This window comes from Excalfactoria chinensis, chromosome 22, assembly GCF_039878825.1.
Source record: "Excalfactoria chinensis isolate bCotChi1 chromosome 22, bCotChi1.hap2, whole genome shotgun sequence".
NCBI classification, from domain to species: Eukaryota; Metazoa; Chordata; class Aves; order Galliformes; family Phasianidae; genus Excalfactoria; species Excalfactoria chinensis.
The window spans coordinates 3350515-3420031 of NC_092846.1; the positions used below are offsets into that span (position 1 = coordinate 3350515).

At 49.5% G+C, this 69517-nt stretch overlaps 2 protein-coding genes and 1 long non-coding RNA gene across 4 annotated transcripts; 2 read left to right on the plus strand and 1 right to left on the minus strand.

Annotated features, from left to right (window-relative positions):
• Positions 1 to 6925: 6925 nt before the first annotated feature.
• EPHA10 (EPH receptor A10) lies at positions 6926 to 39060 on the plus strand. 2 transcript variants are annotated; one of them, XM_072355224.1, is made up of 17 exons: positions 6926 to 7065; positions 7513 to 7577; positions 8407 to 9076; positions 19201 to 19356; positions 19751 to 20089; positions 25273 to 25394; positions 26931 to 27093; positions 28122 to 28230; positions 28369 to 28424; positions 28779 to 28904; positions 30343 to 30528; positions 31948 to 32009; positions 32134 to 32337; positions 33361 to 33510; positions 33625 to 33803; positions 33877 to 34038; positions 34528 to 39060. In XM_072355224.1, the coding sequence occupies exons 1-17, from the start codon at positions 6963 to 6965 to the stop codon at positions 34640 to 34642; spliced, it is 2967 nt and encodes a 988-aa protein (XP_072211325.1). In that variant the 5' UTR covers positions 6926 to 6962; the 3' UTR covers positions 34643 to 39060. The 2 variants fall into 2 exon arrangements, with proteins under 2 accessions (XP_072211325.1, XP_072211326.1); XM_072355225.1 differs by lacking the exons at positions 25273 to 25394; positions 26931 to 27093; positions 28122 to 28230; ... (7 more) ...; positions 33877 to 34038; positions 34528 to 39060 and adding an exon at positions 20818 to 21049.
• A 15857-nt stretch (positions 39061 to 54917) lies between these two features.
• AIRIM (AFG2 interacting ribosome maturation factor) lies at positions 54918 to 56610 on the plus strand. The gene is made up of 4 exons (XM_072355524.1): positions 54918 to 55246; positions 55316 to 55495; positions 55576 to 55694; positions 56137 to 56610. Exons 1-4 carry the CDS (start codon positions 54951 to 54953, stop codon positions 56172 to 56174), a joined length of 633 nt encoding a protein of 210 aa, XP_072211625.1. The 5' UTR covers positions 54918 to 54950; the 3' UTR covers positions 56175 to 56610.
• Positions 56611 to 64929: 8319 nt separating this feature from the next.
• LOC140261803 (uncharacterized) lies at positions 64930 to 69164 on the minus strand. Its single transcript, XR_011905773.1, has 4 exons — positions 69095 to 69164; positions 68866 to 69011; positions 67045 to 67206; positions 64930 to 66815 (listed from the first exon to the last, which is right to left on the minus strand). It is a non-coding gene; the product is annotated as an uncharacterized lncRNA (long non-coding RNA).
• Between the last annotated feature and the right edge of the window lie 353 nt (positions 69165 to 69517).

The window sequence follows — 69517 nt, forward strand, 5'->3', positions numbered from 1 at the left end:
GTTCACCCCATTGCATCCCCATGGGGTTGGGGAGGAAAAGCCCCACTGCTGTAACAGTGTTCCTCGGAGACCGGCGGCTGTTGCAGGCTGTTGGATACAATTTGCTTGGTGATAAATAGGATTGCTGTAATAATTTCTGGCTTTTATTCATGCTTTTAATCTGTAGACCTCAGGAGCATGCAGGCATGGAGAGGTGAGCCAGGACAGGAGAGATGCCGAGGGGAAAAAAGGAAAGCAGCAGAGAAAAAGGAGGAGGATGAACTCTTTACCTCTCGATCCCATTAGCACATCCACTACAGGCTGCAAAATCCTGTTAGGAGCTGGCAGAGAAGGGAGGAAACAGTGTGTCTGGGGGGGAGGATCCAGCCCTGCCGGCCCCCAGGATCTGTGCTCCTCTATTGCTGGGTTCAGTGACCCTCAGGCTGTGCCTCTGCTGTATGACTAATTGGAGAAGTGTCTAATCTCGTCCTCTACTGATGTTGCCGTTGCGCAGCCCGTGATTAAACATGCTGTCAGTTTTTGCTGCTTACAGATAATAATGCCACTTCCTCGCCATCCTGACGCTATCCGCCTCATTAGAATGATTTACAGATAAATGAGGATAGGGTTGAAAAACAAGTCCAAGAGCATCTGCTGAGCCCTGGACTTGGAGGTGGCCAGGGGGCGACCCCAAGAGGGACCCCAATGGTGACCCTGGTGGCTCTGAGCTGCATTGCCGTGGGGACCAAGGTGAGCCTTGCCCCACTGTAACCACTCCTCCTCTGTGGTTTCTCCTCCTCGTGACCCTTGGTTGGATCCAGACCTCTGCTCCTGCCTCTGGGCTTTCGGCATCAAGCATAGCAGTGAGTGTCTGGGTTGACAAAATTCCCTCTGATGCCTCATTATAGGAGAAATTGCCATACAGGCAGAAAGCTGTTCTTTTCTTCCTACTTGTTCTGAATGGAGCATTCACATGTTCCCAGCGAAGGCTCCCGGTGCGGGCGGTGCGTGGCCCTTTAGATGCACCAGGAACAAACTGCAGCTGCAGACGGGAACAGGTTGTTTCCCCTATTTGTCATTCTTTCCCCTAATTATAATGCAGATTGGACACACTCTCTCGTGCTTTTCTTCCCTTTCTGTTTATTTAAGCAGCATTTTTTTTTGCAAACCTACGTGGTAAACTCATTCTGGGACACGAATGCAACCTTATTATCAAAGTGAATTAGGATTTGTTGCTTTCCAGGGCTGCTGGCATTGCTTTGCATCCTTATCCCAGGGCTGCGTGGCTCCATCAGTGGGATGCAGCCGGCTGGACTCATACAGTGGGGACCAATTAAGGGGGGGTCCCTGCCAAAGGGTCAGATTCAGCCCAGAGCTTTGGCAGCAGAGCAGCTCTTGGGGGCTCAGGAAGGATTCCAGCTCCTCACTGCACACCCGGAGCTCTGCAATTAGCAACGAGCTTTAATGGAGCTGGACATAGCGTGCCTGTGCCTGATTTAGAGTCTGCCCAAGCGCTGAGTCCTGGAGAGTAAAATGCATCTAGGAATTAGCCCCAGCTGCAGTAAATTGCTAATTGTCATTTGCAAAGTGTATTACCCTCTTTTTATGGCCAAATGAAAAGGATTTGCTCTGCACGCCCTCCCTGCCAACCTTGCACTGTGACTGGGGGGTGTAATTGGTGAGGCTGGTGCAGATAAAGCCACAGGTTGGAAATGGGCATGGTGCAGGGGACAGCCTGGCCCATCACCTTCTAAGTTCAACATTGAGCACAGTCATCCTGGAGCTCACTGTCTGCTCTGTGCCCCATCCAACCATAAATGCATCTGACCGGTGATGGTGGCCCACAGTCTATGGAGCCCTTTGTGAAGCATAAACAGCCCAGTGGGAAATTATTCCTGATGCCACAGAAATGAAAACCCTAATAACAGCACTTCAAACAGAACTGCTGCAAATCTCTGTAAGTGATTTTAATGAAACCAGCCAGGAATACAAGGAGAGCAAATCAAAGCTAGGACAACTCCTTTGTTCAAATTACGTGTAATTGGTATCAAAATTATGATAATGGCTGTTTGCACCATTATACCTGAGGTGTATCATCATTTCTACTGCAGAGCTGAGCTCTCAGAGGCTCAGGCACCTGATACGCTGTGTTTCAACCAGGATGAGGAAAAGCAGAGGGTCTGCTTGCCTCCAGAGAAGGCTCTATGTGTGTGTGTGGAGTAGGGGGGGCTGAGTCCTATCCCATGCTCAGCACCACCAGCAAAGCATCTCTGCAGGGCACGACTGGGCTCTGCCCCAGGGTGGGCTGCAGGTCTGTGCAGTTCCCATTGGTCTTGGTGCTGGGGGAAGGAGGATGCTGCTCCCTGCACCCAGAATGTGGGGCAGCAAATCTCAGCTCAGGAGTTCGGTGTTTCTGATCCTAAAGTCTGGATGCGTGTGTGTGTGTGGGGGGGGAAGAGAATTCAGATCCAAATTCAATGTTTGCTTTACGTTGCTGGATGCGAATTAACCCTAAGTTACACATGGCTTCCTCTGGAGCTCTGATAACTTTGCTGCTGGTGCTGAATGGTTTCCATTGGGCTGATGCCATGTAGGTGAGGGTCAAAGCCTCAGTCGTCAGGGAGTGGGCTGTGGTAATGTGTGCAGTTTGCATCTCTTGTGCTGTTGCTTAGTGAGTGGCTGCTTCCAAAATGCCCCAAAGCACAGTGCCTGTGTGCTGCCGTGGATTTACTGGAGCAAAACAGGGCAGGTGAATGCAGCCCCTTTTACTCCTGCAGGAAAAAAAGGTGTTTTTCCAGCATGTGTTTCTCCCGTGCACGTTGCAGCCCAGCACTGCGCGTGGATCTGTGTTGCTGCTGGGACTGTGCTGGTGCTGCTTTTGTTGCCAGTGCTTGATGCTCGAGGTGTGCCTCTGCCTAAAGCTCCTCTCACATCACCCATTCCCTTTCTTTCCTTTCCACTGTCCTTTGAAATTCCCTTTCTGATCCCGATGCTGCTGCCCACCAGGCACCGGCTGCTGATCTGCTGTGCAGCTTTTCTCTCCGTGCCACCAGAACAGAGCCATCCCCAGGAGCTGGGAGCCTAATTAAGGCATGTAATGAATCTGCAGAAAGCGATGGCCCGCTGCACTCGTGCATCCTCCGGGTTCTTCCTCCGCAGAGTTAATTGCATCAGACAGCTCTTAAAATAGGGTGCTGTTTCTCCTGGGGGTGGCTCAGGGCTGAGTCCTGGGGAGGTGCTGCTCCTATAAATACACCGTGTGCTCCCTCTGACCTTCCCATAGCAAAACCCCACGGTGACATCGCCCTCTGTGTGCTCAGGTTGGTTCTGTCAACTGATTGCAGAGCTCAGGTCCCTCCTCTCCAGCTCAAATTAATGGCAGATGATAATTTGTCTCCGGTTGAGTTGGAATCGAATGCTAAATGGATGCTTGCCCCTATGAAGAGGCTGGGCTCCATGCTGATTATGACAGAACAGAGTATTACTTATATAAGTGTGATGATTTACAGTGCCTGGAGCTCTGGATTTTCTCAAAATATGACAAATTTGAGGCATTTAAAAAAAAAACGAGATGCTTACTATATTTTACATTATTTTCTCGAACGCGGATCCCTGTGGGCTGCCTAGAAATCCATTAGCATGGAATGTAAAGATGCTTAGAGGCATTTACCCGGATTAGCTGCCTTTATGTAGTCAAGGATCTTTTATATGATTACCTTAAAAGCGAAAGAGCTGCTGCAAAACATTTGTAACGCAGAGATTCTGAAGCGAGGAGGGCGCATCTGACAGAAAAATTAAGCTGTTCAAAAACAAACGCTTTGACTTCCAGACAAACAACATGAAGGCAGTGAGCACACGGAGTAGCAAGCGTGCTCCCCTTTGCAATCCATGGGCCCTGCTTGGGGACAGCCCTGGAGGAGCAGGACAGCAGGACCCGTGTTGGAGTGTATTCCTATGGCAGTGCCCCACACGGCACCAAATCGCACATATCTCTTGTTTTCAGCTGTAGGAAAATCCTTTCAAGTGTGGAAGAGGAAGAGAAGGCGTAGAAAAGCATCGGTGAGCTTTTTGCTGCTCCTTCTTCCTTCAAGGGCAGCTCCGGCAGCCGCACACGGAGGCCGACGTCCTCCTGCTCCTTTGTCCTTTAGAAGAAAAACTCATTTGTCAGCAAAAGAAGCAAAGTTTTGTTTTTCAGTCTGGATCTGGCTGTCCTCCCACTGAGACTTTCAACTCTTTATCTCAGGAATTGATGGTCTCGGGTTCTGATCCTCTTTCCTTGGTGTTTGTATTGATTTTTTTTTCTTTTTTTTTTTTTCTTTCTTTTTCCAGGAGTGTTATTTTCACCGTGGTTTCAGAGCCATCCTTCTGTCTCCACTTACAGTTGGTAATAGCTCAGCTCAGAGAATTACCTGTTTTCTGGGCCGTGTTGGTCCCAGTTCTTTGCAGAAGCTCCTGGGGCGGCCTGAAGCCGGGTCTGCTGGCCCCATATTATCACCGGGGCTCATCCCTGTGCCTTGTGGGGCTGTGTCCCCTCAGTGCAGCCCATGAGGGCTCAGGGAAGTCTCCCCGTTCCATACCTGTGCCCAATAATGAATAAATCCCAGTCTGGATTCAAAAAAGCTGTTCCATCTCCTCACCCCGGCGATGCTTTTCAGTCAATCCCGTCTTGCCAAAGAGAAATTCATGAGCTCATTCCCCCACAAACAACATGATGCTTCAAACCCGTAATTAAAATACCTCTGGCTGTTCTAATATTAAGCTTTTATAAGTGCTTGGAATAATGTTTCAGGGAAATGGGAGAGCTTTGTACTCTATTAGCATGACATGCCCTTCTCCCAGTGAAATATCTCGAGCATCAAATCCTCTGTATATGTGGAGAATCCCCTTTGCTGTTGGCTTCCTCTATGAAGGGAGAGCCTACACCTCCCTGGGGCTCTCAGTGGTGAATAGAGCTGTCCCAAGGGTCCATATTGATTCTGTGGATGACATTAATACCTTCCAATGTACCAGCAGCAAGATCCGGGCCATGAATGCTAAGCGGGCGGCAGCTGTTCCCTAGAGATGGGTAAGCAAGATCCCATACATTACACCATGTGAGTCGTGTGTCATATTAGAGCAATCTAGTTTTAAAGGGCATCTTTCAGGCACAAACTAGCTTTTTCTCACACTTGACTGATCACACAAATAACTGTGATTAAAGGTCAAGTGCCTGGGTTTTTCTATTTTCCTCCTTAAAAATTTATATGCGAAAGAAAACCTAGAAGTTAACATAGCATGAAATTGTTATGCAGTTATGAGTCTTTAACGACAACTAAATATCATTTTCCTTCCTGGGCGACTGGCAAAACCTCTAGTAATAATGGGACGGTTCTTCTGGTTTCGACTCAAGGAAGATTAGAAATAAACCCTGTCCTTTGCTTCCCTGCCTTGTAAAGTGATGGAGGGGGGGGGTTATTTTAATCAGGTGAACTTGTAACCCGACTGCAGGGCTGAGGAAAGGCACTGATGTGTTCCTGGTGTGGGCTGAGAAATGGGGAGGGCTGATTCCCAATCCCTGCAGGGATTGCTTGAAGTTACTCACATAGGTGGTCTCATTGAGTTCAGGAAGGGCATACTTGGAAGCCGGGGCACAAGGCAAATGAACTGCAATCACCATATCTAATTAATCTAATTATGCAGCGTGCAAATCTGATTGGCAGCAGGCTTCAGTGGGATACTTGCTCCAGTAAACTTATGCGTGTATGAAGCGCTGCAGAACTGATGTTTTGGCATCTAGCATTTGGAGATGTTTCAATGCAGTGTGCGTGGGTACAAACCACTGCTCTTCCCGCAGCACTGTTCCCCCTTTCCTACAGGCATCATTGCTGTGTTCCTGCTCTAACAGACATCCCCACACCTCTCCCTTCATGGCCAACCCAGCCCCCAGTGCTGGCTGCTGTAGCTGCAGACTCAATGTTTTTATTCCAGCCTTTCAATGTTTTACATTTGACAGCACATAATTACGGCGTGGGGAACAACCCACAGGAATAAGTGTTGCTACATAAGCAGACTTCAGCATTGGGTTGTACAGCCATCAGATGGGAGGCTGACGGGTGTTCAGCCTGTTGAGATTTTGCAGGGACCTGCAACACCTACAGCTAGTAGGAACTGAAGCACGCTGCCTTCCTCCTTGGCACAGGGAGCTGTACACCCATGGCTGTGCTTTCCTGGTACTTCCTTTTGGCCAGTCTGAAATTTATAGCATCTACAGGGCCTTGAAATACAGCTGAGAATCCAGTTTCAACCTGGAAAGGCAGAACCTGAGGCTTGATGTGACCTTGGCACACCCAGGCATGGCTCTTGGGTGATGCAATAATGAGACCAGCAGGTGTTTGTGCAGAGCACAGACTTTGCACATTCAGGAGCAACATGGGACTGTGGTGCTGGGGCAGGAGGTCATAACAGAGGGGTCTGCTGGACACCTCTCATTTCTCCTGCAGTTTGTAGGGGGCAGAAGGCTGTGCAGCCACCCCAGCATGGCAGGACAGTGGCAGTGTTGTGACAGGGACCCCATTCATTCCCTATCTGTCCAGCTAGGCTGCAGGAGGGTGCATTGCTGCCTTGCTAAGGCCCCCTGCTCTCCCCTGCCCCCATCATTGTACAGCTCTGGGGCTGCCCATCGCATGGTGCAGTGAAGCTGATCCCTCAGCCCTCCTGCACTGCTGAGTAATGGGAGCAGGACAGTAGGAGGCAAACATCACCTAACGGGGAAAGCCTGCAGCACAGTTCGTGTACCCCCATCCCATTCGAACCGCTGGATGCACAGCCGGGCCGTCAGTAGGCTTCAGAGTGAACGCGGCTCTCCCCGCCCCTTCTCCCCATTGGTTCTTAGCCTCTCTAAGCGCCTCCCCCTCGGCGGGGGTTGGCTGGAGGTGGGGGGAGCGGGGCGGTGCGCGGCGGTCGGAGCGCGGCGGCGGTGCGGGGCGCGCGGAGTCGGCGGCGTCATGGAGACGGCGAGCGGCGGCGGTGGTGGTTTCCCCCGGGCGCTGCCGCTGCTGCTGCTAATACCGGTGTTACCGGTGCTGCCCCGCGCCGCCGCCGAGCAGGGTGAGCGATTCCCCGGCACCGCCTGTCGGGTTGAGCGCTTCGCCTCCGGTGCGGTGCAGCTCCGTGGGTTTCCCTTTTCCTCCCGGTGCAACCCGCGGGGATTCGCCGTGAGCCCGTTAGAAGGAGTGGGACGGGGCGGGAGGGTGCGGGGCACCGCCGTGCCTGCAGGGAAAAGAGGGATGGGATGGAGGGTACGGGCGGAACGGGTGGCGGTGCGGGGCGCAGTGCGGGCACACGGCACGGCTCGGCTCTATTTGCTGCCAGCGAGCGACTCCTGGAACTGGGAACGTGGGGAAATGCCCCGTCCTGCCGCAAGAAACGGGCTGTTCTGTGCTAAAAGAGTGACTTAAGAAGCTGGGATGTATTAATTAAAGGGAATTCGATGGGAGATCTTTGCGGGGTCCATCGGGCGGCAGTGGGTTCCTTAACGTGTGTTCCTCCCTGCAGTCGTCCTGCTGGACTCGAAAGAATCCCAAGCGGAGCTGGGCTGGACCTCACACCCGGCCAACGGGGTAAGGGGCGGCCCCGGGCGCCGTGTGGGGCTTTGTATGGGAACCCCCGCTTATGTGGGGCTGAGAGAGCCGGGCATGGCCGTGGGGGTGATGTGGCAAAGGAGGACCCTTCCCCCAAATGCACCTTGTGCTCCTATAGAGTGAATTGTCAGCTGTCCGAGTGGCACAGGGGTGAGCTCTGGTCCCTTCCCTGCAGCAGAGGCTGCTGTTGTCTGAGTATGGCAGCAAAGTCAAAGTTTGTGTTCCTCACTGCTTCAGGTTAGTTTTTCAGAAGGCAAACAGAGTGTTTAGTGGGGAAAATGAAGCATCCTACAGGCGTCTACCTTCCCCAGCTGTCAGTCTGCAGAAGGAATGCTGTTTTGGGTGTATTTGGCAAGCTGGCATAAATATACCCCCAAAAAAGAATTGCTTTGGGAAGTGTCAGGTCATCCTTAAGGCTTGAATCATCAGCTTGCTCAGAATCTGTGCTGGTGACTTTGGGGTAAGCCATTGCACTTGCAGGTGGAGGACTCATCCTGTCCCAGCTCTAACTCCTCCAAGCAGAGAAGCTGTTGCTGGTTGAGATGTTGTCACTGTACGATGGCTCTGTTTGTCCTCAGCCATCTGTGCCTTCTATGGGTGGCTCTGGGAGCTCTGGTGTGGGGTGGTTCCACAGCCCTGTGTTCACAGTGTGTGGTTTGGGTGGCTGAGGGATGCTCAGGGTCTGTGCTGTGCAGGTCTATAGGTGGAGAGGCAGCTGGGGGAGGCATTTATAGCGGTGGCTTGTTCTGCTCAGGCTCCGGCTGCCCACAGTTTGTGAGCTCTCTCAGCCTCTGTGTTCTTTCCACAGTGGGAGGAAATCAGCGGCGTGGACGAGGAGTACAAACCCATCCGCACCTACCAGGTGTGCAACGTCATGGAACCCAACCAGAACAATTGGTTGCAGACGGGTTGGATTGCCCGGCGTGATGGTCAGAGGATCTTCATCGAGCTGAAATTCACCCTGAGGGACTGCAACAGCATCCCAGGTGTGACAGGCACCTGCAAGGAGACCTTCAACCTCTACTATGCTGAGTCCGACGCCGATCTGGGCCACAGCATCCGCGAGAGCAAGCACACCAAGATTGACACCATTGCTGCTGATGAGAGCTTCACGCAGGGAGACCTGGGCGAGAGGAAGATGAAGCTGAACACAGAGCTGCGGGAGATTGGGCATCTGAGCAAGCAAGGCTTCCACCTGGGCTTCCAGGATGTGGGTGCCTGCGTGGCCTTGGTCTCCGTGCGGGTTTATTACAAGAAGTGCCTCAGCACTGTGCAGAACCTGGCTGTTTTTCCGGACACGGTGGCAGAAACAGCTTTTGCCACGTTGGTGGAGGTGAAAGGCACGTGTGTCGAGCACGCCCGGGTGGATGTGGATAACCCCCCCCGGATGCACTGCAGTGCTGAGGGAGAGTGGTTGGTACCCGTTGGGAAGTGCCTCTGCAGCCCCGGCTTCGAGGAGAGAGATGGGAGGTGCAGAGGTAATGGGGCTGTTTGCATCCTTTTGGCTGTGGGGGTGCTGGGTGGACGTGCCGGAGTTCTGAATACTGCCAGCATTTCCCCCCAGCTTTATTTGGAGCCGTAAAATTACCCTCTGCCGTTAATATCCCCACCGCCGTGCTTTAGATGTAAGTCAATAATTTGGTGACTTTACAGCTCTCAAGGTTGCTTTTAATGACGGCTGTAAAAATGGATATAACCCCGACCTTCCCTGGGGTCTCCTTAATGAACCCAGTGCTGGGACCATTTCGGAGCAGGAGCAGAGATGGCTGTGGATACAGGGGATGCCTGGCAGCCTGTAGGAGGCCAATGTGGGCATCTATCTGCACATCTCTACTGTGACATCCCTGGGGAGTGCTGTGGGCTCGTGTGAGTGGAGCAGCTTGAGCTGTCCTGGTGTGAATGGGTTTTGGTGTGAAAAAACTCTTGTTTGCATGTGTTGGGTAGCATCAGTGCTCAGTCTGCAGCATGGAGCCTCCAGCCTTCAGAGCAGCACAGCCTGGGGTTGCTGGAAAGCAGGTGAAGAAGTACCAATGCCAGGGGGTTGCCAGGGCCTGAGTGCTTCAGCTCTGCAGTAGGAGAGTTAGGTTTTCCAGGGGGAGCAGGTCTGATTCTATGGGACTGCTTGAGGCTTTATGGATGTGAACGGTTCTTACTTTCCCCTGAACCCAGAGAGGTTTTCGTGGTGCCCCAGCAGTGACCCTTCATACTCTGCCCTCCTCTAGGACACCTTATTAAAACGATGGGGTTGAAATCTCAGCATTGTTGACTGCTTCAGTGGCTGCGTGGCAGCTCGCCATGCTTTCCCCATCTGTTTGGAGTGGGAATTTACATAGCGAGTCCCAGAAGGCTTTTGCTAATGTTTCAGGTTTCTCTGTGTTGAGTTTAAATAATTCATGTTCTCTAAGGAAAAATATCTGAAGTAATTTAATGGACGTAATTAAGTTTTTCCCTCCTCGCACAGAAAGCAGGTCATTAGTCACTCTCAGCAGAGCAGCATCTTATGTCTGGTCAAATATCAGAAAGCAGCTTTAAGAGTTGAAAGTTTTTTGTGTGTTTCTGTCTTATTTTCTTCTTCCTTTCTTTTTCTTTTCGACCTCTGTGAATAACTTGAGAAGATTTCTAATGAAAGCCTTTCCAGGCTGCAGAAATTGCTGTGCAAGGATAGAAGCCCTTTGAATTGGAAGTGGATAAAGGGAAGGGCTGTGTGAGGATGCTCCATGCTTAGTGGTGCAGCCAGGTTGCCGGACACCAGCTTGGTGCTGCCCCTCATAGCCTGTCCCGTGTTTGGGATGGCAGAAGTGATGCAGGGCAGAGCTTAGAGGTGAAGGAAAGGCAGGGTGTCTCCGCTTAGGGAAATTAGCTTTATTTCCTGCTGAATGCGGGTTTGAGTTGAATCACAAAGCCTCCTTGCTCTGGTGATTTAGGTGCTGAAATCACCCCGCTGCTGCGAGAACATTTGTATCCTCACGCAGAAATTAGTAGAGATGAGAAAAGGCTAATAGGATTTACGGCGCTGCTAATTAGTGCTGTGATAAAGCCAAGCCTTTTTTTGCTGTCCATCTTCCCACATCGCACCGTTCCTCTGAAGAAATCCCAGAGCACCCGACAGCTTTCCTGGGTTTGCACATTTCTGATGAATCATTTTGGTGATCATTGAAACGCAGCCATCTCTGGGGTGGAAGTGAGCAGCTTTAGCATCTGCTTAACATCTTCCTGCAAACAAGAGGAGAGGTTCTGTCACCGTAAATACATTTAAACTGCTTTTCTTGTCTAATATACACCTCCAGCCAGCTGCTGGCCTATGCTTAACATGATCATAAAACCTATTTCCAGCAGATGCACGATGGGCAGGTGGAAGGTGCTGCAGCGTTGTGGGCCATCTCCTGTCCATCCCTATCTTGTTTTCAGTTGGCTTCTCAGCTCTGATGTCTTTTTTTGCCCTTAATTTTGCCAGGTTTGAGCTGCAGCCCCTCCACACCATTGCGTGTAATGCAACAGCTTTGGTGCAAATGAAACAGCGATGCGAGGGATCTGCCTGACGTTTGCTGTGAAGTTGTCTTTTGTGCTTCATCTTTTCCATCCAATCCCTTGTAACACCCGCAAGGAGAATTCCGACAAAGCCCAAGGTTAATATTTACCAGCCAGTTTTGTTGCAAATGAGACAACTTCAAGCAGGCGTTGAATTAATCTGACGGAGATCCGCTTCCAAAAATAGCTGTCAGCCACTCTTCTTTGACAGAACCGTATATTTGTGCTGTAGTTAAGTCTCCTCCATTTGTTTCCCTCTGGTTTTGACAGGAGTGGTGGGAGCTGGCGTGGAGCTGCTGGGACAGCAGTGCTGCTGTCACCTGCATTGGGCTCAGTGGGTGTGACAGTCAGGTCGGGTGCTTGTATCCCTTCTGTGCAGGGGTTGTATATTGCTAATGCTGATTTTAGGGAGAAAACAGTTTCTCGTGCTTTCTCTGGGTTTTTAGAATCCGTTCTCAAGCAGATTTGATGGCAGATACTAGTGCTCCAAAACCTAACACATGCTGGATGCTGTGCGCTCAGCAATAAGTGAGCTCTGCTTGGATCCATCAGGATCTGCCTGCTCATCAGGGTGTCCTGATGGATCCACCAGCAGAGCGGTGCTTCTGCCCCAAAACCAGATCCCGTTTGAGCCAGTTTTGATGAGAACTGAACTTACCTTGCAAAAAGCAAAGCTGCAGTAATAGTCCTTGATTTTGGTTTTCCAAAGGGGAGCGCTGCAGTAGAGAAAGTGTTTGCTGTTCTAGAAATGCAGCCTTCCCCATCTCGTCCCACCAGACCTCCCCTCTGCTCCTTGTGCTGCTGAGTGCTGAGGGTGGAGAAATGCCAGCTCTGCCTTCAGCCCTGTTTGCTGTGCACTCATCTCCTGGGACTGCCACAAAGAGCTTTTGTTGGCCAGCTGCTCGCGCTGGATGGCAGCACTCATCTCTCCTCTTCTTTGGGAGAAGAGAATGAAACCATCCAGTCCCTGTGCCCAATGCAGGATGGGGATGCTGAGAGAGGGGCTGCGTCGAAGGCAAAAATCAAGGTTAGTGACCCTGAGAGCCACTGCAGCATCTTGTGATGGCAGTGCACTGGAATGCTGCCACTGCTCAGCTGTTCACTGCCATTCTCTGCAAGCTGTGGTGTCAGAGCATCCTTTTCCTGGCTGGCTTATGTGCTCTGCACCCACCCCAGATGTGGTGCAGCGCTCATGTGTGACTGGGGGTGGAGGGAAGATCCCTTCCTCTGTGGCTCCTGCCCCCATCAGAACGTCGTGTCCCTGCGGTAGTTGAGAAATAAAGAGTTTGATTGGGAATTAAAAGAAACTCAAATAAGAAGTTGCAATATTCTGTGGGTTATTACCAAGATACCCCCTGGAGCCTAAGGTCTGCTTTTCCATTTAAGTACAAAGAAGATGGATCCAAATGCACAGCGCTCGGGGCTCCTGATTTGTTTCATCTTTTATACATTAGCTTACAAACCTGTGTGCACTCCTGGAGTTTATTTTATCTCCTGACTGATGCCAGGGAATTATGCATAATAAATCTATTTGTTCTCCTGGGACTCTGCACCGAGCACCAGGCTTTCCTTTCATCCTCAGAGCATCCTATGCTGCCTGGGGGATGCTCAGCTCTTTGGCTGGAGCTGGGCATGCTGTAGTGGTGTGAAATGAGGACAACACACTGAGAGGGGCTGAGGGAGTAAATCTGTGCTTCCTTTGGAGGAGTCGGTGAGGAACTTCAGATTTGGGTCTCCTCTCTGAATTATTGGCTTTTTCCTCCTGGGGCTTGTGTTCTTGCAGAGAGTGGCTGGAGCACCTTTTTGACCTGAGCAAAGCGGCTGTTTTAAAGGCATGGGGAACGTGGCACTGAATGAATGCTGAATATCTGCCCATCAGCAGCCCCTGGGGAACCCGCAGTGCCTTCTGGTAGATGCTGCTCTCCTTAAGTCCTGCAGACAGACCACCCATATAAAATATGCTTTCTCTTTGGTCTCTTTTTAGAGTAATGATCAAGCTCGGAGATATTTATTATTCTGGATTGCATGTTATATTGCTGTATTATAGTGTGTCTGAAATAATTATGGCTGTGGAAATTGTGGCAGAGCCAGACACAAATTACTCTATGACACTTAATTTTAGACCAAACTACTCAGAAAATTGCAAGCATCACAGTTGGCTTGCAGTGTTCTCGTCAGGCCTAAGGTTATAGAGACCTGGCTGCTGGATGGACCTGGTGGCAATGCTGCTGAAATACAAAGGGAAACCCAGCTCAGGGGGCATTACAAAGTCTTAAGCAGGGTGAGCTGGAGGTGTGGGTTGGCCAGCTCTCAGCATGGGAGGAATTGACTGGCTGTATTTGGGAACTGTAAGGGACAGCAGTGAGTGGCAGTTGGCTCGATGGATGTGCCTGCATTAGAATGTCCTTGAGGAAAATTCTTGCATGAACAGCAACGAGTTTCTGCTCAGTTCTGTGGCACTGAATTCAAGTGAATGTATTCTTGGTGCTGAATGGATTTTGATATTTCAGGATTGCCTTACTAAATATACTGGGGTATTTAATTTTCCTCTAGACTAAATCACAGAATTTAATTTCAGCTATTAAGAGCTCATTGTTGGAGATGCACAAAGATCTCCCCTCTGGACACAGGTTTTCATTTCAGTACTTCTCCAATTATTTCGCAAGGACTGAAATCATAGAGTAGCGTTGTCCTAAAGGTTTCAAGGATGCTGGAAATGGCTGTGAGCTGTTGGAAAGTATTACTGCAAAAATAGTGATTAGAAAAAGAAGTTTGCAGGAGAAAAACTGCCTTCGAGTTCTCCTTGAGCTGACACGGCCCATCCTGGTGGGCAGCACTGAGCCCAGAGGAGAGGAGACCCGATCCGGTGCCGCATTGATCTCTCCCTCCTGCAGACTTTGTCCCTCCTGCACGGGCACGGAGATTGCAGAAGGTCTCTTTCCCTTCCTCACAGCAGGGCTCAGTAACGGTATCGCTCGCTGCCTGCAAGGTATTGATTACAGCTTTTGCAATAAGACAAGGCAAGATTGCAAACCCAGCATGCACGGGAAGGCAGGAGCCTCTCTATTACCCGAGGACATTTGTTGACAAGGCTCTTTCACCAGCTCAATATACTGCTGGAACTTTACTCTGATGCTGTGTTTTGCACAAGGTGCCCTGTCTGGTTTGGGGCTACCTGTCCTCATCTGTGTGTGCTCGGTGGCAGCTGTCCTTCCAGGGCACCGGCACGATCCTGAGTTTTCTGATGGGAAGAAAAAGCAATTGCAGAGCTCTGGGGAATGATGCAGAGCTTGGAGAAGCTGGGTCTGAGCTAGGAGAAGCTCTGAAGTCTGTGTCTGGGGTTTAATTTAATTACATGCTATATGAAGAGAATATTTTTGTTTGTTTGCTTTAAGCCTGCTGCTTGATAATTTCATTAGCTGCACCCGCAGCCTTGTGTGTTGTGAAATAGCAAGTAACAATGCTCTCTTCTCCATGCTTTTAGTGATGGGATGGAGTTCAGTGCTGTGTCTTTCTGGGAATCTCTTCCAAGCTGAGCAGCCCTGCTCTGTCAGGGCCCCATTCCCTTCTTCTGGCAAAACATGAGGGTTTTAGGATTCCCTTTTTGGAGATGTCTCAGCATCCAGAGGCTCCCTGGGGCAGGCAGGGTGCAGGCAGGCGTCATCCCACATCTTGTACCACCCTGCCCACACAGATAGATCATCTGATAAAGAAAAGAGGAGAAATGATGTGCTCAAAGGAGCAGAAAACCCAGCTCTGTGGAGGCTGAGCTCAGGCTGTTGCTTGCTGTCCCTTTACCCTCCTGGAGAAGGTTCTCTGTGCCCCTTCTTCAGAACTGGGAGGCTGGTGTGAGAGCCTGAGGTCAGCCCCAAGGATGGGAACAGTGCAGACATAGAAAGTGAGGCAACAGGGGCTGATATGGTGCAGGCTGGGCATGTGTTGAGCTGGTGGCCTGTGCTCAGAAGGGCTCCTTCATACCTCAGTGTGCATTAGCCACAGGGATGGATGTGCTTCTTCTTGGTGCTCCTGGAAATGATATCTATGTGTGTATCCTGGTGAAGGTCTGCAGGGAATGGGGGATGCAGAGAGGCTCTGGAGCCCAATGCTGTGATCCACACACAGTCCCTCCGTTTGGCAGTTCCAGCAGAGAAAATTAACGTGCATTAAAAGAGAATGGACTTTGTCAAATACGATTTTATGACCAAAAAAAAAAGGGGGAAAAAAAAAAAGGAAAAGGAATTGATTTTGGAAGACAACCGAGTTGTAGTGTTAATTACAAATGACTGTATAGGCGTTTTGGGTGAATCTGCAGGCGTTATTGATTCCTGCTGGCAAGCACGTGGCTGTTCCGCCGTCTGCAGGAATTCAGCAGCATGAATAAGTTGGGCAGTGCTCGTGCACACCACGTCCTCTCTGGTTTCCCTTTGTTCTCAGAGATCCATGAGGTGTGTGGGACACCAAGCTGGCGTGAGAAAGCTTTGGGTGGAAAACCAAAAGGTAGAACTCATCAAAGGCTTCCATGTAGGGGGCAGAGATGCTGCTGTCAAGTGCAAAGGGACTTTCCTTGTGGTCTGGCACAGCTCAATGTGATTGGAGAGGCGAAGCCATGGGCACAGGTGTGCTCATGTGTTTACTAGTGGTGGAGGCAGGCAGGAGGTGTTTGATTTTGGTACTGATGCTGCCTGGAAGCTGTGTGGGTTAAGTAGCTTTAGTCCTAAATCTGTGATACAGTGCAATTTCCACCTCGTATTTAATCTTCTATCTGCGCTCATCCTCTCAATATTTTATGCTAAGCTTCAGTATTTGCTGAGGTCTCAGCCCCATCCTCTCTGCAAAATGATGAGCTCTGTTTAATTAGGCACCGATAAGCTGCAGGAAATGGATTTTTGGATTCCTCAGGCCCTGCTGAGTGACTGGGGCGATGTCAGTGAACATCTCCTTACTTGGATTTGTCTGTTCAAACCCACCCGTCCCATCTTCCCTGCTTGAGTGTGGTCAAATGTTCCCATGCTCCAAAAAGAAAACAAAGGTTAAGTGAATTGTTTGAGGTAATCAGCTGTTGCAGCGATGGATGTCAACATCACACAGGCTACTGGCCAGCTGGTAAATAGAGCTGAGGTGATTAATAACTTCATTTTACTGCTGCATGCAAAATCCTGGCCATGCTTCACTTGAAAAGAGATGCAATCAACTCCAAAGCTGCAGAGCTGCAGTCAGTTGTCCTGCTTGGTGCACTTAGCGAGTCGCCTCTAATCACTGCTCATCAATTAACAAGATAAAGCTGCTCGGATGTTGGTGCCCCGCTGCTGATAAATCAAGGTTTCAGCCAGGGATCCCTTGCTATTTTTTAAGGTGAAACCTCAATGCCCAGCTTGCTGCTGCCTGGGGAATGCTGAGATCCCTGCTGGTGACAGAGAAGCTTCTGCAGCCCCTGGGGCTGTGGGGCAGAGCCTGGGCTGTAGGAGGAGCAGAGGCAGCAGTGTGGTGCTGTAAGGTGGATGCTGCTGATGAGGGGGAATTAAAGCTGTCCCAACAATGTGTAGAAAGCCATGAGGCTGCAGCACTCCTGTTACTGGCTGTGATTTCAGTGAAGAATTAGGCAGCATCTAAATGTTGTTTTGTCAACTTCCTTCTCCTGGCTATTAGAGACGGGGAGGAAACGCCTGAAAGATGCTTCTAATTGAAAACGCTCAATTTCCTACCATGAGATGTCAAATTTATGTGACTGCTGGGCTCGCCTTTAGCTCCAGGGGATGACAGCAGTATATTCCCTAGTTTTACTGCTCGAGTCCCATCAAGTTTGTAAACAAGATTGATTTTTCTGTTCTGCCTGACAGAGGCTACAAGCAGGAACCCGGTGCCAGCGTTGGGGCTTTGATGCCATAATGAGAAGCTTCTCCCTGCAGAGCAGGACGTGCCTTGCACTGGGCTGGGGTGGCTGAGCAGGAGTGGAGCCCATAAGAGCTCAGGATGTGCCTGCAAGAGCTGCGTGCCAATGGCAGTCCTGCTGCCCTGCACTACAGGCAGTACTAAGGGAAATGCAAGCTGGATGCATTGCCACCCGTATCGGTGTAACAGTAGACTTGCTTTGATTTCTTAGATACAAAGGGGAGGCTGCAAGTTTTGGAGGTAATTTGAACACCCACTATTTTTTTGTGTGCCTGAAGCAGGGGAAGACATTTATTGTGTCTTACTACACACTGCCTCTATGTTGCTTCTCTGTTTGTGTGCCAAGCCTGTGCTTTGAAAGGTCAGCGTTATCTGGTCCTGGAGGTGTGCTGGGAACTGGGAGAGGAAAAGGCCAAGCTGCAGACTCTCCAGCTCTGCTGGTTTTTAAGACTTTTTAGGTTGGATTCTCCACTTTTATCACTTTTCATCTTTACTGTAGAAAACCAACACTGAGTCCACATCTATTGCCCAGAGAAGTTGTAAGTGCTCACCCCCGAGAGGTGTTCAAGACCAGGTTGGATGGAGCCCTGGGCAACCTGGTCCAGTACCAGATCTGGAGGTTGGTGGTCCTGCCTGTGGCGGGGGGCTGGAACTTAATGATCCTTGGGGTCCCTTCTAACCCAAGCCATTCTATGATTGGCGAATGCTGATTTTCATTCCAGATACCAGGAAAATCTCAGGCACAACTGGAATAGGCTTGGGGTGATCAAACCTGCTGTTTTCTATCTGCTTGCACTGTTTGGAAAGGAGCAAAGCTTTCAGGTGATTCATGAAAAGCTGCTTCTATGACATAAGAAAAAGCAGAAATCTCCCTGTGCTGCTGCTTTGCCAACAGCTGGCTGTCCATGTGCCAGGACAAAACAATCCCACCCACCCACAATCACAGCAAGATGGATTTATTTAATGCCCCCTTTAAACACTCACCCGTTTTCAGCATCCCATGCAAGTTTTCTCTGCCCCGGTGCCTCGCTTGGTGCTTTGTCCTCAGATCACAGCCAGAGCTGCCAGTTTTGTGTCATACGAAAAACTAATGAACCGGAATGCACTGGAATAATCTTCATTAAAAGGAACAGTCTCAGCAGCCAGCTCCTTAAAAGTGATGAGAGAGGGGGCTGCGCTCGGGGAGCTGTTTGTATGGGGACTTCACAAGGCTGCACGCTCAGGGAGCTGATGGAGGGGCAGCAGGCAGCAGCCCCACATCAAGAAGGCAAAGCCGAGCAGAATGCATTTGTTTGCAGGCTGCTGCTTTTTCAGATGTTGTTTGAGGGCCAAAGTGAAGCTATTGCAAACTGCTCTGTGGGGTTTTACAGCCTGTTTTTTGTTGTTTCGTGTGTGAAGAAATGTGTCTTTCATGCAGAAGTAGCTCCTAGGTGTCCTGCTGTTGGGGGTAGGTTTGTACACTATGCTGACTCTGGTCAGGATCAAGCAATTCCTCGACCAGAGGATGAACCACTTTCTTGTTTGAATATCAAAGATGCTTTCCAAAGGGTAAAGGCAGCCTGTGTGTGGCCTGTAAAAGCAAATTGCTGCTGCTGCTGTTTGACTTCAATACATACCCCTCTGCCTGCGGTGACTGCTGTCAATCTGCAATGATGGCACCACGGCTGCCAGCACGCAGCCTCGTGCTCAGCTTTGTGCAGGAAGCTCTGGTGGCCAATGAGTTCTCCAGCTTCTCAATCTGTCCTTTTTGGGTTGGTGCTCAGTCTTGCTGTGGCTCCTGTGTCCTTTTGCTCTGCTCACCTGGCTCTGACCACTAAGCTGCGTGTTTTCTGTATCCTGCATCTTTCTGCAGCCACCTCCTTCTCCAGATCCCTCTGTAGCTTCCAGCATCACTCCGGCTGATGTCCTACCAACAGCCATCATTCTTTCAGTGCCTCTATAGCCCACTGAAAGGGTCCCGCAGCCCTGGGGGCCAGCACCAAGCAACAGCATCGGAATGTCCATTCTAGGTCAGATCAAATGGACATCTCTCTTGGTGCCAGGATCCCAGCAAAGAGCTTGGAGGGTGATGTCCTCTGGCCAGCAGCAGGCAAAGGATGCTGAGGGAGCAGGATTCTGCAGTCACCAGCTATGGCCCTGTTCAGTTTGTGCCGTTCTTTCAATAACTCCCTTTCTCTCTTTCCAGCATGCCTTCCAGGATTTTACAAGCTCTCCCTCCGCCTCCCTCTCTGCTCTCCTTGCCCTGAGCACAGCTTCACGCATGAGGAAGCCTCCACCTTCTGCTCCTGCCAGAAGAACTACTCCAGGTCCTCGTCGGACCCTCTGTCTGCCTCCTGCACGCGTATGTCTCACTGAAACAGCAGCTTTGTAGCACCAAGGAGGGCTGGGCCTGGGGAAGGAGATGGGCTCTCCTTGTTCCATGGGGGTGTGAAGTTCAATACATCCATATGTGGTCAGGCATGCAGGCACTCACTGGTGGCAGTTAGTTGTTCAATGTAGTTTGCAGATTTTAATTAGTTGGCCTCTAGTTAATTGGATTGGACCTCAGCTCCTTCAGTGATGGATGGGGTAGAAATACCTGCATGTCCTGCATTCCCACCCTATGAGCTGCCATGGGGTTGTTGCCTGAGCACAGCCCTTGTTCCACCACCACCTGCATCCCTACCAACGTCCCCAAGCCCTACCAAAGGAAACCCTGAGCAACCTCAGGCACATGGCTACCGTTCTCCTCCTAGGCCCACCATCTGCTCCGAGGGACCTGGTGTACAGCCTGCGTCGTTCCTCACTGGTACTGCGCTGGAGCGCTCCTGCCGATGCAGGTGGCCGCAGTGACCTGACCTACAGCCTGTGGTGCAGCCGCTGCCCGGCGCCGCGGGGTGGCTGTGAGCAGTGTGGCAACGGTGTGGGCTTCGTGCCACAGCAGACGGGACTGGTGGAGCGCACCGTCACGCTGATCAACCTCCTGCCCCACGCCAACTACACCATCCGCGTGGTGGCTCTCAATGGCGTCTCGGCTGGCAGCCCGCTAGCAGGACAGCCCTACGCTGAGGTCAACGTCTCCACTGGGCTCGCAGGTACAGGTGGGGGTGGGGATGTGATGTGTGCTGTGTGTTCCTTGCTCATTCGTGGCACCTGCTGCTCTCCTTATCCCAAAGCCACTCAGTGGCTGGGGACAACCTGGGCTGGGAGTCACAAGTCCTTTGAGCAGCTGTAGATTGGGTTTGCAGCTCGTGGAAGGCGTATTCAAAGGGATGTGCTTATTGAAGCCACTTATAAAAGGACTCTTCAAATATTGGTTATCCTTTGGAAGCAAAAATTATTTTTATCTCTCTTCTGTGCTGGTCCACAGCAACATTTTTGTCTGTAAGCATCTACTTTATCATAGAATAGAATCATGGAATACATTCACAGAATGGCTTGTGTTGGAAGGGACCATAAAGGCTATCTAGTTCCAAGTGCTGCCCTGGGCTGGCTGCCCCCTCAGGGTCCCATCTGTGGCCTTGAGCACTGTAGTGGAAATGCTAAGTCATGACCTGAAGCAGTGATGGAGCACCTGGTGGGAAGGCTGAGCCAGCCCAGGGGAGCTCAGGTGCATACAATGTACCTGAGTGACTGGGAGACCTCATTTAAGGGTTGGCAGTGGAGGTGATTGTGTCTCTTGCTGGAGATCCCTGCCTATTTGAGGTCTTCCAAGGGTAAGCAACTCTCTTTCATTTCTGTATCTGTGGCTTCTGCATTTGGGCTTGTTCTTGTTTGCTGTAGCCAAAGACTTTGCCACCCTGCTATTACCATCCTATTACAGGCACCTCCAGGGATGGGGCACCACAACTCTCGACCCTCCGAGCATCCCCATGGTCTCCTCTGGACCCACTCCAGCAGCGTCACTTTGGGTTTGAGTTCCCTTAGCACGAGGGGAAGCTGCTGTCCCTTATCCTGGGGCCACTTTATGCTCAGCTGTTGGCCGTGCAGCACTGCCTTGTTGTGTCCTTGTCTGCTCCTTTGTGGCTATGTTATTAATTTGTATAAAAGCCCTTTGCCAAGCCACAGTTAATGGAGACAGATGATCCTCGTGTACCTCTTGGCAGGAATTGGCCAACAATTTCATCTGAAGGGATTAAACTTTGATCTTGTTATGAATAATTTTCCCACCACTTGATCAAATGGTTTTGCCCGTGTTGTTGCTCTCTCTCCTATCCTAATTTCTGTGGATCAGCTCAGTGGATGCGCTGCCACAGACCACCCTCAGCAGAGGTGTCACTCCTCATTAGGGCAATGGCCATTCAAGGAGGAATTTAGTGCTGGGAAGAGCCATTCCAGAGCTCAGGTTAGTCCTGAGCCAGCAGTACATGTGCTGGGGAGGGTGGGAGTTTAATGGTGTCTGATAATGAGAGGTTGCTGCTGAGGTTCCTATGTGGGTGGTGGGGCAGAGCCTGAGGCAGGAGGTCCCTGTGCTCCATAGGGAACACAGCAACAAGTCTGTGGTGCCAGCCTGTGCCAAATCTGTAAGTCTGTTCAATGCGAGTTTTCATCTGGGTAAGTGGGAGTCTCACCCCCTTACTCCACACTGTGTACTCTTGAAGGAATTGAAGTATGCATAAAGAATATGGCATAATTAATCTTGTAATCTGCTCAAAATCAATGTCTTTTGTCGAGCTGTCAAGCCTCCGGATGCAGATGGTGGCACAGATTTAGCTGAACAGCTGAGGTTCAGGAAGCTACTTGAAACCCTCGAGTGTTTTGTTTCTGAAGGTGTCCCTGCCCGGGCTGGAGCTGCTCCCCATGTCCTGGGGCCCCATTGTTCAAATCCATCACCCAAGTGCTGAGTGGGGTCAGAGATAAGCAGAGAGCGAGGCCTCAGGGATGCCTGGAGCAGAGGCAGCTCCTTTCATGGCTGCGATACGATGGTCTTGGGGATGTCTTTGGCAGCGTCAGGAAAGCTCTGGCTGGAGATATGCAGATTCAGAGGAAAAACTAAACAAAGAAACAAGACCCTATTTAGCTGTCACATCCCAGCTCCTCTAAATATAGCTCTGAGTACATCTTTCACACTGCCCTTCCCCTTCAGCATTCACAAGAGGGAATTAACAGTTGCTCATTGTGTTTGTGAGGGGGAAAAAGAGAAGATGCTGTTTAGTCTGCAGGGGGCAAAATTAATACCGTGTTTTTTCTAATCTGGCCCCAGCATGGGACTAAACAAAAGTGTTTGAGGAGAGAACGGAGCTGTTTACCTGCAGGAGCAGATCTACATCAGCTATGTAAATGTACAGTGTGGGACAGTGACATTTATATTCCCGGCAGGGATCAGCTCCTGTCTTAAAGGGCTTTTAAATCTGTTGCAGATTAATAATGCAGCCAGTGCTGGAATGCATTCTGCTCTCTGAAGCTGGGATGTGCTTTTTGCTGAATGAGGTGCTTTGAAGCAGCTGCTCTGTGTGCACATTGCTGCTGCTCCTTTGGTTTTCCCCCACTTTGCTGCCTGCAGCAGTGGCATTGGAGCCGTGCATCAGCTTTAGTGTGGGCTGCCTTGGAAGCTCCCTGCTCAGTGAGACTCTCTGTGCTTTGCTATGTGCTTGGGCTGTCCTGGCTGCCCAGGCACTTCAGATGCTGGATCTGCAGCTCATGGTGCAGCCGGCAGCTCTTTGCTGCCAGTTCACAGGAATTAACAGGTGCAAATTGCTGCTTCTGCTCTTCTGAGTGACCCTGCAGTCGGTTGGGCTTTGCCTTGGCTCTATCACGGCAGCTGATTGTGCTAATCAGGGCCCTGGGGTGACTGATTGCACTGTGGAGTGGAGGAGAGAAGTGGCTTGCAGCAGAGCAGAGCTGCTCCCCATCAGCTGTAGCATCTCCCTGTGTCTCTGTGCACCTCGAGCTCTGCCCAGGTAGAGTTCTCCCACTCCTGTGCTCTGACTCCATCTCTCCTCACTGGCTCTGACTCTGGGCATCACCTTCACCCATGCTGCAGCTGTGGGTTTGGCAGCACTCATCTCCTGAGCCCAATCTGCTCCCGGGGAGTGATGCTGAATTACTGTGTAATTAATGGGTACAGAATGGACGCTTAAACTGAAGAATTCAAGCTCATTTTTTTAGTGCTAAGATCAGTCAATGGGCTGCAAACCCATCGTCCATCTGTCCTTAAAGCATCCGTGTACCCTCTGGGTGCTTGCTTGGACAAGCAGGGCTGCTCAGGGCACAGCACCTTTGTGCCATCATTGCTGCCCCACTAGTTAATGGAGAGGAGCGCACCCACACGCAATGGAGTGGAGTTATAAAACCAGGCAGAGCACTGAATAATTTAAAGTTTGCTTTTTCAGAATAGAGCCGACGTTAAGGAAGCTTAAAATATTGATGGGAGACATAGTTGTGTTCTTTTTTTCTTCTTCTTCTTTTCCCACAGTGTGAAATGCTTTATAGTCTGTGTGATTTCCTTTAATCCCTTTTAAGCATGGTGAAGGCTGGTGCTCGCTTTGCTGGCATGCTCCATGTGTGCCGCTCTCCAGCGAGGCACTCAGCGGGCATGATTTCTCCTGATGGCTTTGTTAACAGTCAGGAGAGCTTGTTTGTGTTTTCTCAGCCTGTTTGCTGTATTCGGAGATGCAGGCAGACATCTGTGTGATATCTTATTGATGGGAATCATATAATACAGCGAGGAGCACTTAGCTCCGTTTACAGGAGCAAAGCCCAGGCTGGCTTTGGGAGCATGCAACTGGCAGAGCTGCTGCCAACCTTCTTGTCTTGCTTTGTGTTCCTCCTTCTTTACACATGAACAATTCGATATGCCCTTAAAGGACAGCTCTGGGGTCAGTGTGTGTGGGCTCAGAGGGTTATTCTTTATAATGTGAACCCACATTTAGACACTGTAGTGTGGGCAGTGTGCAGGGACTGAGCCTGATGCCCTCAGAGTGCCCAGCTGTATTCTGCATCATCGTGCTCTCAGAAGAAGCTGAGAGGGACTTTGGAATCAATGAGCAAGTCATCATGAATAAAACATCAGCAGGACGTTTTTCTGCAGTGGAGATTAATGAGCTAAGTCATAAATACAAAATTTCACAGATACTTAAGTTTACTTTCCAGGGACTTGTTCCTCTCTGCAGGAGTCCTGGTGGAGCAGTCAGGGCTCAGCGCCTGTCTTGGTTTGATGGAGGAGCAGCACGGGCTGGGAACAGTCAATTCCCTGCACAGCTTTCCCTGTGCTGCCTTGTGCAGGTGTTGAATTGGTCGCTGCAGACCCTTTGCTGTGCTGTGTTCTTTGGTCTGGGGAGGTCGGGCTTTCTGATCAATCCAAAATGATCCAGCAGAAGCATTTTTCACATTGTATTTTCCCGACTCAAACATTTCTTGTCTGTCTTAAAGAGCATCAGAGCTACTGCCGTCATAGCATCTCCCACCTCCTCCTTGCTTCTGCCCAGCAAGTGGTGGGCTGAGCATCACAGCAGTGCTGCTCCTGGCTCAAGGGGAGCATTGCTTCCTTGGTGAGCTCCTGTGATGCAGCTGGAGCACCTGCAGTACATTTGCTAGTCTGGGCTTTGGAATGAACCACAGCTGTTCTAGGCATGGTGAAAGCAGGACTAACTGCCACGTGCATCCTGCACAGGGAGCAGAAATGCCAAGGAGGACGATGCAGCATGCAGTGTGTGCTGGTCAGAAATAACCAGGCAGCTTCTGGGGCACAGCTCAAGTGCTGGCAGCAGGCAGGGTGGGCAGCTCTACCCAATTCCCAGTGTTGGGATGGGATGGTGAGTGGGACAGTGCTGGGGGGGCTCAATATGTCTTGCAGCTCCCATGCACCATTAGCAGCAGGTGTGGAACACCTGACCCACGTGGCACTGTGGCAAAGGGTGCAATCAGGGCTTTTTGCTTCTTTTAGGACAGAGCCTTGCTAGCTGACCAGATCACAAGGCAGTTGTATTTTGGATGATCACCAGCTTGGAGTTTATCCTGTTTCAGTCCTGATTCAGAGAGAGGAAACCACAAACTGCACAAGATGAATGCTCTTCATCCATTCAGATTATTAAAAGCTTTTACTTTGGCATCAGAGGACAAAAGCAGAAACAGAGTGACCACGAATGTGAGGACAGTGGTAAAATCCCCTCTAACTCATGCTCTCCTAGCTATTAATGTGGCTGTCTGTAACTGCAGTGCCCCAGGCTTGCTGGCAGGGTCCCCAGATGGGCAGGCTCTGCTGTGGGGTGGCTGCTGGGGGCTTGGAGGGATGCTTTGCCTCAGCCATCACCCCCTGCTTTCCCTTCTGCCCTTCCAGTGCCAACTCCTGTCACCGACATCCGCACTGATAAAGTGGAGCAGAAGAGCATCTCCTTGTCGTGGCAGGAGCCAGGATTCCCAACCAACAGCACCGAGTACGAGGTCAAGTACTACGAGAAGGTATGGCTCTGGGGATGGAACCAGCACCATGAGGCTCTGTTCCTCATCACTCCATGGCTCCGTAGTGGAAAATAAGGGTTGTGAATACACAGTGGCTCGGTGAGGGTTTTATTGGCACCTGAGAGTGGCAGAAGGGCTTCCAGTGGGTGCTGGTAAAGGCTTTTCCTTTCCACCAGCCTTATGAAATCTGCTTATGTAAGTTTTGGGAAATTTGGGTTGTTTGGAGGATTTATTTTAATTAGGGTTTGGGTGTTTTGTTTTTCTTTTCCTGTTCCCATCTGTTCAGCAAGATTTCTTCCAGTCCTAACGTTGACATCTCCCTGGGAGGAAGAGTAAAGCCAGTCATTTCCATTCATTCATTCTTTAGATGGGGTTTTTTTTCAAGAATAGTAGAAATCTGAGGTTTGGGTGCTTGCCATCACCCAGCCAGACAGGAACTATAAACCATATAGTGCTTCCTGAGCTGTGACGAGGTGACACCTACGTTCATAGCCTGCTCTCTTGGGAAGCTTTGGACCAGTGGTCTTTGTTGCTTTAGGACCAAGTGCCACCAGCCCCAGACTTCAGTGAGCTGTGAGTGGCCTCGCATGCTGGAGGGCCCACCAGCAAACATTCCTGTGACAGCCTCTTAATTCAAAAAATAGCTGTGATTTGACAGACACAGCAGGATGTGAATTTTAGAAGAGATACCAGTGGGCAGAGAGCAGAGACAAAGCTCTAAATCAAAATAAATGCATTTTATGACACAGTTCCGCAAATTACCTTATCTGCGTGTGCTCAGGCTCGTTATGAAACTGATTGCATGTCAAGCAAACTGTGCAGGTGACACGTTGGCATTCTGTATTTAGAAACAAGCTACCTTGAAGCTGATTCATATTAATGTGATTTTTTTTCAGCATCTGATAGATTTGAAAGGAGGGAATCTGTGGGGGAGGGAGAATGTTGAGAGTAATACAGTAATTCCTTTGCAAATGGGCTGCAGCAACAAGATACTCAGGGTACATGCAATGAGGAGACATCCTGCTTGGGTGGAGAATTTAAACTGCAGTTTAGCAATTACTCACTGGAATGAGGCTCTTGATGCTGACAGGAAAATCAACTTGGTTCCTAATCTGCACTTTTAAAGCCATACTTTACCTATGGAGATTCAAGGGGAGGAGTGCATCCAACAGTAAATCCTTTTGGTGGTGACATCCCTAGACCTGAATGCATGCTGAGCCGTGGGTGCTGTGCTTGATGCCACCTCCCTTTGTCACATAGAGGTATCTGTAGGTTGTTGGTCAGGTGGATAGAATCCTGAGGAGCCATGCTGGGGTCTTCCCCACCATTCTGCCCTCTGCCTGTCTTCATAGCTCATTGTCTGGTTCTGGCTGTCGTTTCATATGACCAAAAGATCGGGTAAGTGTTTCCTTTCTGGTGAAGGCTGTGTGTTTGCAGGGTTGTGCTGGTGGGAGGGTGGAGACACAGCTGTGATGGTGGGACTCTACGGTGCAGCCATTTGTCCCTTTCAACCTCAAGCAACTCTTTATTTCACAGGATCAAAGAGATCGAAGTTACTCAACTGTGAAAACCACCTCAACAGCCGTGACGGTCAATAACCTGAAGCCTGGCACCCTCTATATTTTCCAAATCCGAACATCTTCCTCGCAGGACTATGGCAACTACAGCCCCAGCATTGAAGTGGAGACATTGGCTGAGTGTGAGTCCTGCGTATGAAGGCTGAATCTCAGAACAGGTGCTTCCCAGGACTTTAGAATCATGGAGTGGCTTGGGTTGGAAGGGACCACAAGGATCACGAAGCTCCAACCCTCTGCTGCATGCAGGGCTGCCAATCTTCACATTTAATACTGGACCAGGCTGCCCAGGTGCCCATCCAACATGGTCTTGAATACCTCCAGGGACAGGGCACCCACAGTCTCTCTGGGCAGCCTCTTCCAGGCTTATTTTTAATTGCAGGCTTATTTTTAAGGTGCTGGAAGGGAGCATGGTGTAGTGGCGGAGGGGACAATGATCCATAGGGACAACTGCCTCAGGGGTCAGGAGCAGCTCAGAGACAGCTCAGACCCTGGGTGCCTGCCCAACACATGGGGCAGTTGCCTCCACCTGCTGCCCCCTGGCTCTCAGGCACCTTCTTTATCCTGTGGCTGGATCGAGTCAGCCAGCATCGGTGTTATTTGCTGGGTTTTACTTTTCACAGTTTCCATTCATAACTATAGTTCAGAAGCATCTTATTTCACTGACTAAAAGAGGGCTTGGAGAGATGGTAGGGTTTCAGTTTAATAACCCACCCTGGCTGGAAATGAAAGCCCTGAGATGGCTGGCTCAGTACGACTCGCACAGATTGTGTTTAACAGGGCTTTAAATTGCATCCATTTACCACACAGAAGACATTTTTGGAATGAATTGAAGCCAATGAAAATTTTATATAGAGTGTAGCTTTCTAATACCCCCGTTTGCAAAAGCAGGAAGGGGGAAGGATGAATGGAAAACAGTGGGTTAGTCATCAATTTTAAATCATCTCCCCCCCCCACTAAGCTGGATCCTTTGCTCAGGGTTAAGTGGTGTCACAAACTGACCCAGAGTGTGAATTGAGGATGGGAGAAGCAGGCTGGCACTGCAGGTGGGTCATTCTCAGCCTTACTGGAGGACACAGCTTGGCACAGAGAGGTGTGGGTCATGGGATGTGCCCCAGGCATGATAGTGATGGCTCTGCTTCCCTCCTGGCAGTGACAGTGGCCTCAAATGAGCAGAATCCTGTCCTTATCATCATAGTGGTGGCCATCGCAGGGCTGACGGTGCTGGTGTCCATGGTGGTCGGCATGATGGTCTGGAGGAGGTGAGCAGGTTGTGGAGGCTGTCCAAAGCTGTTCCTTGAACCACAGATTCATAGAGTGGCTCTAAGCGTGGGCACTGGGCTCCATTGGCTTTTGTACCCCATGGGAGGCAATGACATGTATCTTAATTCTCATTGCAGGCAGTGTGGATACAGCAAAGCCAGCCAGGATGGAGATGAGGAGCTCTACTTCCACTGTAAGTGCAGTCTGGCCAGCATGGCTGGTGGGGTCCCCGTATTTACTGCAATTAATTGCTATTAAGAACCCAAATCTTCACCACGCAGCCCTGACCCTTTGCTGATGAAATGTTCTCACCTGCGTTACCCAGTGCAGGGATGGGAACAGGGATGCTCTGTGTGGGCAGTGGGCTCAGCACTGGGTGCCCATATGCTGTTGGAAAGCACTGGGGCTTCTCTGCCCTGATCTTTATGCTGCCTGTGGGGGACTGGGGGGGGGGGGGTTCTGTGCAGAGCAGAGCCAGGGGAGCTGGTTGTCGTTCTGTTTTGTGCCTATCTTATGAGCCTCTGTGAATTTGCCTCTTTTTCTGCAGTTAAAATACCAACCAGGAGGACATACATTGACCCAGACACTTGTGAAGATCCCATGCAGGCTGTGCACCTCTTTGCCAAAGAGCTGGATAACGCCAGTATTAAAATCGAGAGGATCATTGGGACAGGCAGGTTTCCCCCTTGGCTTCCAGCACTGTGTCTGTATACATCATCCCCTGCTTGGCCACTGCCTGCCAATTGTGCCCTGGGCAGCTCCTAATCCTTCATCCCCATCTCCCCATCATCCCTTCCTACAGCTCTGGGCATGGGGTTGGCACACTATCCTGAAGCTGGATTTCCCCTTTTACTTTGTTTTGCTGTGGCACTGTGCAGAGCCAACAGAGTGAGGCGTGCACCAGAGGCATCAGCAGTGATCTGCATCTGGGCAGGCTGACAGCAGCACAGGAGCTATTTATAAATATGTGAACTTAATGATTTATTGATTTTCATCAACCTCAGCGCCTAAAACTTAAAAGCAAATTAAAATCCCCACGCCGGGCCCTAGAGCTTTAACCACTAATGTGCTCCAGAACACGGGAAACACGATTATTCTTTGTCATTTTGTTTGCCTAAAGATAAATTCAGCTGTAGGAAAAAAGAAGAGCTGGTGGGAGGGTGAGGTGATGGGGGTTGCCTTTGGCCAGTGGTGGATGGAGTGGCAGAAGTAATTAGGGTGCTGCTGGACCCACAGACCCACATTGCTTCCAGAAGCAGTTGGAGAGATCACGAAAGAAATTAGTCAGGGAGATGTTTAAATATAAAGAATTTAAGAGTGCATTAGTCTCGCTGCTGACCTAACAAGCACCTGGCTTTCAGATCGATAAAGCTTTTCAGACCTACGCCTTTTTTTTGCTGTAAAGCCAATATTGGCCTTTTGCTATGAGTTGTGTAGCTCCTGTTACTGAGTACGTGGCTGTGAGGAGCAGGGTGCTCAGCCCCAGGTGCTGCTCGGATGCTCCAGCTCCTGCTGTGCTTGGAAACAGAAAGGGCTGCAGCCAGAGTGCGTGAGCGTGGTGGCTGGGGGTTGATCTTCTCATGGGGAAATGTCCAATATGCCCTTGAGCAGAGCGTGGGGAGATCAAAGCCTGGAGACTGAGAAAGAAGAGGCATTGTGTTTTTTAGTGTGATATGATGATGCAGAACTGGTGTGGGGTCAAGGAAGGCAGCGCAGAGGACAGCAGGGGGAAAGCTGTTTCCAGACAGGGCTCTGTGCATGGCTGAGGTCTGGCAAATCCTCTTGTTAATGATGGGAAGGTCTGTCTTGTGTACACAGTGAGGCTCCTGGCTTGTGCTGGAGAGCTGCGCTGTGTGTTCCCAAAACAAAAAGAGGTAACTCCAGCAGGGAAATCCTTCAGGACTGCTGCAGTCTGTTTTGCAGTGGGTGTTGTAGACTGTCCTTTGAGCACGCTGTGACAGCATTGCCCTTTTGCAGCGCTGCTCCTTCCTTCACAGTCAGCAAATAACAGAGGTCTGGTGCAGCGATGTGCAAGCTATGGCAAGGGGCCCTCTGGGAATGTGGGGATGTCCCAGTGGGGATCCTGCTTACCCTCTCTTTGTGCCATACAGGAGAGTTTGGTGAGATCTGTCGAGGCTGGCTGAAGCTGCCAAGCAAGCGAGAGCTGCCAGTGGCCATTCAGACACTGCGGGCCGGCTGTTCTGCCAAGCAGCAGCGCTGCTTCCTGGCCAAGGCTTGTACCATGGGCCAGTTCGACCATGCCAACGTCATCCGGCTGGAGGGGGTCATCACCAGAGGTAAAGGGGCTGCATGGGGTGGTGGTGGGCTTTGTGCTTCCTAGAGGGACTGAGCAAAACCCACTTTTGTGCTGTGTTATTATCCTGATTGTATCTGCTGGCTGTTACAGTGCATTCACAGGGGGTCTCTATGTAGGAAGGCTTTATGAATTTCAGTTTTTATGTATGTGAATATATATATATTTCACCTTCAACCTAAGGTGGCTTTGCCATTTGCCCTCTCATTATCAGCCCCCAAATTCCTTTCACAGCAGCACTGTGGTGTCAGGAGGGTGATGGAAGCCTGATTGCCCTCTGACAAAGTGCAAGGATGCTGATGTTGGTGATGCACCTCAGATTTTTGGGCAGTGTGCTAAAGCTGATGCTTTGGAGAGTGATGCCCTGGTGCTGTGAGCACGATGCTGTTGTTCTCTGGAAATCAAGCATTAGCTATTTTAGCACTCTGATGATTAATAAAACACTTACAGCTAGATTAATAAATCCAAGGAGTAGGATTGGCTTAGCAGCACAACAGCGTGCTTTTAATAAAAGCAAATTGGAGGGAGGTGGTGTTGGTGGAAACAAATGAGGCCAACTGCTCCCAGCCCTCATGGGAGTGTGCACTGAGCTGCTCTGCAGTGCTGCGTTAAGTGGGTATTGGTGTAAATCCAAAGGCATGTGAGCACGTGTGGTGACTTGAAGCAGCCCTTCACTAAATCAAGAAGTATCTGTGCCCCGAGTCTGGGGCTGAACTGGCTGCTTTTGTGTAATTCTGTAAGTAGCGTATTTATTTGAAATGATCTCATCTTGTCGAGAGGCACAGACTCCCCAGGAGCATCTTGTCCTGCTCTTGGATAAGCCTGTGATATGTGATATGTGAGCCCGTGCCTGTGTCACAATCTTTGTACCAGGCTTTCTAGAATAGCTGGAGAAATGAGAACAAACCCTTCAGCTAATGAGAATTTCCTCTTGGCAATTGTGTTTCCATCCCTTTTAACCAGCTCTTCCCTTTGTTGAGCTTCATTAATGCTGGCAGAACTCATTCTGTGGCCACGCTGTCGGGGTGCAGGAAGCCCAGTGCTGTGCTGGAGCTTTGTGTATCTCTTGATTATGGTAATTCAGAATGAGAAAATCACATCTTTGCTGTGAAGCACCTTCCAGTGTGAGCTCCTCCCTCAGTGATGCTGCACAAGTCCTAGTGCATGTGCTCAGCAGTGCCAAAGCACTGTTGCTTTCCATCAGCAAGCCTCACTCACTTATCCATATTAGTTGCATACATCGCCTCACTAGTGGAGTTCATGACCAAAAATCCAACGTGGAAAATCTATCATACAACCTATATTTGCAGGTGGGGGAGGTTTGGGGGGCTGGGAGTTGTGCTCTGCGTTTCCATTCCCCCTGCAGCAGCATTTATTTGGCTCTCCTTTTCTGTCCGTGCAGGGAACACCATGATGATAGTGATGGAGTACATGGGGAATGGGGTGCTGGACTCTTTCCTTAGGGTGAGTGCTGTGTGCTAACTGCTGGGCTCCATCACCTTCTCCAGCTTCAGCAGGCATAGCTCAGCTCCAGCTTTTTTCCTCTTCCTCTTTTTCTTTCTTGCCTCCTTTTTGCTTTTATTTGCAGAAACACGAGGGCCAGCTCACAGCCAGCCAGCTCCTCAGCATGTTGCAGGGGATCGCTGCTGGCATGAAATACCTGGCAGAGATGGGTTACATACATAAAAGTCTGGCTGCCCACAAAGTCCTGGTGAACAGCAGCCTGGCTTGCAAAATCACAGGCTTCAGACGGCTGCAGGAAGATAAGATGGAGACCATCTTCTCCACCATGGTAAGATGCCTTTCACAATGGGATTTGGACATGGAATGTGTTTGGCTGAGGATCCGCCCCCTCTGCATGGCGAGCAGCCTTGGGCTTCATTAGCTTTAATTTGTCATTCATAATGAAGTTCATTGTTTTCAATTAAGAAAGTAAGTCCTGCTTGCTTTGTGCTCACACCTCATCAGCTCACCCTGTCGCAGCTGAACCTACTAGTGCATCACATTAACCAGGCACAGAGGGTTTTAAAAAGCCCTGATTGTGCACTCAGCTGAACCCTTATTGTTTGCAGGGAGTGTGCAGGCAGTGCCAAGGCGATGCGTGTGTCTGCAGTGCTGTGTCCCAGTGCTGGGCACTGCTGTCCCAGGGAGAGAAAGGCCTGGGTGTGGGGTTCAGTCCAACTTCTGTCAGGAGCTGCAATTTGCAGCCAGCTCTGAGCTGCCTGATAGCAGTGAGAATCTCAGAGGAGTCGTTTTTTCAGCCTTTATCATGAGCCCTAAGGAGAGGCTGGGGAAAGCACCCCCATCCCAGAGAGAACGTAGTGAAATGGGACCAAGCACTGGGCAACCCATGGAGCTCAGGAGAAGCCTTTCAATGGCACGGGGAGCCCAGTTAGTAGCTTGGGGGTTGAGGTCTCAATGCTGCTAATTACAATTAGCTGCGGTGTCTGTCACCTGCTTCCCCTGGTGCATCCAGAGGGTTCTGCAGAGGTGGAGGACAGGGTTGCTAATTACAGGAGAGCAGCCGGGGTGGAGGAGCTGTGTGTTTGTGCAGCTCTGAGATGGCTTTCGTTAAATATTAATGTATAAAATGCCATCAGCTCTTCCCAGGGCCATTCTCCCTGCCATTAATATTTCAGGACTCGCCTTCCCATGCAGCATACCATTGCATGACCATTTTAAAATAAATGGAGGCTCTAATTGTCAGTATTAGAGCTGCATGTGGTATGTAGGGGTAGTGGATGCATGGGATGGCCACTGTGTCATGTCCTGTCCTATGTGACAACCCCATTTCTCCCCTTTTTCTGCCTGGCAGCATGGGAAGAGCCTGGTGCTGTGGTCAGCCCCTGAAGCCATCCAGTACCACCACTTCAGCCCAGCCAGTGATGTGTGGAGCTTTGGCATCGTTATGTGGGAGGTGATGTCCTACGGTGAGAGACCCTACTGGGACATGTCCCACCAGGATGTGAGTGCCCTGATGTCATTGTAGGGTCAGTGGGCACTTTGCCTCCAAGGTGGCTCCCAGTGTTTGGTGCAATCTGTATTCACCATCCCTTCACCTCTCTGCCTCTCGGTGCAGGTGATGAAGGCAGTGGAGGATGGCTTCCGCCTGCCCGCCCCAGCTCACTGCCAGCCAACACTGCACCAACTGATGCTGGACTGCTGGCAGAAGGAGCGCAGCCAGCGCCCCAAGTTCTCCCATATTCATGATGTCCTCAGCAAGATGCTGCAGAGCCCAGAGCCGCCTCCGTGCACCAGGTGCCTGCCTGTTCCCATAGGGCTGGGCCCCTGCTATAGTCCCCACTGCTCCTTACCTCCCTTCTGCCCGCAGGTCCCGCAGCACTGTGCCCCTCACTGAGCGCTCCTTCACAGCTTTCCCGTCATTCAGCTCTGTGGGAGAGTGGCTGGAAGCCATAGGGATGGGCAGATACCGGGATAACTTCACTGCTGCAGGCTGCTGCTACCTGGAGTCCGTGGCCAGGATGACAGCGCAGTAAGTGAGAGGAGTCAGGCTGCAGCCTGGTGTTGCTGGGGTTCAGTTTAAGCAGAGCTTTGGAAGGTTTCTGAATGACAGCTCACTGGCATGGCTTTGGTTGCTTGTGGTGTGCAGTTCAGCTGCTGCGTTTTGGAGCTGTGGTTTGGGATTTTAACCCATAATTTCTGGCAGGAGTAGTGTGTTACCTGGTCCATACACAGAATGGGATCAGGCAGAGGAGAGATTTGCTGACAGACAGCACTATGGGCACCATGGGGCACCCAGGTCCAGCAGCTGTGTTGGGAACTGTCATGTGCTGTGGGCTTGTGTCACTCTTAGGCTCCTTGCCAAGGTCTGTACTGTTCAGCTGGGTCAATGCTCTGGGGGCTTTCTTACTCCTGCAGGTAGCCCAATGGTCTGAAATTCATACTGCCAATTGATGGAGGGCAGCCAGCACAGGAGGCTGAGGTTACGGTCATTCCCCTGAACGTGGGATGTATTTTGCAGAGACGTCCTGAGCCTGGGGATCACTCAGGCAGAGCACCAGAAGACCATCCTGAGTGGCATCCAGACCCTGCGGGCTCAAGTGATCCAGATGCATGGCCGGGGCGTGCAGGTGTGATGTGGAGCATGGACCAGAGGAGCAGAAGGAGGTGCTGGCCCATGTTGGACCAAATCTTGGAAGCCTTGCAGTTTTGGGTGGGATGTGGGGTCTGGTGGGCTGCTGCCAGATGTGTCGTTTCATGTGGCAAGAGGGCAGAGTGTGTCATGCTCTGTGCTGAGGAAGCCACGTTCCCAGGCAGATTGTGCTCGGGTGGCTGTGGTTCTCCCCATATCTCTGCTCTGTAAGATGAGTCAAACTGCAACAGCACCATTTCACATGGTAACTAGGTTAACAGGGTGGATGACCGTTTCTGTGCTGTCTTCATCCAGAGCTGACAGCATTTTCCTATCTAGCATCCTACTGGTGAAATCCATGGGTATTTTTATACAGGCTGACATCTTTCTACCAACCCCACCAGGAGCTTTTATTGCTTTTATTTTTAGAGGCTCACGCCCAGCTTCAGGAAGGTGACTTTGCCCATCTGGCACGCTGGAAGGAAGCTCTGTCCCAGCCACGTCCCTTCCGCTCAGAGTCACCTTGCTGAATCCTGACACCACTGTCAGTGAATGGAAACAAATGTTCCCCACCAAAGTGCAGTGCTGAATGTTTGGAAGGTGCTCTTGACAAGACAGTTTCAGAGGGGAGAATGGAAGGCTTTGATGAAGAGAGCCACAGCCAAGAGGGGGCAAGCAGAGAAGCCTTGGGTCGCCTTGCTGATGCTTTCAGCCTTTGCTACCTTTTGTGCAGGTCCTGGTCCATCGTTCTCCTCATGAGCCCACCAAGCGGGATGGAATTGCAGAGCAGCAGTGGGCAGGAACCTGCTGCCCTTGTAGGGCTGATGGTAAAGCAGCTTGGTGCTCCTTTAGCCCCTTTTCCCTGCTTCTTGCCCTGCAAAGTCTTGCAGGTATCCTGTATCCTTGCTGGCAGTGGGGGAGCACGATGGCACGGGGAGATCCATGAGGGTAATGGGAGCGAGGTGTGCCCATGGTGGCAAGCAGCTCCTTGCAGGTAGGAAACACCTTTAGGAGTCTGAAAAAGTGGAGGGATCTGATCACCCCCAGCAGTAACACAGACCCCGTGAGGTCCTCCAGCAGCTGCACTTGCTTTGCAGTCCCAGTGCTGTACAATGGCTCAGGGCAGTGGTATGGAAATAACCACTGGGAAAGAGGATGGGTACAGCTGGATGTGGTACCCATCCTGCAGATAGAAACAGAGCATTGCTGCGTGGCTGAGGGATGGAGCCAGGGGTGCTGCTGGGTGCCAGGTGGGCACACAGCACTTTGTTTTGTAGCAGCTCTGCACGCTGTGCCTCGTGCATTGGCATTTCTGCTACAGGCCCGATCTGTGACAGAAGGCATAAATAGCATCTGCTTAACAATACGAAGGTTTCTTTGAAGTTAGTTAATTAAATGGGTCTTTGTAGCCTCACACAGAGCTTTGTAGGCCTTTTATTATCATCTGTACGTATCGCGAGTGAATTATTAATGATGAAAGACAAAGATTTACAAAAGGAATGCATGCCGTGGAAGGTGTTCACAGTGCAGTTGGGAATCTGTATGCATAGGATTCAGATCTTCTGCAGCTAACCTGTGCCGAGGGGATGCATCTAAAAGGCAGTGAACTGCAGGACACTGACACAGCCTGCTTACAGGGCATCCACCTGCCCAGGATGAGGTCATGTCTGTTCTGGCCCCACAGCCTTCACAGTTGCTCTAAGGATCCAGCAAAGCCCCTTTCCTGGTGGGTTCCTTCAAACCAGCACAGTGCTGTGCCCTCAGAGCCTTCTGGCCTGGCTGCTCAGACCAGGGCTGTGAGCGCTCAGGACTACATTTAACTTTGTTCAGCTGTTCCAATGTGATTGCATTGGAGATCAAAGCTCTTTGGCTGAACACCAACAAGCGGAGTCAAGAAGGTGCTGCCTAAGTATACTTCTTTTTTTTTATTGCCTCGCCTTGCCATTTGCAGGCAGAGCTGCAGTGAGCTGCCACCAGCTCTCTGTGCTCTCCTCCTGCAGTTCGGACAGCATTCCTTAATGCCATTTGGTCTGGTTTGTTTTTTGTTTACAGTATTAATTTGCCTTTAGGTTTTGCCGTTGTTGGGTCCAGCATCATGTCACACCCAGGAGAGTAATAATTGTGAACTGAAACCTTCATTTGGTAGAAATGCCAGATCCCAAGGATCAAGTGCAATTTGTATGCTCGTTATGTTTACATTTTATCTATAGAGAAAGTATATTAAGGGTTCTCCGGGCAGCGAGCTGAACCAACGTGATTTCTGATCCTGCATCTCCCTCTCCTGTCCCTCCTGTGCAGAGGGGTGGCCGCAGGGTGATGGGGTGCTATGGTGGGCACCATGGTCTGGAAAACTGCTGGCCATCAGCACACAGAAGGCCTTATCTGGGGTCAGTGATGTGCAAGGAAGGTTGAGATGATCTTAGTGGTCTTTTTGACCCTGTGAAGGTGCTGAGGGCTCTGAGCATCTCAAGTGCAATGGTGAGGAAGTGAAGCTAGCAAAAAGGAATGGAACCTATGGCAATAGGAACAGCAATCAGCAACAGGAGAAATGAGTGGAGAGGTGCCCTAATTGCTGTAACACCTGTCTGACCCATTGGGGGAGGCTGAGGAGCTGCAGGCTGAAGGCTCTGCCCATAGCTGTGCATGGAGTCCATGGGTGCTCACATCTGAAGGCAGCTCCTTGGAGCAGCTGGGTGCTCCTGCACGAGTGTTCCCATGTCTGTGCAATGACAGTGCAGGTCCCTGTTTGCCTGGTAAGCAAGGTCAGGTATAGGGATGCGTGCACAGAAGTGCCTGAGAGCAATGAATTCTTGGCTAAAAGTGGATGAGAGAGCCAAGTTCCCTTTCTGACAGATTAAATGTTATTCCTTGGGAATGCTCCTGGGTTTTATTTGTCATTTAAGAACCTACAACCAAAGGCAATGCTGACAAAAGCAACAGCCAGACCTGGTGAGCTCCGGTGCACTGACTGCATTCCCTGCAGAGGCAGAGGGGGATGTTGGGGTGAAGAAGTGGAAGTCCTTGTCCTCGTCCTTCCCCAGCAGTGAGTTCACAAAGCCCTTTAATTCACATGGCTGAGCACTTGCATGCTGGCTCTGTGCTGGAATACTCCAATTAAAAATGAGACCATTTTTCAATCGCTTCTTGAGCATTTCCCCTGCAGAATCCGGCTCCTGTACTGCATTCTCTAACTGTTCCCCATAGAAATTCCATGTTTAATTACTTTCCTGCCTCCCTGTGGTTGAGGGATGTGGCGTTTTGGAGCCGTTTCTCCCTGACAGCATCATTCTGTGGCCAGGGCAAGTGCTTGCCATCGTGGTCCCTAGTGTGTTTCATGGTGTACACCTGTGACTAAGCTCTCTCAGTCCTGAAGATGATCAGTTGAGCAGATTAAGTTATAAATTGTTGCTACGATTTTAAAATTAACTCGTGCCCTCTCTCCTACCTCCTCTTTGGGGAAGTATTCAATGCCTTATAATTAAATTAATTAGCAATGCTGTTGTGCAGCTGCTCAACCAAGGGAAATGCCTCAGGAGGAGATGCTCTCAGCCCATCCATGCAGAGTGGCCAGAGCTCACCTAACACATCGTGCTGGTGCTCAGGAGGGCACAGGGCAGAGCTCAGCCCACCTGCACCATTAGCACCAGGTGATTGGGTTGGAGAAGGGGGAGGAAGCAGCACTTGGCGACCTGCATGAGCTGACGGGTGTTTTGGGTTTGTATCTTTAGGTTTCTGCTGAACTCATGCAGGAGATCACCAGGTTTTTGGCATCCCTGCACCCCGAGCAGCATCAGCCCCACATGCACTCATGGCCCTTGGGGTCATGTTCCCTTCCTTGTTCCCAGCACGCTCTGTTCTCACGCAGCCTCTTATTGCTGCGCTGTTCCCTGTATTCCTAAGGAGGGTGTCTCCACTAGATGTTCCTCTTGGCCAGGGAGAAGAGGCACAGCACAGCCTCTCCTTGGGAGTTCTTTGCACATCATGGAGAAATTCCTCTTTCCAAATTCTCCCCTCCCAATGCTGAGCTCTGCCTTCCCTCTGGGCATAAGGGCAGCTCCCAGCAGTGCTCCTCTCTGGGATTCAGAGTCAGTCCAGATCACGTTGGTTCACCTCCAGCTGCTTTTTGATAGTCGTTAAACCACGTGTTATATACTGTAAATACATACTTGAGAAGTCAATATATATTTTTATAAGCTTGAAACAAATGTGATATAAGATCATAAGGGACACTGTGTACATTCAATGTTTGAGCTATAGTCAGACATCTCCAGGGAATCACTGTTGGTTTGGAATAATAATAATAATAATAGATGGTAATAAAGATCTATTGACATTTTTGTTAATTTTGTATTTATTGAACTATGTTGGAAGATTGCAATAATGAGATGCCTAAATACCCAAGTAAAAACAATACTAATTCTGTCCTGGTTTGTCTGTGTGGTTTATTTCAGGTATCCTGATGGAGAAGGCAGTGCAAGCAGTGTATGGCCAGCGTGTTAAATGCAAACAACGCACAAATAGTAACACTGTGAAATAATTCAGTGTGTCTAATTCAGCAGTTCCCATTCCTTCTCTTTTTCTTAGGCTGCTTAATGCCGAGCAGTGCATACAAAGCCTCGTTGCATTGCGCTGACAGCAGTGACAGCTGCTCCAAAAAGGGGAACTGAATGGGTGCTTAAACCGGGTGAAGTCTATTTGCCTTCTGTCGATCAATTAATTCAGCCAGTCTTCACTAGGAGCCCGGCCAGGGCTATATTGGCACTATAAAGAAATAATTAGAGCTCTGAAGCAGGGCTATGAAGCGCGGATCACAACGCAGCCATCAGAGGTGCTTTTTGCTCAGGCTTTACCTGTAGTGCTCCCTCCTTGGGGTTCCGTGTGTGATGTTTTCCCCTTTTATTGGTGACTTTCCTGGTAGGGATGGGGTTTGGGTGCCATCATGCTGCTGGGGTTAGGGCAGGATGCTTCCAGTAGGGATGTACAGCAGGGCCAGGGGACTTCATCACCCCCTGAGGAACCTCCAGTGCCAGGTCCATGTGTTACCTATGGAGGGAGGCAGACTTCTGGGCTTATTGGGTCACGCGTTTGCAGTGCGTGGTGTCAGCATGTCCTGCTCTGAGCTGGAAGCTCTGTCTGCATGACTTATTGCTACCTGCTTTATGCCTGCCCTGCTGCAGTGATGGATTGCACAGGCTGACATTGAAGCTTCTGCTCCTTTCTTCACCCCCTCCCCCCCCATCCTCTGCTGGTAGAGCTGAGTGGGCTGAATATTTTCTGCACAACAGACCCAAGCAAACGTCTCATGATCTAATCCCAGTCCTCAGAGGTTTGAGGGGGAGTTTCCAGCCTGGGCTGCAGCTGTGCACGTGTCTGTGTATCCAGCAGTGCATGTATCAGCCTCTGACACACGCAGTGTCTTTGAGGAAGATCTGGAAAACATCTGGAAAATCATGTCCCTGCTCTCCAAGGACAGCAGCATCTGTCAACTTGCTGTTTGCCTTGTGTCCTGCCTCCCTTTAGACCACCATTACCCCTCTGAGGTCTGAGGGTGGCAAAGGGGACGGGGAAGGCAGGGGAAAGCCATGCCTAGGGGGCATTTGAAAAGACTTGGCTCTGGAGGGAGAGTTCAATCTAATATGAACAACTGCTAATTATCAAGAAGAACCGGTGCCATCTATCATCATAATCAGTGATCTGCCACTTGAAGTGTCTCAGGAACGGATGCACCATCCCTCCTTGTGTTAATCTCCCTCTGTTCCCCCACCTCTGCTCTCTCCGGTGCCATGGCACATCTAGGGCTGCTGTGTGCCATGGCTGGAGCCTGGGCCCTGCAAACAGGGGAGCAACTCTGGGCATTGCCTGCACATGGGGTGCATATCCCACAGCTCTGGGGTTTGCCTTAAGCAGGAGCTCCCTGTGCCCACCTCCTCCCTGCAGCACTTCCAACTCCTGTGCTCGATTCTGCTAATTGCAAACATAGAAAATGCGCTGTTAATGTATTAACCTCACAGTTGGTGGAGTCTTGTTAAGCAAGTCTAAGAGAGAGCTGTTACGGTTCTGTTCAGCTGTTCAGGACTTCGTTTAGCATCAGCCTCAGCCTTTTCCTCCCTATTTCCTAGCAAAGCCCACTTATTGACACTGACTGAAGCCATGGGATGCAGGCACAGTGCTTGAGCCATGCAGCACAGAGCAGAACCTGCGGGGACCCACAGCTCCTCTCCCTCATGCTGAGGCTTGATCAGGGACACAGTGAAGGGATGTGGCCCCATGGGGACAATGGTGCCACCCGGCTGAGCCACAGCAGGAGCTGGCCATGCATCCCAGTGAATTGCCATCAGCTTGTCAGTGCTGGCGCTGAACCATCTGCCCAGCTGCGCGAGACGCCTGGAAGGCACAGGAGCCATTTAATTACACAATTATAAATGTGTTTGGCCTTTTTATCTCGCTGGGGTTGACAAGCACCTTCAGCATCAGACAAAGCGAAGCCGTTATCGCTCGGCGCAGGGGCTGCGGGTCCCACAGCTGATGGGCACAAACAAAAGCAGCATAACAGGGTCAGGGGGTGCAGCTCCATCCCTGAGCTCTGCTGCATGGCTGCACCTCAGGGATCAGCACTGGCCCTTTGCCTGCCTTGCTCTTTGCTGCATTCCAACTATCTGAAAACAGGAGCCCATGGGATGCCGGCAGTCGTGCTCCCAGTGTGGCCTTTCAGCTTGGTGCAGTGTTTGGAAGCACAGCACACATACGGTGGGGGCTACACAGGACATCCATCCTCCTCCAACTGCTTGCTGAAAGCTGGGGACACATTTCAGGTGGCAAAGAGAGAAAGAAGAGGCATAAAATGTGGGGTAAGGAGGGCTCGGTTGTTTCTGTGGCAATGAAATGCTATCAAGGTGGGTGCACCTGGTTGCACTGCATGGGCTCAGGGAGGTTTGCAGTATCTTTACAGCAGCTCCCTATGCCAGCAGTGGTGCCACATTACTGGCTCTCAGCAGAACACGCACTGTACAGAGGGTGTTGTGCTGCTGCAGCAGGCAGGCAGCCCTGGCACTGCTCAGACACAGCTGTCCTCTGGGGGCAAGGGACCAACTGGGACCACGAGGAGCAACAATGCTGGCACCTCCTGGGACAGCCTGGAGAGTTCCTGTTTCAAACCTATCTGCAGAAGAACTGAGCCATCCTGAAGCATCCCATGGGTGCATGCATGTGTGTATCACACCGAATCAAATGTTCATTAGACGAGGGAAAGTGCACGAAGAAGAGCAGGGAATTGGCAACAGCTGAGCAAAGGCATTCATTAGTGATGCTTCCACCCGACGCTTGCGGGTGCTGCTAAGCACGGATGGTCATTAATTCATACTTTGCAAATGGTGAATTTAATATTTTCCCCCAGATATGGAGCTCTGCAAGGAGAGGCCCCCAACCCACCCCCCTGTGCCTGGGGCTGCATGGCTCTGCTCCCCCCATCCCTGGCAGCAGGGAGTGAGCTGCTGTCACTGCACAGCAGGATGGAGCACAGCTCGCTGCTTTATGTGCAGGCATAAACATCTCCATTAACTTGCACAGTATTTAAATTCCATAATGGAGCTGAAATAAAGCAGCAGCATCTTATCCCCTCTAGAGCCCTAGATCATCTGTTACAAAGACCTGCTTCGGAGAAGCCTCGCGCATTTGGGTAAGGATTTAGAACTGTGCAATTCAGGTTATTCTGTGAGCGTGTTCTCTGTAATGAGGTCTGTTCTGGTTGATACTCTCCCTGGGGGAATGCTGTGTCTGTGGGCTGGGTGTACAGGGCAGTGCTGGGGCATCGCTGGGGCTTTTGCATTTGCAGGGCATTGAGCACCACCCCAGGGCACTGCTGGCCTGCAACAAAGCAAAAGTGTGCAGCCAGGAGCCAGGGCAGAGCTATGGGAACACACACTGAGACACGGCAGCCACAGGAATGGCATTCAGCAGTGGGGGTTTATGCTGTTAAATATTTTTAAGTGAATTCTATTAACTGACAGGAGAGGAAAAGATGAACAGGGCAATGAAAATGCTTTTTTGTGAGATGTAGGTGCTCTGTATTTGCATGCTGTTTGCGACTGCAAATAGGAGCTCCCTGGGTGAGTGGTATGTAAATGGGTGATGCTTGTGTGTCTGTGGGGAGGAACAGACTTGGGGACTCAAACTGCTTTTGCTTTGGCTGCTTCTGGGTAAAGTCAAATGAAGTGAAGACGTAAGGCAGCTTTGCAGGAGAAATGGAATTATTACAGTGGTCCTTGTGAGAAACAGCATCGGGATTATTCCCTCTCCATCACTTCATAACAAGGGGTCTTGATGCAACCGTTCTGGCTTTGCTCTTTTCAGGCAGGCACATCTCCTTGCATGTGTATCCCACATTGCTGTGCAAGGTGGTTCCTTATGGTCCTCCCAGGGAACGTGCATGTAAGGGAGCATAGCACTGCAGCCAGAGGTGGTGTGGCACAATGAATCAAGCTCCCAAAAATACAGCTTGGGCCTCGAAATAAACTCACGGCTGTCAGTTAAAACTCTTGCCAAGGGATCGTGATTTGATGCGAGCTACAGAAGTGGGTGTTTTTAATTACTATTTATAACGGGGGTAGGAGTCTGGAGAGGAAGGTGTCTCTATCTAAGTGCGTGATAGAAGTACAACGGGGAAACCCACATCCTTGACACAGCTCCAGTATAGCAGAGGGAGAGGGAGCGAAACACAACCCATGTTGGATAATGGGGGAAAGGAACATTTCCTCCCTGTTTATTGAAACACTCAGGGTGGTGGCAGCAGCACTCCCTGTGCCCCTTCAGGCACTGAGCATCGTCCCCTGCAGCCCCAGAGCAGAAGGGAGCAGGCAGGGCTAGGGTTAGGGTGCAGGCAGGGAGTGGGCAGGGTGCCGGATGGTGGGATTAGGAGGTGACAGCAGATGGCCCTTCCACAGTCTGCTCCTGCACAAAGCCTGGAATCTTGTTGTAGAAGTGCTGCAAAGCCTGGCAGTCTCTACTCCTGCTTTCTGCCTATTTTCTTTTGCCCAAAGCACAACACGGGCAATGAGAAAAGGAGAAAGGTGGAACCTGAAATAAAGTGGAGCAGGACTGTCAGTATGTGGACAACACCCCACAAGTCAACCAAGCAGCAGGCATGCAGCCAGCTCATGCTCAGCAACCTGGGGAGCCTGGGGAGAGTTTCTTTCATTTCATTTTATTAGAAGTCTTTTAGTTGAGAGATGTGAATTATTGAGCTGCTTACACTGGCCCGACTGCAATGGGAAGGTGAACTGTCACAAACCTTCACTCAAGAGTCCCACTTGGTGGAGGGGTGCAGGATCACAGTGGGTATGAGGCACTGCTGGGCCCTGCTGGCAGAAGACACCATGGGAGAGACTGCAGCAGGTGCATGGTGGTTTAACACCGGCATGGAGACAGACAGTGAGATGGATGGGCTCACATCAAAATGCTGTCAGGGTTCCCCTGTCAGCAAAGAGCTGAGGCTGAAAGGAAATCAGTCAGAGACAGTCTGGGAGCCTAAAATACGAAGCACAACAAGAAGTCAATGCTAGCGATGGTGGAACTGCAGCTTGGTGCATGGATGTCTGTACTGGGAGATGGCTGTGTGCTCCTCTCTGGTTTGGTCCTTAAGGGGTGATCCTGAAGGCAGAGCTGGGAAACAAATGGATGTTTTGATGGAAAGGTTCAGGTGGGGAGAGGGGAAAGGAGGGAAAGCAGGGTGTTGGGGAGCCCTGCCCACAGCCCCTCCTCACCTGGTACACTGTCCCCAACCCAACCTCAGCCAGGACAGGCATCACCGGAGGGGAATGGGGCAGAGTGATGGTGCCTCAGGCTCCATTATTGATTTGAGGAATGCTTCAAACAGATCATTTATTTTCATTAGACTTCTGCCGACGTCCTCATATCAGTGTCCCCTACGTAGGTCGACATCTGTCCTCAGGAATGCTTTAATTGCATTTTCTTCGCTTTACGCAGCTCTTAGCTAATGCATTCTGGCTTCATTAGATTAGACACCTATTGTCCCAAGGATGTTGTCATGTTTTCAAATGGCTTCAATCAGCACCTCCCAGGCACTGGCTATTTCAGGAGATAATAAAACCGAAACCTCATTCAACCTGGGTGAGTAATGGAGGTGTGTTTCCCACCCCCATCCTGCCTGGCTTTAAATTCGACGGGCTGACATCCCCCTGGATACCGACAGAACGCAATTAAGTCTCTTGTCTTGCAGGCATCGTCTGCGTGGTTACACACTGCTCGGGAGGAAGAGCTCTGCAACATTAACTTGGTTTCTAATGATCTTGTCATAGTGAACACCGCAGCGAGATTAAATGAAAGACCGGGAAGAGTCAAGAGCAAAACTCAGCCCTTCAGATGGACGGAGCTGCAGGTTGGTGCTGCTCATTGGGGCAGGAGCTCCTACCAAAGGGTCTGTGGGACAGCCCTGGCTGCAGGAACCCAGTGGGGAACCTCCATGGGCAGATGCAGGGCTGGCACAGAGCTGTGTAGGGACTGCCAGACCCACTCAGACCTGTCCTCTTATAGTGAGCTGCACCATGCCCACAGCCATCCCTTTCACCCCACAGGCACTACTTTCACTTCACCCCCACCAAGGGACTCGAAATTTATCCTAGACAATTTCCTCTCCTCATTTTTAATAATCTCTCTCAGCCTTAAATTAGTTTTCCAAAATATGTATTGAGGATGATGGGCTTTTTATCACAGCTGATAGACAACATTCATCACACCCGTGTCCTAATCCTCACAACACACACGCATTCATTACAGCAGCCCCACATCCATTTTACCAGCCTTTAATTCACTACATCTCTATCACTGCGTGCACAACATCTTCACGTGCCATTTGTCATCCACCCCGAGGAGATGGAGATCTCTGAGCCCTCAGCTCAGGGCAAGGACCACAAGGGAAGCTGTGCTAGCAGAGCCCATGGGTGCAGAGCTTCCAACAGTGCAGGGAGCCTTGCTGGAAGCAGTGGATGATCCATCGGAGCAGCTGAGGAGCCATGATGCTCTTTTTAGGCCTGAGCTGAGAGCAAGAAAAGGAAGCTTCGTAACCTGGAGAATGGTGACAAAGTGGAAAATCACCAAAGCTGGAGAAGCTGAGCATTAAAATGAGTGTTGCAGGGAGTGTGACGCTCGTAACATCTGTCACGTCCCAGGAGCGTGGAGTTGTCTGCTGGGCTAAAATAAATCCAGGCAGGCTGGCTGAGAGAGCCCAAGGACATAAAGACACAGTGCCCCAGCTCCTGGTGTCAGCTCCATTGCCATGCCTTTAGGCAGCACACCAAGGAGAGCTGGAGCAGGATTTACGCTCCCAGCCTATGTGCGGGGAGGTTTATTGCACTGTAAAATGGCCGGGCCCTAAACAAACAAAGCTGAACACTTCTGCACGGCTCCGTGGTTTTCAAAGCTGTTTTACGATTCTCCTTTAACGTGACTGATTTCCTTTTACTGCACGGGCTGATTAAAACCATCACGAGATGCTTCTCTGCTTGTTGGGGCTCGGAGGGCTCCTGTGGAGGGGCAGGGCTGGATGGCAAGGCTGGATGGCAGGGCTGGGTCCATCCCTGCTGTTTGCATTCACATCCCTTCCCTTCTGTGCGTGGCCGTGTCCCAAGCCCCAGTGGTTCTCCACTGAGCATCTCATTGCTGCTGAGCTGCAGAGCTGTGCCCTCGGGCACTGCTTTAAGCCACAGGGAGGGAGCTCTGCCACAGCCCACAGGTCACGCAGGAGTTGGCCCAGAATGGATTATAGCTGCTCCACTAGGAAAGGAAACACCTCACAGCTCTGCCGAAAGCTCTGCTGTGGTCATGGGAGCGTTGCTACTGAATACCCACAGAGAAATAGTCACATGTAATCTCTGGAGCTGAAAGGAAATTATGACTGTAGCAAATAATTTCAGCCTCCAAAGAGGGAGAGAATATTGTGTGCGTGAGGAGGTTTTGGGAAGCAGGAGAAGAAATGCAGCGGTTCTGTATTTGAAACAGTATTTCTACTTCTAACTGAAGAATACTGTTATTTTTTTTAGGGCCGTAATAGATACAAAGAGCAAGAACATTCTGACTACAGCTCAGCCAGAAAATGGGGTGAGAAGGTAAAGCCAGGTCACTAGCAAATGGAGCTGGGGGAGAGAAGCTGAGACCTTCCCCATAGCCTTGCACCAATCAGTTAATGGAACCCTCATCTGGGGCCACAGCACCTCGTGCACTGATTGCAGTGCTTGTCCTGCCTACGCTGCCCTACCCCTGCAGCCAGCAGTGCCCTGCCTGGGGCTTCAACATTCTGCACAAAGCAACTTCTTGCATGCAAGGCTCTGGTAAGGCAGGGAGTGTTGTGGAGAGCAGATGGCAAGTGCCAGATGGGTGAGGACGAAGGAGGGAGATGTTATTATGTAGAGCGAGCTGTAGGCTCCAATGAGCCCCGCTCCAAAGAATCGGCAATTAACGTGGGCCATTAGCAAAGCACTTTGTCTCCGAAGTTTCCTCCCGTTGCCATTGGTCTCCTTGTTTCTAGGTGAGCAGGATATCTGATGAGAAAGTGAACCTGTAATTCATTCTCAGCAAGACGCCTGCTTCCTCAAACATGCAAGAAACTGCCAGGGGTGTTATTTGCCAAAAATAATGGGATTGCTATCAGTTGGCATCGTCCCAAGGGGAAAAGGAAATTGGTTCTATCTTGCAAGGGCTTTTATTTATAGCAAATAAGCAGAGCCTTGTTGCTGTGTGCTGGTGTGGGACTGGGATATGTCCTTCCAGGGGCACAAGGTGGCCCCAGTGGGAAGCATCCTCCATCCTCTCTTCTGCTCTGTTCTTGCTGCTCCTGAGCAGGGCTGCACACACATGGGGCATTCCCAGCACTGGCGGGTGTTGTGTTCCCATTAATCACATCATTTCCTAATCACACCATAAAACAGCTTTGGTTACCACATACCAGAACCCTTCTTGCTGCTTTTCAGCATTAATTCCAGCCTACAAGAGGTTTGCTGCCTGACCGGTACATGGGTTCATCGGTGCAAGTAAAACCTGTGACTGCCAGCACTGCTCTGCATGGACTGAGTTGCCTCTGCCCCTTAGGATCGAACTAATCCACATGCTGGGAAAGGAAACTCATATATTCCAATGCAATTTATGGTTCAGCTCTTCTAATGATGAAATGCTGAACTGGAAGAAACCAGCTGCAGCCAAATGGCTCCATGCATCTATGGGTCCCATTCTGCTGCCTCTTCGTGGCTGCTCCTTGCTACCCAACATTCCCTTAGCATATATTTTGGCTTTCCCGTATGCTGCCCATGATGGAGGGGTTATGCTCCTGTTATCTTGCAGGTTTTCCTTCTCTGAAAGCTTCTTGCATCCCTGCCATGCAAAGGGCTCTTTATTACTGGTGAGGGATCTGCAAGGCCTGGAGGAACCCTGCTCCTGGAGGAACCCTGCTCCTGACAGCACCAGCTCCCTTCCCATCAGGCACCTCTAATGCATTTCATGGCGCTGACAATCTCTGATGGCCTTTTCCATCAGAAGAGCTCCAGGAGCTAATGCATTTGAACGTGCCCAAGGCAATTCCCTCTAACAAACTAATGTGGGCCTTTAATTTTAACAAGCATTTCAAATGCAGTGCTTGAATAGCATCACTTACAGCACTATTTTTCTGCTGACACACGCTACACCCCTGTCTCTTTCTCTCTGAGACAAGTTAAATCACTAAATTCCTCTGAAAAAAATGCCCTCATTTCCATAGGAAACACAGATTTCTGTGGGTTTCTTTAGGAACAACAGCTTTCCATGGGTTTTCCCCCACATCTGAAGCCCTGATCCCAGAAAGAAGCACAATCCCATTCCACATTCAACACACAGAAATCCCTTCTTCTGTCCAGTCCCCTTGGGATGCTCAGCACTCAGGTGCTTCCCTGAGCAGCTCTGCTCCCCGTGGTCACAGATTGCTCCTGGGAGGGTTTCTCTCTGTTCTCTGCAAAGTGCAAAGCTATTGCTTTTCAGCCTTGTGCTGCCCGGTGGGATAACATCATCTCTTTCCTTATCTGCAAGAGCTGCTCGGAGCTGGCAGGACTCAGGGCTGGCAGTGCTGGGCAAGCAGTTTCTTGGCCCAGTGGGTTCCTATGGAGATGCATCTCCTGTCGTCTTCGTGTGTGATAATTGAACAACAAAAAGGGAAAGGGAAAGCAGGAGCTTTTTTTGAGTGCACATGAGCTGAGTGCTGAGCGCTGCCCTGGCCGAGCTCTCCTCCAGGGCCACAAGCTCCAGACAGAAGGCATTTTCAATTGCACTTTCCATCTGGCATTGATTACCGTCCAATTTCTCGTGCCTTCATTTGCAGTCAGCAGAGGCAGGCTGACTGACATTGAGGGAGAACGACTCCTCAGATCCCATCAATCAAGTGCCATCAGGATTCGGCTTCCCAGGCTCCTGGGCCACAAGGTCACCCTCAGTGGGAAATAAGCTTTCCTTCTGAAGCAGAGCCCTCCCCGTGCCTTTCTCCCACCATCCCCTCACTGCAATGCGTGGCAGCAGAGGGAGGCTGAGCTGCACACTGGCAGTCATCACTCACTGTCCCCCACATCCCACTGCTGGGTTCTTACATGGAACATTCTGTGGGGAACTGGGAAGAAAACTCATGATGTTTTGTCAGGAAATTGTGCAGTAGCACACAGGGACATCCATCAGCTTTTCCTACATTTATAGAGGAAAGAAAAAAGCAGGACAGCTAAACTAAGTCCTGCCCAGTGCCCAGCAGCACTCCTGCTCATACATCTCCTGCTCCAGCCATTCTCCCATTCTGTTTCCCATAAGCCATGTGCTTTCTCAGGGAGCCCCAGCACTCAGGAAACACGAACCCTACTCTTGTTCCAGCTCCAGCCTTCACTGCACAGATGACTCAAAGCCACCTGACAGCAGGGAGAGGCAAAAAGGGATGGTGCAAACCAGCTCTCCCCTGGTTGTTTGCACACTGAGGATGATGGAACGGAATGAGGTACGCCTCCAGCTTTAATGTGTGCTGTAGCAACGGGAAGAAATCCACTCGCTGCTCGCAGACGTTATCATTAGCTGATGTTCATCACCCTGAAACTCTCCTAGCGTTCTTGTTGAAGGTGAATTGAGGCCCCTTGCAGAAGGGGACAGCCCTGCAGTGGCTGAATGCCACAGGAGCTGGATGCAGAGGGGAGGCAGAGACAACAGAGGGATGGTGGGCAGGAGAGGTACAAACCCCCGGATGCTATTTACAGGAGTGATGCAGGACAAGGACAAATTATCCTTTTCCATCATCCTTGTGCCTGGACACAACTGCATCCCCCCCTCCTCCCCCGACCAGTGCTGGGACACAGCTGTGTTCATAGCACTGAACCCACGGGCAGAGCGGGGCTACAACAGCAGCTGAGATCTTATTAACGTTTCCACTTGCTACTTCACAGCAAAGGAATTAAGTTCAAATTGTGTACGAAAAAACGCCGGCTTCCCAGCTCAGTGCAGCCCTGAACTGTGCAAAATCAGCAGGCTTTGTACTTTATAAGGAAGATTGACCCATAACTAGTAAATATTGATTTTTCCCTGGAAAGCTGCTCTCAGCCAGTTGCTGCGAGGCAGTACAACACAGGCAATACAGCAGACAACGACACCGTGAGAGCATCTTCACCATCCATGCAGATGGGCACAGCTCTGCCCTGGCTGCTTTCCTGGGTCCAGCCAGGCTTACAGGCGGCAAGCAACTTTGAGGACATGACTTTCCTATTCACTGTCTCATCCTTATTAATGGAAATTAGATTAATTACACTGTTGCAGGCAGTAAATCTTTGCCTGGAGAGGCGGGGAGGGTGCCTGGGATTTTGGTGCCTTTGTGTGATGTTCAAATTAGTGATTCTGCCTAATCCCATTTTTCAGTGTAATAATGCTTCTGGGTGAGGGATGGGTGAAGCTATGTGGCTTACAGGCACCGACTTTCTGGGATAGAGAGAATTTCATCCCCGCTCTCATCAGAGCCAGGAACAAAATTGCACTGAAGTCCGCACCCCGTAAGCTCTGTTTTCCACCACTGTATTTTAAGAGGACATTAATGCTTTCCCCCAGCTCAGATGTGACAGCAGAGCAGTGGCACCCTGCAATTCCACAGTGAGGTCCAGCCACATCAGCTTTTCGTATTATCTTACAGTAAATGAGATTCACTGGACAATGTGGATCTGATTTGCAGCACAGCTGTGAAAGAAGCCCTGCCTTTAAGAAGGCTACCATCTATGAATAAATTGGATATACTTATTTGGAACTCTTGACAGCTCAAACTTGCTGTTGTGAGGTTATAAAAGCAGAAAACCAGCCTGTCTCATGATTGCCTCTCTTCCTACACAGAAGGAAATACTTGATTTATGTTCCAAGAAGGAGTTTGCAATATAGCATCGCAAGCGTGTGTCTTGCTGGAGGGGGCTCAGCACACTCAGCTCAAGCACCCAGCTCTCTCCTTGCCCCACAAGGACAGTTTTGCAGCTGGAGAGAATCTATGCTCACAATTCCCTTTTCAGAGAACTTGTCTGTTTGGGCAGTTGGCTTCTCCCTTTCTCCTTTGAAGTGTTTTGACACTTTGGAGCCAGGCAGGGCAAAGCCCTTGTTGTTCTGCCACCCAGAGAGATGGGTTATGACCAGCTGCCATCCTCCTTGTGTGGGAGTGTAATAGTGATGGGACTGAGTGCAGCACACCTCAGGACCTCACACAGAGCAATGCAGCTTTCTAGAGGTGCATCTGTACCATCAGGCCGTTGGTTTCTGTAATCCCAGGTGGAGAAGAAGCACCTGCCAAGCCACTTTTGGTCACCCACAGGAGGAACCTACAGGAGGAATATGGCTTTGCCATCAGTTAATGGGGAAATAGGCATCTCTCCTGAACATGCTCCTGCAAAGGGGCTCCTGTACATGAACAACCACCCTGCCCCTGAGCACACACATACAGGAGATGAGCGGGCATTACAGCAAGGCTCTTCTCTGCAGATACCTCCAGCATTCATCCAGAACCCTGCGGTAAAATCAATTAGAGAATAAGAAAGCTGCAGCTAAATCCATGGCAAACAACGTCGTTTGATTTGTTTCGAGTCCTTGTAGCCTGTGGCACATGACACAGGATCAGATAAAAGGCTGCAAGATCCCACTGGGAATGTCACGTTGCAGCAGATGCTGTCTGGAGCAGAGGGGACACAGCTCATCACTGCACAGCACAGCTTCCATGCAGCCAGATGCCAGCCTGGGAAAGCCACCATCAGTTAAGTCTTCTAATTAATATATTTTACCTAATTGAGTGCCCAACTGCTAAATGATATCAGTCAGGTTAATTAAATGTTAAATCTTTCCCAGTTAAGTAGAAAAAAGAAAAAGAATAAAGAAAAAGGAGCAAAGTTACAGAAGCTTATATTGTGAAACACTTACAAGCCTGTTAATTTGAGTAATTGTTTTCACCTCCCACCCTCCACCACCCACATCTTAACATTAAATGCCAAACTTAAGACTCAGCAGTCAGCTCCCTTATCAAGGGGGAACATCTGGATTAATGCCTCATCCACTTTGCACTGTAAAGCAATCCAACACAGTTTAATATGTGAGCATTTCAGTAGTCCCAATGAGCTGCTGGAAGCTGACCCTGGACACCAGCTGAGTGCTTGCAGGAGGGCTCTGCCCAAAGTGAAGAGAGCCTTGGCTGGAAGGAGGCAGAGAGCAAACACAATGAGCAGACAAGCAGTGCCGGCTGGAGCCTGCTACAGCAGGGTTGCAGCAGAGGGCCTAGGATCCAGGAACAACCGTCAGGACAGCCCATAGACTAGACATCTTAATGGAAAAGATCTTTGTGTCTCATTACAAAGTGCTGTGAACTCTGCTGGAAGTTAGATCGGTTTTGGTGGCATCGTACAGGTTGGCTGGAGGAGCTGCACGTGCTGTCCCGCACCTTCAAATCAAAACACTCCTCCATGAAAAAAATTGCCTAGAGACAACTCTAATTTGTTCTAAACTATTATCTCTCCCATCGGCAAGCAGGGAATTGTTATCTATTTATTTCTTACAATGTCATTGAATCAGTGACCACCTGCAAGGTGTCCGTGATGATAAATGCTTGCTTTGTATATGGAGCTATTTCTGACAATGCCCGATAGTGCACATCTATCAAATTGCCTGGAAGAGCCACCTATTAGGATCATTATCAAACACAGTCCTATTGAACAGGGAGTTCAATGTCAGCACATCCCGGGGACGGTGCCTCGCTGGGTACCTATTCTGTTCATTATTTCCCTAGATTAATAGTTTTGCATTTGTATTATGAATTTGGGCTCAACTTTGGAGTTCTCATGCCCAGTGTGAGCAGAGGCTCACTGGCAGACTCACACACACAGCTTGCTGCTGCACCCACTTGGTGCATGCAGGAACTCCTGGCTGGAAGACTGCCTGAGCTCAGCCAGTCGGGGAAAACAAATGTTATTTCCCCTGCAGGACTGTAGTAATTCACCACTTCAGCCTGGTGAAACAGGCACACCCTGCTACTTGCTTGCTCCCCGCAGGGTCTGTGCTGCTGGAAGTACCACAAGCTCATCTTTCTTCAGCTTGCTTTGTCACAGAGAAGACTTATTTCTGAAAGAACTCCAGTTCTTGCCAATGGTCTTGATCTAAAGAACACCAGCGCTCAGCAGCCTTTTAGCAAACCATGGCCTTTGCTGCTCAAACCACTCCTACAAGAAAGTCACAGCTCTCAGCCCTGGGTGGTGCTCACAGTAACTGAAATTACAGCATGTGTTTAGCATGGAAGTAGAACCAAAGGTGTGCATCTGCTGGCAGGGAGCTGGGCAGGCAGCTCGCAGAGGTGCAAGACCTTCACATCTCAGGAAGCAATTAAGCCTCCTTACTGTTCAGAACAAACCCTACACTAATCTAGAGGAGCATTACCACTCTTAGTAGGAAAAACGTTAATGCATGGATTTACTTAGTAACTATGCTATATCTCGGTATTAAATAGAAGAATGAATTGGCTGACAAGCATGTAAAGGATCATAATCATAACTTTTAAAAGAAAATGGTATTAACAGGAGGATTCTCTTGGCATTTTAGATCTAAGCCCAGTCGATGCTTAAAGCAGAATCTAGGGTTGTGTATCTGTACCCAAGTGCTTCATGGCTTTATTTACAGTAAAACTGTTTGTTTGAATGAATGAATGCTCAGTGAATCCTGCAAAGATAGCAACCCAGGTGTCCTTAGATAGCAACCCAGCTGTCCTTGCAGCTCAGTAGTTCCCAACATTGCCACCTGCAGTTAAGACCTGGAAGCTGCCACGACCTGAACAACGCAGATGCTCTACAGAGAGCTGTGCTTTCCCAAGCTGTTACAAAGCAATCCCTCAGCAGAGAACTCGGTACAGCAGCTCCCATCTATTGCTTTCTTTTCCCATGCAGAAGCAAACCCCGGCCATTGGTGCCCAATGCTCATGCTTTCTGCAAGGTATCAGCGTTGCCTTTGTACCCAGATTGCACAAGGTAAGCATTCATTGGTCTATGCCTTTGAGTAAATACATTGGCTGCCTTTGAATTATTATCCAGGGAAGAATATATAGATATAGATATAGATATAGATATAGATTATAGATATAGATATAGATATAGATATAGATATAAATATAGAGATATAGAGATATAGAGATATAAATATATATAGATATAAATAGATAGATATAGATATAGATATATAGATATATAGATATAAATATATAGATATAGAGATATAAATAGATAGATATAGATATAGATATAGAGATATAGAGATATAAATATATAGATATAAATATAAATAGATAGATATAGATATAGATATAGATATAGATATAGATATATAAATATAGATATAGATATATAGATATAGATATATAGATATAAATATAGAGATATAGAGATATAAATATATAGATATAGATATAAATAGATAGATATAGATATATAGATATAGAGATATAAATATATAGATATAGAGATATAAATAGATAGATATAGATATAAATAGATAGATATAGATATAGATATAGATATAGATATAGATATAGATATAGATATAGATATAGATATAGATATATAAATATAGATATAGATATATAAATATATAGATATAAATATAAATAGATAGATAGATAGATAGATAGATAGATAGATAGATAGATAGATAGATAGATAGATAGATAGATAGATAGATAGATAGATAGATAGATAGATAGATAGATAGATAGATAGATATAGAGAGCAGGGCGGCCAATCAGAGCCCGGCGCGTTGTGATGACGCATAAAACTGCGACTGCTTCCGGCTTAGCGGCCATCATGGCGGCGATGGTGGCTGAGCTGCGGGAGTGGGAGGCGGCAGCGGGGCGGTGGGACGCGGCCTGGCGGGCGGCTATGGCCGCATGTACGCCGCTGTTGGCTTCGTTGGCCGGGCTGGCGGCGCAGATGCGGGCGACGCAGCGGTTAGCGTGGGGAGGAACGCCGTTGGGAGCCTTCAGCGAGCTGAGGGAGCGGCTGTGGAGGAAACAGCGCGGCGCGGCCGAGGCGCTGCTGGAGGAGCTCAGTGAGCGGAGGTGAGGGGGAGGCGGCCGGGCCGGGTGTGGGGTGTTGGTTGTGGGTCTTCGCTGAGGTCTATCACGCAGGGAGGAGCTGCGCGCCGTGAGGGACGCGGTGGGGGCCGGCGTGGCCGCTGTGATGCGGGTGTACGAGGAGCGGCCGGCGGCGCTGAGCCTAACCGAGGTGCTGAGACGTGGGCCGAGCCGCCCGTCGTTGGCTGATGTTCTGGAGGGACTGCAGGATGTGGAGCGTTACTACCGGTATCTGTATCCTACCGTGGTGGTGCTGTCCGGGCCGGGATGCTGAGTGCTCTTTTTTTGCTGTGTTGTCCTTATGGAGTTTGAAGGTACCTGGAGATCAAACAGTTCCTCCTGCTCATCAGCTGTGACAGCCTAGCAGACATGGAAGCTCTCCCACAGACCTGGGAGGGGATTTTGGAGCGTTATGGGGAAGATACTGTTCAAGGTAAATCTCCATGTGTTGGACCTGGATGTATCTTTGAGCCCTGTGCTGATATCTCTTCCCTGGAGATAAAACACCTGCCTATCACCTACATCACAGACTTGTGACATACTGTGTTACATCCTGTCTTGCTTGTTCTGTTGGGCTCAGTAGCAATGGCTGACCATGCTCTCTGCCCTTGTTCTTTGCAACCAACCTGCTCACAGATCTTGTACCTAGTTTGGTGGTAAATGCCAGCTGTTGCGCTCCAGTGTCAGCTGGGAGCAGCTTTCTTTCTTGCCCTTTTATAAGGGACTTGATAATCTGCTTCACTTGGTCTATGAAGTTACTTTTATATGTGCTTATATATATATATGATTTTAGAACTAATTTTCTGCTGAGACAGAATACAGATAAGATGTATTAATTAATTGTTTTTTGTTGTCTTTTTTCCCCCCCAACTCAGATGCTTTTCTTAAGATCTCTCTGTTTTTGGACAACTAATGACAGCTGCACTGCTGGAAAGGCTTCACATGGAGAACAGGCAGGACTGATGCTGACCAGCTTCTATGAACGTGTGGTATATCCTGAGATAACCACTAAGAGGAACATTACCTGAGTCAATGTTTAGGAGCTGGATGAGGTGACCCCTATAGGAAGTGCTTGGACCGTTCCATTTTCAAGCTGAGGTGGATTGTGTTTGAGGAGGAGGTTGAGCTCAGCAGGTCATGACAATAGAAAGAAATTGTCTTCAGCTATGGGAGCTGTCATTCCTTTTTCCCCCCACTGATGTTTTGTATGCTGAAAGGAATGTTGTAACTGACTGACTTGCAAACAAATGGTGAAGTGCACTGCAAATAAATGTAACACGAGGCACAGCAGGTTGATAGGAAATATTTTTAGATAACATCCTTTAAATAAAAGATGTCTAATCAGAAATTAAATGTAGTTTGTACATCGTCCTTCTGAGCAACGTGTTTGCTTTTATCCTGGAACATCAAGGAGCAAATCTGGCTTGCAAGTGTGGTTAGGAAGGTACATATAACCAACCTAAACACTTGAGTTCTGATATGGGCAGTTTGAAGTGTGTTGTATCTTTCTGAGAAAGACGTGTCTGTATCAGTTAAAATCAATTGCTTAAAAGCAATCTTTCTACAAGGGCATGTTTTAAGAACCTCCTGTTCTACACCAGCAGCTGCTGCCTGTTTTAGGTTCATCTTATGTAATGTTCTCTGTAATGTTCCAAGGAAGTGATGGGATATGTGACTCCAGCAGTAAGTTACAGCTGTGGTTTGCTGTCTCTGTCTTTCTCTCCCCCCCCCTTTTTTTTCTTGGAGGGGAGGATGAGGGCACAAAATAAGCTTCAAACCCGAGGAATGCATTCGACCACCTGAGGGCACTGCTCGACCTGCAGAGAGCTCTGTTCGGCAGCCTTTGAAGACTGCTGATTGTGCAGGGCTGCTGCTGCTGCTGCCAGTGCTTCCCCATCAGCTGGCAGTTCTTTGTGGAATGGTACTTAATATGCAGTTTTAATTGGAAAGAAAAATAACGTCACCCACTTGGCTTTGGTATGGCTTCAGGGAGTCGTGACTGATGAAGTCAGTGTTTGTCAAATGAAGGGCGTTAAGCACACAGAAAGCAAGGCAGTTTCTGCTCTGAGCACATACAGGGCAGGTGTTTCAGGCATCTGCTGGCCATGGGGGCTGGGAGGCAATTCTTCTTTGTGTCTGCAAGCCCAACATTGCTTCAGGGCCCTGGAATGCTTGCTGGTGCTGATCTTGTCTTCCAGCCTGCTCTGAAAGGAGCTCTTGTGGCTTCTGCTCTGTGCATCCCCTATAGACCTTGTGCAAGAGTGCAGCTTAACTGCTGAGTCAAATTGCTGCTGCTGGGGAGCTTTTTGCTTGGCCATCTCATTCCCAGGAAAGTGAGAAATGGGCTCCTCCTCCTCTGACTGCTTCAGCTTAAGATAAAGCAGATGATGCAGTGAAGATACTGGTTTGGCAGACTAGCCAAGAATGAAGTCTATTTAGCTAATGGTTGTGTAGCAGTCTCGATGCAGATGCTTCTGCGTGCAAAGTATTTCCCATCCTCGAGCAGCTCTGTCTCACCATGACCTGTCACTGGCTTGTTTTGTCAGTGTGCTTCTGGTGCAGTGGGTTGCATCACAGTATTGTTTCAGAACAAGGCATCTATTTTCCTTTGCACAGCACAGTGCAAAATGTCACCTAATTTCCAAAACTTTGCTTCTAGCCCATAAACTCTTCTTTCAGCTCCAGATTCACCTTTTGCATTTGGCTTATTGAAATTCAAACATCCCCAGTATTTAGGTTCTGGCCAGTGAAATACCTTTGATGAACTTTATTAGCTGTCACCTGCTCTGAGTGTTCAGCCCTCGCATGTTCCCTAGGGGCATAACTGACTTCTGATTTGAAGGAAAGGATGAGTGTCTGCTGTGGGATGACAGAGTCTGCAGTAGATTTACTTGGATTACCTCCCAGCTCTTTTGTGACAGCTGACTGTTGGTGTCTGGGGAGGCTGTCGCTCTAAATCCATCTGACAAACAAGGTTGTATGTTGGGATACAGCAAAGAACAAAGATAATAGCAAGCTCTCTCATCCATCTACCTGTCCCTTTTCTGATAGCTAAGAGCCTGTGGCAGAAGTGAAGATGTATTGCTTGTGTCTGGAGTGTGCTGCCAAGCTGTTTGACTTGCAGCTTTATAGGAAGCATTTTGATGGGAGGGAACAGACTTTGGTTTTTATGTCTGTTGACATTCCTTCAGTGTGAGCTGCTGCATTTTTCTGCTTGCTTCTGCTTACTGCCTGACTGCACGCACAGCTGGCTGGTGTGTACTGTAATTGTCACCACTCTTGATAGTCTGTCTTTGGTTTGCTGTCTGAGGGTGCTCTGAGCTTATGACTGCTTCCCATGAACATCTTGAGTCTTTCAGTGACACGAGAATGGGCCAAAATGTTCTGACCTCTCAATGAATGTGCACCCGAGTCTTTGTTACTGTCACTTCTGAAGCACAGCGACATACTCTGAATTCAGTCCCTTTGCCATGGCTTGAGCTAAATCCTGAGCTGCTATACTTCAATGTAGAGAGGACACAAGAAACCTCTCTGCTATAAAATGGCAGAGTAAAGCCAGAGAGGAGGACAGACAACCTGATAGGGAACAGCTGTATGATCTTATGCTCATCACATACGGCACAAAGTGAGTAAAGACAAGATGACTGTAAGGTGTTCCTTGGGGTGCCATCTTTGCTTTGTCTTGAGGTTTCATCTTAATCATTAGAAAACAGTAAATCACAGTGTATGTGGCTGCAAAATTGTGTATACACATGCAGATGGTATACAGCCCTCCAGTAGTCCTCTGGCAGCCTGTCTTACAGCTGCATAAGGAACAAATGGGTTTAAATTTTGGAAGGTCTTCAGAACGGTTCAGTGGTGGCCTTTCTGCCTCTCCTGAAAGCTCAGCTCTCTATTATCTGTCTATTGGGTTAATGACAGTGCAGTGGGGGTGCTGAGAGGGGTTTCTGAGCTGAAGGAAGCCATGATCCAACTCTGGCTCTTACTGAAATGGAGCGAAGGAAGTTCTTGTTGAAGTTTTGGTGCAGTTAATTTCCAGGAATGGCTTATGGCTGATAGGCCATGTCATCAGTTGCATTTGTCTGCACTGTTCTGGAAGGGCACAAATGAACCTCTGCATCAGGGGGCTCTAATTGGATACAACTGTGAGTTTTGTTCGGTTTCAAGATCTGTGTGTTGCAGCTCAGGAAGGCTGCCAAGATCCCCAGTTGTTAACAAGGATGTCATTCCTCGTAGATGCGAGACTCCCTTCAGCCTGTGTTTGCTGGAGAATCTGCAGGTTCAAAGCATCCCACCATGAAGACAGGGTGGGCATTTAGCCTCCACAGGCTGAACTTCAGAGCACTCAGGTGAGAAGGCCACTCCTCCTCTTTCCATCCTTAAGAGTCTGCTCTGCTGAGCCAGATACCTACAGCTAGGCAGACTGGAGGCTGTTGTTTCAGTGCTGCCCCAGCATGCAGCTCCAGGAAGCAAGAACACCAGATAGGTGTGTGGGGATAGAGGCTCCAGCCCAGCGTGGTCAGGATGTAACAGTGGCACCAAAGACATTGCTTGCTCTGAGACTAACTGATATAACACACCTAGCCGTAAAAATAACTCTGAGTGCCTTTATTTTTGGAACAGAGCTCTTAAAGTGTTCTTGCATGAAGACCTGTCTCTTAGGAATGCAATAAAACCAAGTTAGCAGCTGGAGCTACCTTGTTAAAGTGAAGTTTTCAGGAAACACGGAGCTCATGCTTTGATTTTCAGCTTTGCCTCCTACTAACTTAATTTGAAAGTAGTTATTCTTCACTTATAGGGAAAGCCCAAACTAAGATCAGTTACTAAATTTAAATACCCACAAACATTTATAGGGAGCATCTGACTTCTATCTGGTTGGTTTGTTTCTCTGTGTAGGGTGAAAGTTAGCTTCTGTACACAGTTCTGCTTTGGAAATGGGGCCGTCTATGGGTAATCTTATTTTAGACACAGTTGTAGCAGCCCCCTCTATTCTCCCACTCTATTCTCTATTCTCCCACTCTATGATAGAATATAGGTGTGCTTTCTGACCCTCCTGCCATTGTATTAAAAACATACATGTTCTTATGCATCACATCCCTCCCAACTCTCCAGGTAGTGGTAGCATCTCATGCATGTGGATATATACCACTGTCCCAATGTCTTTGCCTAGTGTCCATCTGGAACCAGAATCCATAGATTTGGAGTGTCGGATTCAGAACTCCAGACCTCCACAGGAAACAACAAAAGCTTTCCTTCCAAAAGCAGATTTCAAAATCAGATTTCCATAACAAAGAAAAAAAAGGTATAGAATTTGGCACCCAAACTTAAGTTTAGTTGGAGGCAGAAATAGGTGACAAAAAGCCTTGCGAGTCATTTAATAAACCAAGCATGAGTTTCACAAGCCCCTGCAGCTTCCATGCTTATTCTTTGAGACTTTCATCTTGGCCTGGAGCAACACTCCTTTGTGATTCTGCAGGGCTGCAGAGCCTGCTCGAGTGCTTATCCACTCAGAAATAAAACAAACATTCTCCCACCTACATTAATTGAATGTGCAGCTCTCATTCCTAGCACTCAGCTGTCTACGCTTTAATGTTTCTCGAGTGCTCTTGACTTTATCACAGCATTTGCCCTGGTGAGCTCGGAGGGGAACAAAATCTGCTAATCCTATAGACGTGAGTTGAATGGGAACGCATCTGGCTACAAAGCAAGGAAGTGCTTTCCTGTGGTGAGGAAGTGCTTAGCTCAGGGCCCATTGTCTGGCTTTGCAAAGATGGGCACAAAAATCTCTTTGGTCTGTTCTTTGCCTCTATGCTCCATCCCCTGATGCTGCACCCTGCCCTCTCTGCTTAGCAGACCCTCTGCAGCAGTCGGCAGAGTGCAGCCTGCTCTCATCTCTCCCACTTTATCTGCCATTCCTGTATAACTTTTATTTCAATCCTCCCTTCCTGCTTTTCCCCTCAACCCTTTTCTCTCCTCCTCCCTCTTTCTGTGGAAACAAATGTACAGTAGGTGTCTCTTGAACTTGCCTGAACTCCTTGTCCCAAGCACCTTCCTGACTAATCCTTTCCAGATGTCCAGGAACTTTTATGTTTAGCAGTTCTGCTCGAGTTCCTCATTTGTTCTCAGATGGAGCAAACATTATATTTCCTAAAATAATTTGAAAAATAAGCCTGATCTTGGCCTTCTGCAAAACAACCTCAAAATATGGCATTGTGAGCCCTGCTGCAGCCCTCTGCACCCAAACTGGAACACGGCGAGCATCCATAAATAGTGCTGTGAGCTTAATTTTCCATGTACAACTCTGCTCCATGGCTGTGAAGTTCTGAAAGCACTCAGTGTTACGCTTTCACCCAACCCAGGGCCAGGGCTGTTGGCTTGCAACCTCCCAGTAGCATCAGCATTAGGAGATCTGTTAGATATCATTGGACAACAGTGGAAACCATGTTTCCTGGCTGTTCTTTCAGACTGGGATAGGCCTGATGGCTCCTTTTGCTCACATCTCCTATTTACAAGCTGCATGCAGCCTCTTTGCCTGTACTGTTCAGCATGAGCTACTGAGGGGATAGACAGTCTGTTGTCCCGGGGCATGATGAGGTCTGTGAGGCTGGAAGTAATGAATGGGTCGGTTTGCCATCCCGGAGAACAGCTCTTCAGCACAACCCCTGGCTTGCATTGGAGATGCGTCCCATGCTTCCCCTTGGACATCCCTTGGTTCTCCTCCCTTTTTCACTCTGCTTTTCATCTGTTCTTCATGCTTGCTGTTCAGCTTGCTTGGGATATTAGAAACCTTTGGGCTGTTTGGTGGCCTTGGGAAATTGCTGTCTTTTTCCTTCCATTTGTCCTTACTTCGGGGTTCACCACGGCATGTTATGAGTTGACTGCAGAATACTGGTGTTAGGAGAGAGGATTTCCATTAAGCTGGAGACTTGCGATGAGGTGGTTGGTGCCATTGGTGATCCAGCTGGTAGGATGAACCTGTTTTGTTCTGTGCTCCCTACCAGCCCCGCATTCACCATTGCCTTTCCACGCAATCAGAGCTTACAGAATCCTGCAGAATAGTGCCTAGATCTTTAATCTCACAGCACAGTGAGCTCTGTGGGGTTTGGTGCTCCTCCTCCTGCTGCACCGCTGCACCTTCCTCCCCAGGAGCTGACACAGGACGGCTCCCAGTCCTTTTTCCTGCAGTCCAGACAGTCTCTGGGCCACCTGGGGAAGGAGAATGAAGAATATCAAGCCGGTAAGTCTCCTAACCATTCTGCTATGTGAGGAATGAATCCAAGAGCCTTTGCAGACGATTAATCTTTTCAGTCCTAAGAAAGCAAATGATCTCCTCCCGCTCCCATAAATTCAACCTCTCTCTCCCGCTCCCCCTCTGCAGTGTTTGAACTGCTCGCCAAGAGCTTTATTAAAAACTACAAGATGCAGTTTTGTTTCTAACCGAATCCCAAACAACTGCGTTAGGTGGAGAAGAAACATTTGGTGCAGTCAGCTTTAGAGCATTTTTGTGTATAGTCCATAGCCACTTGTCAGCCAGAGACCAGAGTCAGCTTTGCACCAAGTTTAATAGGACCTTTTCTCTCCTGAGCTTAGGAGATGAATTCAAGCTGGTCAGACCTTAGGGTCTCATTTCAAAGAGTGCCTGGCAGCGATTGCTGGGAGTAACCCATGTGGCAGCCATGGCACAGTGGAAAGGATGCAGTCTGCAAGACCTCGGCGTGCTCCGATAACGCCCCATTCTTTCCTGACTCTGTGCTCCAAAAGCAGTGCTGCTCCACAAAGCACAGCCAGCTCTGGGAACAAACTGTGCTGTGCAGCAGCGAGGTCCCAGCCGTCTTCCTGTTGATTCCCCTTTCTTGACTTCCAAGGGGGAGATTAAAGATGCCCCAAGCCCTGCTGGAGCCTTCCTGATGTCTGCAGGAGGTGTGAAGCAGCAGGTGGCTGTTCTGCTGGTGCTGTGCTCCAGGAGCTGCACCCAGGGGTGGCTGAGGGCAGTTTGGGGTCTCAGGGTGAGGTGCACTCCGAGCCGCCAGCTGCTGTGCGTCACCGCCATTCCTTGGCACCATGCAGAGCGTGTCACAGCCTTCTCCATTTCATTTCTTAATGTTCCCTAGGTCTGAAATCCATCAACCAGCGCTGAGAAAAAACATACGAAGGGGAAGCCAAAGCAGAAGTAAGCAAAGCTGTTCTGTTGGCTGTATTCCTCCGGCTCTTTGTGTCCCGCTATTCAGATTGAGTCACAACAGGCACTTCTGCTTTGTGCACCTGAATGCAGAGAGAAGGCAGAGATGGCAACAGTGCTCTTCCTTGCTACCATTGGCAGAGAATGCTGCATCCCTGTTTTGGGTTCCATCACAGTGCAGGAGGGATTGGAATTCTGGAATAAATCCTATGATTTTTGTTCTTTTGGGTGCCTGAGAGATAACACACCATTGATGGTTTCCTTTCCTTACGGGCTACCTGACTTCCTCTTCACATAGAGAAGCTGAAATGACAAAGGAATTTAAGCTGAGATGAAAACAAAGCAAATTTAGGGACCAGCCCATCAGGACTTGTTCAGGCCTCACTGACTGTCATCAGCTGGTTTGGTTATCCCTCTGCCATACTAAAACAGGTCCTATTTTCCACATCTGGCCTTTTTTTTCTTGCACCGAGTTGTAGTTGGCTTTTCTGTGATGTTTCCTGATTAAAGAATATGGAAGTTTTTGGTAATTTGGGGGTATTTTAAATCAGCTTCTGCTTAGCGGTGATTCTCAGAGGTCCTGGGAATGGGAGACAGAAGGGTTTCATCATTGAGAAAAGGAGCGAAGGTGTGGGGGGTGAAATATACATATGACTGCATGTCTTCAGGTACGGCACACAGGGAACCTGGGAAAGCCCAAGAAGCTGCTGAGAAAGGGGAAAGTGGTTGAAAGAGGATTCCTGGGTTGTCCAGGCCAGGACACAAAGCTCTCCTTCCTCAAGAGATCACTAAGTTGTTATGCAAAGGAAAGGGGATATCTCCTGGCGTGGCTTTGCTAGGAGAATTCTGCTTCATGGCATGATTTTGATACCTCTCCACCAAAAGCCTGGGAAAGAGGGTCAAAGCAGGTTGTGCAAGTGGAAAAGAGGCAGATGAGGCTGTGGAGTGGGGAACATGCTCTTGAGGCTTGTACAAGGAGTGCTTTTAAACTTAATAAATCTACCCATGAGTCAAATGTCAGAAGCAGGGGAGGAGAGAAGGAAGGGGTGGAAAAACTGTGCATGAAGGATGAGGAATCTGGAGCAGCTCCGAAACTGAGGAACCTCCAGGCTGCTCTGCCTGGAGCCAGAGGCTGGGAAACCATTGAAGATGGAGATGGAGCACTTGTGCTGAGGGGGATTCTCAACCTGCTGCCATGCACCCATTGCTCTGCACCATGCACAGGCAGAGCCCCCTGGCTTTGGGTGTCCATTTCCACACCAGGGGTCCTGCGTGCCCCAGTGCAGGTGTGGGGATCCAACAGGGAACACAAAGCCCTGAGGCGCATAAGGAATAATCCAGACCAGCTTTTGCTGGACACTGCTCCCCCAACTCTAAAAGGCTTTTTGGTCGAGTTTAATAAGATTAGGCTGTAAGCTCTGGAGATGTCAGCTCGCTGGCAGGTTTGCGTTCAGTAGTTTCTCGAGCGCCAGGGAATGTTATTGCTCATTTCATTGGCTTGCCTTGATTTCACTGGATCAGCCTATTGCTTCGCTTCCCAATTAGTCGCATCTGCACAACAGTAATGGGCTGGAGAGCAGAAAGCCTGGAGAAGGGTGCAAAATAGTTCTGCTGCTCGGGAGGGAGTTCCCTGCATCAACCCCCCCCCCCCCGGGAAGGTTTAGGCTCTGCACCCAACCTGACAGCTGTCACTGTCTGAAGCCCGTTGGGGGTTCCAGCCCCTCCTTATCGCTGCAGCACACAGCAGTGACATTGCACAGCTTGGTCTGTTGCTGGGGAGTGTGTGATCTCCAAAGCTCCAGTTTAGGTCTGTGCTGACATTATTGAAGCTACTGGTAATAAAACATGTCAATACAGGGGCCAGAGCCACATCTGATCCTGTAAAAGGAAAACAAAACAAAAGGAACCAACCAAAAATGGAAAGCAAACACGTATTGACAAGCAAAGTGGGTTTCCAGGGACATGGGGTGGCAGCTCCCCAACCTGCTGCAGTCACTGCATGGGAGGGACAAGTGGAGCAAGGGAGCGGCCGTGTCCCAGTGCCACATCATCGTGCAAGTGCAGAATGCTCCCAGCACAGCAAACTACAAATAAATGCTGTTGATGCCTTTGCCATCCCGTCAGGGATTAGTACATGCTGGAGCAATTTGCATGGGGATGAAACTTGGAAGAGAGGGCAATGCTGAGGGAATACGGTATTATTTATTATTGCCAGTTGCAAGGGAACAGCAGCAGCCTCCAAGCTTGTATAACTCTGGAACATGACTATTATTAGAACGGAAAGTTAGCAAGCAATTAGCTAATTGCAATTCACATTGTCTGTTGACAATTATAAGGAGAACAGTTATAAACCCCAACAGATGGAACTCGAATGGGTCAGTCTTCTTCTTTTTTTTTCCATCCCCGAAGGGCATTTGTTATGAACTTTTAAACTATAGGTTCCAATCACAGCTTTGTGAACGAGCCAGTCCTATGAGTAAACACATCAGAGCGGTCACTTCAAACAACCTTCCTTGCTGATGAAATGCAGCGCAGCACCTTCACCTGCTGGCAGCAGCCGTGCCCAGGGCTGCTGTGGGGATGGGAGCCCAGAGCTGGGGGCTCAGCACAGCAGGGTCAGCCCCACAGCCACCAGTCTGCTGCTGGATCTGAGGTCTGGTTACAGCTGGCCTGAGCCCAAGCTGGACATCAACCGGGCTGGAAAATTCAGCTAATGGCTCTGTGGTTTCATTCATTTGCTCTGCCGTGGTGACACTTGTCTGTACAGCCCTGGAAAAAGGGAAGCAAATCAGTCCAGCTAAAATATACGTCTCTTCTCATCCACTTGTTTACAGCTCTGTACAACTTCAGGTAATACCTTTTCTTCTTTCCCCAGCAGCGACACAGATCTGCAGCGTATCTTGAACCTCATTTCTCAACCTTTCAGGGTTATTTGAGGGATCTTTGGACCCCGGTGAGACTGAGTCAGAAAAGCCATGTCTGCACAGACAGGCAGGGGATTAAACCAGGTCCTGCTTCCCCTTTTAAGTCGAAGGAGATACCAGCAAGGCTGTTCCCATGGGACAGAGATTATCTCATTGCTTTTGCTGGAAGTATCTGAGGGATGCAGCGCAGGGAGGTGATGGATGGCTGTGAAATATGAAGCATGGATCCAAGGGATAGCTCCGCACAGACTTTACATTTGTTTAAGCCAAAGAAGTATGTGGATATGCTGGCTACCAGATAAAGGTCTTTAATCCTACATTTGGACTTTCTGTGGGGTTGCAGGGAGCTTTGCTCCTTATCTTGGAATGTTACTGATGTCATGGACTCCAGCAAAGGTGAATGTCCCAATTTCAGGTCAAGTTGATGCTGATAGGGGTGCAGCTGTGGGATCTGAAACAGATTAAGGCCGGCTATATGAATTTCATAAATAGTAATACTAAACCAGTGCACACCTTAGGCTGATATTAAACAGGGGATGAGTTGGTATTCATCCCTAATAGCAAATGCATTATAATGAAATGGAAACATCAGGTTTTACTTACAAAGCCCAGGTTTCCCATAGGAGGCGGTTTATGGAGTGACCATTTATTAAAGACAAATGCTATCATTCAAAACATACCTCATGTAGAGAGGAGGACGGTCTGACTCAGAGGAGCGGTAATGAGAGCTGGAACTTCGTATTTACAAAGCACTGATGGAAGCAGGCTGAGCATCAAGGCAAGGTGCGCTGTCCTCCTGAACCCCAGCAGCACTGCAAGGTGCTGAGCACTGAGCTCTGACCCTAAAAGCCAAATGATAAACACATACTGAGCAGCAGGCAACAAGCAAAGCCTGTTCTCTCGAGTCAGAGCAGTCATGTGCTTAAAATAAGTCCATCTTGGAGAGGAGCCATCACCCCAGCAGGGCTGAGCAGGGCTGGGGTGCTAAGCTCTGCTCTCTGCACTGGAAATCCCCAGAAATACGAGCTGGCTGCTGCTGAGCAGCTCCGTGTCTGTGTGATGCTGTCTGAAGGAGCAGGCAAGAGAGTGCCAGGGGTTGTGCTCCATCCTATCATTGCCACATGGATGTATAACAGCATCCTCAGGTTTTGCTTTGTGGTTTTGTTATTTAGTGACATTTTCCAGCTCACACCTGCCCTACAAGCACATAGTTCACAGCTCTGGTGCACTCTGAAGCAATTTGAATCATTCAAATGGAAGGAGAACACACAGAGCATCCTTAGACCAGGGCCCAGGAGGGCAGTGCTGATGGTAACAGAGGGCACAGCGCCTCTTCTGCACACCCAGAGGTTTCTCTGTCCTGAGGAGCATACACAAGTAGGGAGATCCCCCATGTTTTAATCTGCTCCTGCTGAGGGATGCCAATGTCAGCACCCACAGCCCTTCCAAGCTCTCATGGCTTCCCTTTGGCTTCATGAGTTAGTGATTTGGAGTTGCAGGGCAAACGTTCAATGTTAACAAGTGCTGGTAAAGTCACATCTGCAGATCGTTTTGCTGTTCACCTGGAAAGAAACAGTGCTCGTTCAATTAATCAAAGAAGTACATGGTGGCTTTCTGGAGAGATCCTGGCTCTTCGTTCCTTGGGTTTGAATCAGAAATCCAGGATGAGGGCATCATTTGGAGGAAGAGGCAGGTAAAACTGCATGCTTTCTAAAAGCATCGATTTGGTTTGTTGCGTGTACGAAGGCTTTCTGGCTCAATGCAGGATGACATTTGCAACCATTTAATTGGAATAAATTCCATTTTTATGTTCCATCCCGCTTTTAATATGTCAGCCAAACCATTCATAAGGGACAGAATGTAAATCCTGCCTGCTCCCCCTTCTGTGCTATCATCAGGGATCGATCATGCTAACACTGCTAGTTCCTTGTGCTTCCAGAGGTCACAGCTCCATTTAGAAGGCCTGTGAGAAGCTTCAGGTTCCTTAAGGATAGAGAGGTTGGGAGCTCTGTTCACCATGCTGTGCATAGGATGGGTAACCGTGGACCAGGGATGTAAAGTGCAGAATGAACACAGCTTATGGCTGCAAGGGGAGAAACTTAGCCTGAAGTGGCTGCTATAGGGACAGTGGGCAAGAACAGAGAAGCCCGGAGCAAGACCTGAATCCTGCAGATGGAAACAACCAACATATTGTGTTCCTCCTGCCAGCCCTGGGGAGGTGGCTGTGCCAGCAGCAGGGTGCTGCCCTGCATCTGTCTCCTGTATCATCAGGAGGTGAGGTGCAGGCCAGCTAACAACGAGCAGCTGGCTTTGCTGCCGCGCCTCAAACCAACTGCAATCAGCTCCAAAGCTAGAGTCCCATTGCAGAGCTGCTCGGCTAAAATTAGAAATCCAATTGAGATCAAGCTAGAAAATAGATTGCTTTTTTCATAAAGCAAAAAACAGGTGTCAAGCACCTGCATAGAAATGCACAGCCATGGAGCACTTTACCATCTGCTTACCTCCTTCATCCAGCGCTGGAGAGACAGGAGAGCAGGTCCTGGTGGTCAAGGTGACGGGGGCTTCAGGTATGCTCAACAGTCATTGCCTGGCATTGCTTAGTGAGAGCATGGAATTCTCTGCAGATGATTTGTCCATGGGAATGCAGCTGGAGGAGAGCACCGTAAGGTGAAAATAACACAAAAAGGATGGTGATCAGCATCCAAAAGGTTATCTATAGGATACACTCACCAGTATAGAAGCCTTCAATCTGGCTGGAAACTGCTGAGGCAACCACCACAGAGGAGCAATCTCCAAGAGATGCTGCCTTAGTGGTGGTCAGCCCTTAAATGAAGTCTAGAAGAGGAGGAGTCAATTACCCTCACCTGTGCTCCCACAGCTGACCCCACACTTACCTCAGCTGATCAATCAGAGGTTCAGGCTGTGATTACCAGTTTCCCATATGTTGTATGGGGCAGTGGTCCCATCCACTCTGAGCCCACTGCCCCAACATGATGGGGAACAGGCAACAGTTCCCCAAAGGGCAAATTGTGTCTATTGAGAGATCTCCTCGATGTGTTATCCTCACATCTGGCAGAGAGAACAGTGGGGTGAGGGAAACGCATTGCCTGTCTGCCTCTGCAGCTCAGACAGGCTGGTGACAGCTCCGCAATG

Excerpts from the sequence above, each read along its gene's own strand:
- AIRIM (XM_072355524.1), top strand. The coding sequence starts at position 54,951 with ATGACGCATAAAACTGCGACTGCTTCCGGCTTAGCGGCCATCATGGCG. Across the intron at positions 55,496-55,575 it reads GAGCGTTACTACCGGTATCT|GTACCTGGAGATCAAACAGT; the intron begins GTATCCTACCGT and ends TGGAGTTTGAAG. Across the intron at positions 55,695-56,136 it reads TGGGGAAGATACTGTTCAAG|ATGCTTTTCTTAAGATCTCT; the intron begins GTAAATCTCCAT and ends CCCCCAACTCAG.
- EPHA10 (XM_072355224.1), top strand. The coding sequence starts at position 6,963 with ATGGAGACGGCGAGCGGCGGCGGTGGTGGTTTCCCCCGGGCGCTGCCG. Across the intron at positions 20,090-25,272 it reads CGTCTCCACTGGGCTCGCAG|TGCCAACTCCTGTCACCGAC; the intron begins GTACAGGTGGGG and ends CTGCCCTTCCAG. Across the intron at positions 34,039-34,527 it reads GTGGCCAGGATGACAGCGCA|AGACGTCCTGAGCCTGGGGA; the intron begins GTAAGTGAGAGG and ends TGTATTTTGCAG.